This window comes from Manihot esculenta, chromosome 1, assembly GCF_001659605.2.
Source record: "Manihot esculenta cultivar AM560-2 chromosome 1, M.esculenta_v8, whole genome shotgun sequence".
Lineage (NCBI taxonomy): Eukaryota > Viridiplantae > Streptophyta > Magnoliopsida > Malpighiales > Euphorbiaceae > Manihot > Manihot esculenta.
Window position 1 is genome coordinate 39,324,435 of NC_035161.2, and position 56,441 is coordinate 39,380,875.

The window sequence follows — 56,441 nt, forward strand, 5'->3', positions numbered from 1 at the left end:
GGATCCATCCTTTTTTCTGACAAAGAGCACTGGAGCACCCCAAGGTGAGGTACTAGGGCGGATGAAACCCTTATCTACCAAGTCCTGCAACTGTTCTTTCAACTCTGTTAACTCAGCTGGCGCCATCCTGTAGGGAGGAATAGAGATAGGTCTGGTACCTGGCAGTAATTCAATTTCAAACCCTATCTCCCTATCAGGTGGTAGTCCTGGCAAATCGTCTGGGAATACATCGAGAAACTCTCGGACTACTGGTACTGTGGCTGGTTCCCTCACCTGACTGTCTAGCTCTCTCACATGAGCTAGAAACCCCTGACAACCCCTCCTAAGCAAACGACGAGCCTGAAGGGCTGAAATCAAACCTCTGGGTGTACCTCTCCTGTCTTCTCTGAAGACACACTCTGACCCATCCTGGTCTCTGAGACTCACTAACTTCTCTCGACAGTCCAACGTAGCACTATATGTAGATAACCAATCCATCCCTAGAATGACATCAAAATCCGTCAAATCTAGAACCACAAGGTCAGCTGGAAGGTATCTACCCTCAATAAACACTGGACTGAAACGACAGACTGACACTGCCACTGATGGGTCACACTTAGGTCCACTGACCCAGAGAGGATACTCTAACTCAGAACTGATCAAACCCAATCGCTCTATGGCTCTCGAAGCAAGAAAGGAATGAGAAGCACCGGGGTCCATCAAAGCATACACATCTGAACACCCAATGATGAGATTACCTAACACCACTGTGTTCGACGTGTTAGCCTCCTCCTGTGTCACTGTGAAAATCCGTGCTGGGGCTACCGGATTTCCACCTCGGGAACCTGCTGCTGAAGTAGCGGCTACCCCTCTCCCTCTACCTCTGCCACTAGTCTGAGGCATGACTGGAGCTGCTGGCCGTACACCTGGCTGTACCACACTGCCTGAACTCATCTGCTGGGATGGTGCAAAAGTCATCTGCGGACAATCCCGAGCAATATGCCCTTCCTGTCCACATCGAAAACAAGCTGTAGATCCCAACCGACAAACTCCTCCATGTGGTTTTCCGCATCGTCTGCAGACTGAAACTGTGCCAGAGCTTGAGCCACTACCTATTCCCAGACCTGACTTGACTTTACTCCAGAACTTACTCTTTGTTCCTTTTGCTCTATCCCATCTTTTACTGCTTGGTGTGGGGGCTTTAGAACCCGAAGCCTGTGCCTTTGACTGTTTCTGAATATTGGCACTAGCTTCCATTTTCCTGGCTGCGTCCACTATGGTATGGAAACTCTCCTTTTCTGCTGGAAGAATCAAGGAAGCATACCTGGGATGCAGTCTCATAGTATATCTTCTTGCTTTCTTCTGATCGGTATCATAGGCTTGACCCACGTACTGAAGCAGATCCAGGAACTTATCTGTAAATTCATCAACACTCATCTCATCTGTCTGTCTCAGCTGTTCAAATTCAATTACTTTCATCTCCCTCGAACTGTCAGGAAAAGCCCACCCTGCAAACTCATTGGCGAACTCTCCCCATGACATGCTGTCCATTCTAGGCTCCACATAATGCTTAAACCATTCTCTGGCTTTCTTGCATTTTAATGTGAAACCTGCCATCTCAATGGCTCTCCTATCATCTGCTCCCAATTCACTGGTTATCATCCTAACTGCTCTGAGGTAATCAAATGGATCGTCTCCCGTGTTGTATTTAGGAGCATCCAATTTCAAGTACTCCGTCATTTGGACTTTACCTCCAGATGAGCTAGGTTCATGTCTGTCAACAACAGGGGCTACTGGTTCTGGTGGTAGTACTGGTTCATTTGATTCTAGGTGTGCTGCACTTGGATGGATAGGGGAAGAGGGATACATAGGATATGGTGGATAGTACGGATAAGGCATATAAGGCATATAAGGAGGATATGGCACAAAACTCGAGTACTCCGACATACCTCCCATCGGATACTCTGGATAACCAAAACCTGAGGTCTGAGCACCTCCCTGCGACTCTCCCATACCTTCCTCAAAACTGCCTATACCCATGCTGTCATCTCTAGACTGATCAATCTCCATAGCTTCCCTCCTTTCCTCTGATCCTCCCCTAGCTGTTCCTCTTCTGCTCTCGTCGACAGACCTTCTAGGGTCTATTGACGTACCTTCCCTGCTAGATCTCTGAGACCTTGCCCTTGGCAATGCAGGAGGACGAGCAGCTGGTCTCTCATTCTCTGGTGGGACTCCAGTCAATCGAGCTGATCGACGAGTTCCTCGCATCTTTACTCTCTGGAAACACAACATATAACATACCACTTTAGCACATAAACATCACATAGCACTCATACACATGCAACACTCATGGCATATCATAACAGATAGGACTCAAGACCCTATCCTAGTGGACATGATTTCCTATTGTGCTTGACCACTTCTAACCTGTCTGAGCCCAACACTGTCTCTATAGGTCCGATCATGTGAACCTAGGGCTCTGATACCAATCTGTAACGACCCCAAAATGGACCGTCACCGGCGCTAGGATTCAGGTCGGCTTAAGGCCGCCAGAACCCGTAGCAAGCCTGCTATACTCTCTGTGTACCTGTAAATCTCATACATGATCATACATTTTCTGTGAAAATAAAAACTCTTTTCTGAACCAAGGCTTAACCTGTGCATGCACTATCTCTGTACTCTGTACTCATGTACTCTGTACTCTGTATCCCTGACTAGAGCTTGCTCTAGATGGGTTAACTCATACCTGTTAAGCCTGGTTGTTACATATAGGAAAACATATATACATATACAGATCATGTACAAAACATACATCACTAGATCAAGCAACAACTATTACATCTCTTTAATATTACATGTTCACTCTAAGCTATTACAGATCTCTTTACTTTTCCTGTACTCTGCTGAACTGTCCCTGTACACTGTACACTGAACCTGCAAAACTGGGGTTAAGGGAGTGGGATGAGCTCTATAGCCCAGTGAGTAGAACAGTAAAATATCTCAGTAAAATATGATCTCATGGAATGCACCATATCACAGACAAGCCACATCAAGAGTAAACCTGTCACCACATAGTCCCAGTAACTCTGTGCCAGGGCGTAGAATCGAGCACCTGGTCTTCCTGTCATATATGTATATGTGTATATAACACCTCTGTACTTACCATTGCCAGGGCGTAGTCAAAGGCTCCTGGACTTTGCTATACCTGCCAGGGCGTAGTCAAAGGCTCCTGGACTTCACTATACCTGCCAGGGCGTAGTCAAAGGCTCCTGGACTTCCTGTCTGAGACTATTGGATCATTCAGCATTCACTCACATCACCAAATAACGATGCAATGCAACATATTCGTGAATACTAATGCAAGCAACCTATGGCATAAACATGATGCATGAGATATGCTAAAAGCAGTTTGTGGTTCAATTAAAAGTCATAAGTTTAGTTCCACTCACCTCTGGCTATCTGGACTGACTGACTCTGCAGGCTCTGAACCTCTGGAGCAGTACTCACTGCTGCTCTCTCTGGTTCCTCTGGTCTGTATAAACACATAAATAAAATCACTCTAGTGACCTACCCAAGAATCCCCTTAAGCTCACTTTAAAACTCATGCAAAGCATGCAAAAGAAAGCTGGACAGAACACTTTCGGCGGCAGGTTCGGCGGCCGAATGTCCTCTCCAGAGACGAAACTCAAGCACCTTCGGCGGCACCTTCGGCGGCCGAATCCCCCAAACAGAGCCGAACATACAAAAACACTCGGGGGCAAGCTGTGGCAACCAAGCCACCATGCAGGAGGTTCGGCGGCCGAATGAACCTTCGGCTGCCGAACCTGAATTCATCCAGAACTCAGCTTCAACGGCAAACCATCTTCTCCTTCCCTTCAACCACTCAAACCATATATACGCCAACTCCTCACCACACATATACTCACGTATATGCTCAAAGGGGTCTACTAACCCCAAACAACAAATCAAACATACCACAGCAACAAGTATACATGCATAACTCATCAAAACCACCCTTTATCACCTAAACATGCATCTCTCTCCACAACTGCCATAAAACTTCAGAAAACATATAAACAGGTTCAAGAGCATTACTAACCTCCTGGAACAAGAAGCTGAACACTCTGAACTACGGAAAACGGATTAACTCTCCTCACACGCTCAAACTCTCACAAACGAAGCTTTTTGCTTCAAAACATTCAAACCCTTGTGAAAGATCAAAACACTCTGCATGAGCTGCTCAAACTCAGCAAATAAACCAAGGGAGACGTGGCCAACTTCTGGACATGATCCGGTGATAACACCTGGCCACAATGCTGACTAAGGGATACAAACCTGCTGACCAAGCAACTCAGCGTCGGCTGCCAAAGCGCATGCAAATCCATGCAACATTCGGGGGCCGAACTTACCTTCGGAAGCCGAACACTTTCGGCGGCCAAACTTACCTTCGGCGGCCGAACTTGGCTCAACTGCCTTAGGTCCTTTCAACTCAACTCAAAACTCACTTGTATTACTCTAACACATCAACACAAAACACACTACTTTAGTAAACCATAAATCCTACCTGGTTTATAGAATTCCGACACCCCGGATTCCACCAACTAACAGGAATTCCGGTGCCGGACTTTAGCCGGGTATTACAGACAACAACATATTTTTATTTATCGATAGTCAATTGACGCAGATCATTTTTCATGAAAAATGTGAAATAAGAAGTTAAGTTTAAGAAATAGAAAAAAGCGAAAATATCGAGATAAAAAAAACCACAGAAAGAAACTTGCGTGAAAGAAAAAAATTTCTTAAAAAAATAGGTTTAAACATTTACTTTGAAATTATATCATTACACAAAAGAAATTTTGTATTTATTATGCTGCAAACAAGTATATCAAAAATTACAAAAAAAAAAATGATACGTAATTGTATCATTGCTTTATTATGAATGATATTTAGGGAAAATTAATTACTTATAAATTAAATTATTTTTTTATTTATATAATTAATTAAAATTTCACTATAAATGTAAACTACATTTGATATAATTAACTAAAATTTTAAATAAATTTAAATTATAGAAATAACATTAAGCTGTATTAATTAAAGTAAAATAATAAATTAAAGTAAAATAATAAATAATTCGTGTAATGCATAAATTCAACAACTGATGTAATAAAAAAGTCTATTGGATCAGTTTCTAAAGACCCTTTTGTTTTTATCAAGTATTTTTGTATGAGAAAGAATTAGTATATTTTTTAATATATTTTTAAGTGAGAGTATTTTTTAATTAAAATAATATTATAATATTTATACATTATTAATTCTGATTAAAATTGAATTTAAATTTTTAAAATTTGTGGTTAATTTCAATGTTAATAAATTAAAATGATTGATTTTAAGAATGTTATTTTAAATATTATAATAAATATATCAACTATCCTTAAATTTTTATTGCAATTAATCTTAAAAGTTTTTAACGTACTTAGTTGTATTAGAGCAAGAGAATCGTTGATGATGTTGTGTCAAAACCGAAAAAAGAAAGAATTAGTGGGCGACTTGAAAGCAAAGCTGGCCTAATCCTTGCTTTGCAGCGACACCCACTAATTTCATTTTTAAAAGATTATATATTTCAAAATTTTATTTTTACAGTCCCACCCACCCACCAGTGGAAAATCCACTGCGTCCCTTCTATAAAACCCCTACTCCTCTACTGCGTTAACCTTCTTTTCTCTTCGCTTTAGATTTTCGCATATTGTTTCCCTGCGAGTCATCTCTTTCTTCATCGCCGTCAGTTAAGTTCTCCTTTTCGCCTTTTCTTTTCTCTGTATCTCCGCTCTTTTCCTTCCCGTTTCGTGGTCGATCGTCCTCCCCCAATCCCCTCTATTATTTTTGTTTTAGTGATTCCGCAGCTGATCTTGATTCAGATCTAGGGTTTTCGATCTCTGCGTTGGGTTGATAGTTCTTTTTAGATTTTAATTCGCTATCTTTCTCTTCGACTTGGAGATCGAAGATTAGGGTTTCGTAAATATGTACCAATGATTTTAGTTTTTCTATGAATTACGCTATCCTCATGCGTCGAGTTCGAATTCTCCACTCCTTTTCTGTTGTCTTTCTCTACTGGTTCTACGTGTTTTCATGAAATAATTTCTCAGTGTTGAACCTTTCTTGGAAATTTTGATCGCTAATCCTCCCCCCTCCCCTCCCGGTTCATCTAACTATTGAAAAACCCTAATTCTAACTCAATTAGATAACGTCGAACATCGAATTTATTAACAGATATTTCGTGCTAGCTACTAGTGAATTTTTTTTCCCGTGGAAATTTCGGGAGAAGAAAAAAGTTCTGCAATGCGAAGGCAGGCAGCGAACTCTGGATCTGACTTTGATCCGTTTCATGCCAATATCGACGAAAGGAAAAGAAAGAGGATGTTGTCCAATCGGGAATCAGCCAGGCGTTCCAGGATGAGGAAGCAGAAGCAGATGGAGGATCTAGTTAATGAAGCGAGTCTTTTGAAGAATGAAAATGAACGATTGAGGCAGAATATCAACCGTAATACTCAACGGTATGTGGAGATAGAATCTGCCAACAATGTTTTGAAGGCTCAGACTAAGGAACTGACCGAGAGGCTACGGTCCTTGAACACGGTGCTCCAGATAGCGGAGGAGGTTAGCGGCCTCGAAGTGGAAATCCCTGAGATACCTGACCCCCTGCTGAAACCATGGCAACCCCTTTGCCCCTTGCAGCCTATCATGGCATCTGCTGATATGTTTCAGTATTGACACTGCATCTGTTTAGTGAGTTACTGGAAGCTAGGATTTATTATCTATGGGGGTGTTCTTTGGTTATGGGTTCGTTTGGTGTGGTGTGCTGCGGTTTAGTGTGTTAGGCGAATGTGTTGGCGTTTTATCTTTGGCATGTTGTTGTCAGGTGATTGATTGGATGTCAATTTCTATTTCTATTAATGTTTATAATGGTTTATGATGTACTAGTTGTTACCAATAACTTAAGATTCCCTAATTGATTTTATGTGATTCGATGTTTTGTTGGATATCCATATTTCTTCTTGATTCTATGTTGTAGTAAGGATATGGCTAACGCGTTATCATAAGAATATGCAAAATTTATGAATTGCATGAAAGTAGATAGTACTTTAAAGTTGGATGGATATGCTCTTATGATTTGATCGATAGAGTGATGCATGATCCGCACTGCTTTTGGGAGTTAGCAGAGAATGGTGAAGTCCCTGTGATGATCGACTTGTTGGGGTGAGGATTACTCAATTTTAATGGGAAATTGATGGAATCACATTGAATTAATTCTTTCAGTTCAGTTTTTTGATAATTCCGTTTGGTTTCAGTTAATATTTAAAAAAAAAAAAAATCATAAAATCGATTAGATTTGGTTAATGGAGTAAAAAATCAAAAAGAAAAAGAATGGAACCGAATTTGATTGATTTATTGCAAATGCTGCGGTTTTCTTAGAACCTTTTTTGTTATGTTGGTTACTTTCTGCGCATAAATGGGTTAGATTTGAATTATATCATTCAGTGACCTTGTACATTCTCTTTTGTTGTCATAACTGGAATCTTTGCAAGTCGATTAACAGTTCCTTCTGCAATTTCTTTGAAAAAAAAAAAAGAAAAATGGAAAAATGAAACTCAACTTCTTTTGGTTAAATGCTTGCTCAAATACCTGAGCTGGGGAATAATTTTGTTATCCTCATGAAAGTAAATAGATATTGGTAATCTAATGGACAGATTCAAGTGTTCTTTAAGTTGTGTCTTTTGAGGAAAGGTGGATGTCAATACTTGTTTCAGGGTGGATAACTTTGCGTCCTAGAAAGTTGACTTACTGAAAAGAGAAAATTCCACTGTGGGTAAGGTATGTCATGTGTAGTTGGTGTACGTCCTCTTCCTACCAAACAATTAATTGATATCGTCTTTGTCTTTGGTACCTGTGGTAGAATATGAGAGATCTGGAAGTTCCAGGAAGTTGATTTGTGTGATGGCGACTGAAACACAAATCCTGGGCAAACTTTTGAATTGGGAAAGTTGATATATGTAATATTATGGTAATGCTTCTTGACTAGGAGCCGGGATAAAGATGAAGATTTTGCGTAGAGAACTTTGATTCTAAATATGCATCATCTAGAAAGTTTTGGCTACCCATCTTATCTGCAAAGGGTAAAAATTGTAAGCAGCAAGACCATAAGCTTTGGGATGGTGAAAAAATATGAAACTTGTTGCATTTTCTTTGACGCTATTCTTGTGCTTTTCTCGGGTTTGGAAGAGGTTATTGGCTAATATTTGGTAGAAGCTAATTTTTATTTAAAAAATTATAATGATGCTGGTGCAGCCATAGCATAGGCATAGACAACTAATAAATTTAATGCTATATTTGAAACGAATGACCAGTTCTTTTTTCCTAACAGCATTTATTGGTTCAAATTAAATTCTACAAAATATTTGGTAGTATCATATTCCAAAGCTTAGAATAATAATAACAATAATTTATTCTAGGCCTCAAAATTTGTTCATTCAACCCCCAGAACAGAGGGAGATCCCCGGTTCAGGCAGCAAAGCTGGAGAATCTATTTTTCCTTGACACTCCTGATCGCCTAAGGACTTGCTACTCATTTGGAATCAGTCAATCAGATAAGTTAATTAAGGCATTAAGGCAGCATTGCATTTCATGGATGAAACGGAAAATTACAGGTTAGAAGAAGTTGGAAAAGGTGCATATCTCCTGTGCTTATCATACTCATGGAATTGGTCTTTTCCATTTGCATGTCTTGTTCTAGTGGGGCACATATGGCACAGGCATTAATAAAACTGATAGATATTAGCATCCCATTCAAGAACTTGCAAGGAAGAGAAACCTCTAAAAGGTGAAAGCCATAAAAATTCTCACATTTATGCAAAACAAATATGTACTCCGCAATTGAAAATTTTATTCTTCAAATGCTCAACTTTGAAGCCAACTATGGGAGACCAAAAAAAAGGGTAAGGATACTGTTGAAGCAGTGGACAAAATCATGGTTAAATGATGAAACGGAATTTATTCCTCTGCAACCACGCTGATCTCACCCTTTTCTAGCAAATCATAAAATGCTCTCACCTTCCTCTGTTCATTCCAGTGATGCATCTTCCAGAGACCTCCAGCAGCCATTCCAAGAACAATTCCCATACATATCTCCTTAACAACACTTGGTCCTTTCAAGGTGGCGTGAGCAATCTTACCACCAGCCATTTTTACTTCTATAGTTAAAGCTAATAAATCTGCAATCAACATTTTCTTTGTTCTTAATGCATAAAGGAATAAGGAATGTATACACATAATCATAAGATTCATAACAAATGGATCAATTAAATCGGTTTTAAACACATGCCATAAATAGAAAATATGGAATCAGACCTTCCTTTTAGACCTAGAAGCAATATTTTCCAATTAAAGAAAGGGAACAAAACTAGCAAAATATCATTAACTAATACAACACCTTAAATAAATTACAAATGTGACAATTTAAGCAAATAAGGAAACCCAACCTTAATATTTGGATGCCACTTTAACAGATAAATTTGCATCACTCGCTCATTACTGAAAAACAAATTAGCATCAAGGTGTTTATTTTTCAGAATCTAGCTTAGAAGGAAACTTGATGTCTATAATTCAGATGTTCAAAAAAATCCATTTTTAATGTATACTTCAATCCTGCCAAAAAGTGAAAAATGCAACTTCCCAACCACCCTAGATGATGAAATGGAAATTCATGATGGAACATATATCTATGTATATATCTTTTCTAAATCCGACTGTAAAAGAAAGACATTTGTCCATTGCATTCCTTCTTTTCCAATAATTTCGCAGAGATTGTCAGTAACAAGGCAGAACAACAGACGAAAATGCATTTGCAAGATGAAGAGGTAAGTTGAGAATGAACACGCAATAGCAGCAAAACTCAACATATGAGCAATTCATCTTCAAAATCGCCAACGGTTCGAGAACGCTATTTCCATTTATAATAATGAACATATAAAAAACCTAGAAGAGATACGCCAACAAGAATCAAGGAGGAGATTGAGAGAGTAAATCGAAGATTGATATTAGGGTTTACCTGAGCGAGGCTGAGAAGAATGATCCGACGAGGCCGCGACGGATGCAAGGTAATGGATTGAAATTCTCCTTTCTTTGCTTTTACTTGTGTGTGCGCAACGCAAGTGGCTGATTTGGGCTTATGAGGAAGCGGAGTCCACTGCCTCTGAGGGCATCATATCCCATGACACGGTTGACGCGCGTTCGTTTGCCAACAAAGCTAATGGACTAAAGTCCTTTTGGCTTATTATTATTATTAGGTTTAAATGTTTAAAAAAATTTAAAACTTTCCCTTTTTTATTAATTTTAGCTAATTTTTTTCCTTACCAGTTTTAGTTTAATTTAAATTTTATTGTTAATTTAAAAATTTATTGTTAATTTTACCTTCGGTCAAATTGAGATTAAAAATTATTGATGTGATGGCGAATAAAATCGTGAATATTAATATTTTATTTAATATTATTTATGCATTTAAAAATTTCATAATAAAAAATCTAATAATTTTTATATTTATCAATTAATTAATTTTCACCTAAATTATCTAAAATTAATATTTTCTTCCTTAATATAATAAAAAATTTATATATATATATATATTTTTATTTATTTATTTATTTATTTATTTATTTATTTTACTTAATATAATTTATGAATTTTTTCCCTTTCGATTTAATTTTATATTTTAATATATTTATTAATATTATTTTGAAATACATATAATATTTTACAATTAAAAATATTATATTATTTAAACAGTATGTGAAATAACTTTTTATTGTCTTTCAAATTAATTATTTTTTCTTAAAATTTAAGTGAACATATATAATTAATATTTTTTAAATATAAAATATTTTTTAAATTTTAGTATAGACAGTAATTCTGTTAAAAAAATTTAATTTTTATGGTAATATAAAATTGTCTTAATATTTTTATTTTTTATTTTTTTTAAAAAAAGATAGCAATAATGTATTTTTATTATTGCTAATTATTTGATATTATTTATTATATTTTTTATATATATTTTCAAAAAAAGATTGCTTATGATAATTTTAATAATAATAAGGTGATATAATTAGGTAGGAGTTATCATCTATTTGAAATACTTAAATTTAAATACTTTTTAGAAAAATAAAGAGAAATTGTAACAATTTATTAATATATATTTTATTTAAAAATAAAATATAATTAATTAAAAATATTATGTTAGGACTGAGTTGTATCAACATAAATAATACATTCTATGATAATAAATTATATTTACTTATATATAATATATACAAAATAAATAAATAAATAAATATATTAAAATTTTATTGTATTAAATAATAGAAATTTTAATTTTAATTAATTTAAGTTAAAATTAATTAGTTGATTATACTTAATTTTAAAATTAAACTATAATTAATAAAAATTTTAAATTTTAAATTTGTTTATTATAAAACTTTTATTAATAATAATTAAAATATTAATATTTTGATCCTAGATTAAAATTAATATTAAAATTTTGAATTAAACTAAAATTAATAAAAACGGCTAAAATTTCAAATTTTTTAAACATTTAAACTTTATTATTATTATTATTATTATTGTTTTATCATAAACACATAATTAGAAACAGAATTGACTGTTGTCAGTCAAAATCATGACAAAGTTTTAATCAAGTTACACGCACACCTACAGCTGAACTGATATGAAATTCAAAGGACAAATACTTTTTTTAAAAAAAAAATTTGTAACACAATGCATTAAACATCAAAAGCAATACAATTGACAAGGGAGCTTGGGTTGATTGATTGATATGTTTTTTTGGAAAATCTTTTTCAATTAATTGATATTTTTTTAAATAAATAGAAAACAAATATAAATAAATTTTCAAGGGAAGTTGAGCAAACAAATGCTTAATTGCTTTTTGAATCAGAAAATAAATTTAAAATCTGGCCTAATTTGGTTCAGTGGATAAACAACTCCTAAATTCAAGTTTAAATCCCATTAAAAAATAAAATTAAAATAGATTAATTTGTTTGTTATATAAAACTCCACCATCCATCTCATTAGCATTGGTGTCTTCTTACAAGCGCTCCTGTTTCATACCAACACTTCCCTCTTCAACAACTCCTTCCAACAAATCCTACACCTCTCTGCAATGGCTTTTTCCCTCTGCTCCACCAAATCCCTTTTCTTTCTCTTCTTCATCTCGGCCATTCCCCTGGCCTTTATCATCTCCCTTGAGCTGGCCAAGCCCACCACCCATGTCTTCCACTATCACAGTTCCGGTTTCTTCCGCGAATGCGCCAAGTGGGACGATCTTAACCGTCGATTTATCGTCTCATTCTTAGATGGTGGAGTCGGTGAAATCCGAGTGCCTGATGATTACTCCTCCGATACTGTTCTGCAGGAGGTTACAGTGGTGAAAGACGTTGATGTTGCAGGGAACTCTTCGCTTGGTATCGTCGTTGATCAACCAAGAAATCGGGTGCTCGTTGTGACCGCAAACGTCCTAGGGAACAAGTATAGCGGGCTGGCGTCTTATAATCTGTCTACTTGGGACCGTCTTTTCCTTACTACACTCAGTGGCCCAAGTAAGTTTTCTTTTCGTTTGTTTTCGCATGAAGAGCTGAATCTTTAATTGTGCTTATTTGCTTATCTCTTTTATTTATTTTCCATTACTTTTGATCATCTTTCTCCATTGATCATCTTTAAGGTTTTTTATTTAAAGTTAAATGAATACGATTAGTGAATTAATAAATTGATAGATGCCGGGTCAACAAGTAATCTTGACGTTAGTGCTATTGGTAATAATTCAATGTGAAGTGTTAGGTAAAATCGAGCAACTGTAAGCAACTGCTTATTTTATTTTGCTGTCTTTAGGAAGCAATTAAAATTTTAAAAGGTCTTAGGTCGATTTTTCTTGTTATCAGTCATTGAAGAAATTTGTCTGTAACGCTTCCCCTTTTTTAATTTTTCTATTTTTTTTTACCTTGCAGACGATGAGGCATCATTTGCAGATGATGTAGCAGTTGATGCAGAAGGAAATGCATACGTTACTGATGCAAAATCCAGTAAAATTTGGAAGGTTGGGAAGGATGGAGAATTGCTATCTATTATCAAAAACCCACTCTTCATCTCGAAAGAGTGGTACAAAAACGTGGTTGCACTTAATGGAATTGTTTACCACCCAGATGGATTCTTGATAGCCATCCATACATTCTCAGGCAATTTATATAAGATTGACGTAGCCAAGGACAATGAAGTCAAGTTAATCAAAGTAAGTGGAGGCTCACTGTCTTTTGGAGATGGGCTGGAGTTAGTGTCCCCAACTACGCTGGTGGTTGCAGGAAATCCTTCAGGGAGATTAGTGGAGAGCTCTGATGGGTGGGAGACTGCTTCTGTTGTAGCCAAGTTTAAAGGGCCAGCGCATCGGTTGGCCACTGCAGCAACTGTAAAGGAGGGAAAGGTTTATCTTAGCCACATGATTGGTATGGGGTATCCTAAGAAGAAGCATGCCATTGTTGAGGCAATCTTTTCTACTTGAACACGGCAAATTAACTTGTTGTTTTGGAGTTAATGTATCGGAAGTTTTAGTTGTTTATTTTTATCCATTTACAGATCCACCAATGAGCTTGACCATTTTAATTGACGATGGAGGAATTATATTGAACTGAAGCATATAATTATTGTTGTTGCATAATTTGCAGAAAATATTTATTTATTTTTTATGTGCGTCAACGCAACACATAAAATATAATATACTTATCTGAAAAAAAAGTAAATTACTAATTATTTAATTTTTATTTTCAAATCACTGTAGTTTATAAAATAAAACTTTTGAACATGTAATTTAATCATTATAAATTTTACTGGATTGGACTGGTTTTAGAAAGAAATCGTCCTGCTGATGACGCATACTCTACCTGGTTAGTAGCCACCACCCATCACAGCCCATTACAAGTTGGTTTAAGTCTTGGAGGCCCAAGGCTAGCCTATCCGATCCGGTACAGACCAGACCCAAATTCTCTTTCGAAGTTCAGCGCTTTAACCTCCAAGTATCAATTTGCTGACTAATTTATGATCTATACAAGGGTGAGCAATGGAATTCAGTCGGGCATTGCGCACAAGCTACAGTACCCTTAAATGAAACTCTTAGCATACACATTCCTGAGAAGAATAGAATCACAGAAGACATCATCAAGCATATGCTACTGTTGCTTTCCGGGTCATTAGTAGTTTATCAGAGTTTCGTGTAGATGGTATCCATCTAAATATGGGGAAATTTTTTTTCTGAAACGGGGTGCTTCGAGGGGTCAAGATTGCAGCCACTCTCGTGTTCCCGGCATTCTAGATACATAGAATGAATTGCTGTATTTTTTCACTTGCTATATAAACAGGAAGACAGTCTCAGTCACTCAATCTTGTAGGGGAACATGTAAACAAAATTGATATTTATGGTTTCTTTAAATATCAAGTGAAATATTTCTTCTTAAAAGCTGCAAGATTATCAGGTAATTGCAAAGTAGTTTGTGAACGCCTGCTTTTCTGACTGCCAAGAAAAAGGGACAACCAAAGAATACCAAGCATAAAGAAGAATGCTTTAAATGTAGAAGATTTCCATTTTTACCATCAAGATGATACATGCATCAACAATATTCTTAATCTCTGTCCCTGTTGCCTTGCACAGGATCTTGCTATACCAATATCAATCTTATTACCTATTTCATTATATGTATGATCTTATTGCTCACTTTTATCTGAATTTTACATTCAAAATGCCGAGCAAGTACACTTATATATCTATATACAACCAATTGCTGGTATATCTCAAGTATAATTCTAAGGATATTTTCTCCTAGTAGATAACATGGATAAAAATTAATCCAGAATAAGAAAGAATTCTCCAAAATTGCATCAAAGGCAGTCGAAAAACTCTTCAATGAGATTGATGTTTCTTTGCTCTACCTTGGGAGACTGTTGAATCATCTCTTTTGGAACCCTCAGGCTTCCGAGCCCATGCAGGAGCCTGGTCTGGTCCATAACGATAATCATAGAATAGCTCCTCAGTAGCATCGATATGTTCCTTGGCAAAGATGCCAACTCGGTGATCTCCTGCCACCAGCATCACCTGGGCAACCCAATAAATTAGCTCACTCATGAAAAATACTATATTACCTGTACAAAAATATACCTTTGCGTAACAATTAGGATTGGACGAGTGGTTTGCAAACTTCAGCTTATCTCCTTTGCGGTAAGCATCAAGAACATACTGCAGAAGAAGAGGCATCCCACATCAAACTATGAAAATGATGGCAGTAAAACATAAATTTGCCAGTTGACAATGCATTCTGATTTCTGAATCTGTTTGAAACTGATAAAGAGCTTAATATGAAGACAAAACCTAAATATCCAAATTGTTAAAAATTGGCATTTTCAACACAAGGTCAACCTGACATCAATAAATGGCACTATTAGATGCTGTTCGGCTGTTCCCACAAACAGTAAGGTCAATCTTGAAGGCAGAAACTATTTTTTGCATGTCCCCAATGGATGCTTAATACATAGTGCTTGAGACTTCACTGAAAGGTCCCAAGTTGAATTTATCATAGGATGGAGGAGGCCTCCCAATGGCCAAGACGAAGAAGTTAAATAAAGGCGAGGAAGAAATAAGCAACTGTCACTTGCCTGATCATTCAAGTCAAAGAGGAATGATGAATTGGCACGATCATATATTTTCCCACGCTTATCTGCCTCCCGGTGGGAAATCAGCTCACCAGTATATTCTCCAAGATAATCATTTTTGTTGACAGGGTTCTGCAATCACATCATCCAATTTATTCTGAAAAACTCGTACATTAACATTGAAGAAAACAACCGAATATGCAATTCTACCTTTAAAAAGGCACCCCATCCAGCAACATCAGATTTTGCCAAAAGGATCTGAGGAAAAGGGGAGAAAAAAAAAAAGAAGAAATCATAGCACAACAGATTCCTTATTTCCTTTCAAAATCACTATCATAACATTAGTACGATAACATAAGTTCAGAAAGCGCACTCTCTGCTGTTGCCTTAGAAGAAGCCTCATGTTTCCACATTGGCCATCTCCTCTTTTAGGTGGTTCACCTAATGAACCATCACCACAACTGCAATTCCAACAACAATGAAATCCAATAGAAAGAACAGTGATAGCACTAGATACCTGTCTTATTATTGAGAATAAGCATAAAAAATATTACCTAACCCAGCAATTGCGACAAACATCTGGATCACATTCACGTCCAGCAGCAAAGCATGGACATTGCCGGCTTCTGCATTGGCTCTTTGCACAGTGGCATCCCCTGAAACGATTTTTGCAACTCTTTGAGCACCTGAAAATTTTGTAGCTAAATGTTAACAGCTCCGCTAGATTCATCTGCTTATTGTTTGAAAGCTCCTTGTTCCACATCCACACCTTGATTCAACTACTTTTAATAGGAATACTGTAAGATCACTGCATGATCTATATGTTTATTGTTAGAATCGTATAATTCGAGTCGACTCCCCTCCCTAGCAATTCGAATTTATAGACCAATCACAAATACACATGTATCTGTGTTGAACAGAACGAATTGGTGGCAAGCAATACAAATTGACCAATTCATCTGATTCTTTCCCAACTGCATTTTTAAGGGATAAGTGTAGAAGTCAAAGTTTACCTTCATTCTTAGTAAGAAAGCAAAACTAACCACTGCCAAATGATCAGCGCTAACATTCTAAAAATAATTTTTAAAAAATCGCATACAGTAAATGAAACCATATAACTCTTTATTCATAATGCATCCACTTCTATTCATATTGGGGGTATTTCCACACCACTCCACTTCCCCAAGCAAAAAGTGACTTGCCATTATCAATGATAACTTGCGTACTCTAGATTTTATAATTTACATTGTATTATCATATAAAAGAGTTAAATTATTTTTTTTCTGGGTCAATTTATAATTGTATCATGCGTTTATTTTATTTTTTGATGATGCATCTTAATAGCATATAATTATAATTTAGTTTAAATTAGATTAACCAGTGGTGTCAACTTATGATATTGTAAATTATAAAGCACTTTACTTCAGGAAAAAGATCTATAAGTTGATATATTTGGGACAATATATCATATTTTGATGTGTTTTGTTTGTCTCACTCAGCTATTTATTGTTTTTAATCAGTTTTTAAAATTCATAAAGAATCTTACGGTTGGTTGATTCCTGATTCACACATGGAGGGACTTAATTCTCAATTTGACAAATATGAAAGAAATTTCCAACCTACCCGCAATATTTTTCACAACAAGTTTCATTATGTAGACAGGGGCACTGTTTTCCACACATTGATTGGCAGCCACATGGGGTATACTGCTTACACGATTGGTTTTTGCCATCAGCAATCCTTTTCCAAATCGAGGGATGGCCAGCAGACTTCCAAGAATATTTAAGCTTTCGTGTCCTTCCCCTCCTACGAAGTAGCCGAGATCTTGTTGGCATCTCTTGCTCCTATAAGAAAAACAGATAATCAGAAAGAAGGCTTCAAAATGCAGAAAACATTATAGGACAAATAGAAAGTGTCACAAGGAACAATAGCACTTTGAGGGAAGGAGAGGCCATGAGTCTACCTAGAAAGCCTAAAATTGATGATAGTAAATTCACACACAAGTAAACAATTTTTATGATCAACAGCCAATTTCTGAAATTATATCGGCATTATTCTCTTCCACCTTTCTTTTGTGGTTCTGAATGTTTATCCACATCTACAGGCCAGACTATGAAGTGCTATTACCCAAAAAGACAGCATTTTGAGATGGTTTGAGCATACGGTGTTCTAGTTTCAATACAATCTTAACAATGTAGTCCAATTTATGCTGGAATTCTACAGCACACACCATGTAATCTGTATCAGGCTTTCCATTATCTTCCAGAATCGAACTTGGTGCAACAGATCTATGACTCGTTGTTGCTCCACCGTCACACATGTAATTTGACACTTCTATACAAGTCTTCAACCCAGAAAGCAAATTCCTAGCAATAAGGCAACTGCACAGCAGAAATTTGTACATTAAGTGAAAACATACCGAAAAAAGATAAACCTTATCAGGGTAGTCTAATGCTATTTTAGAACCTTGCATAGCATGCATATCCAAATTTAACTTTTAGCATATGAAAGTTAAAAATTCTAAATAGGTTTGATGTAATGGGAATGCAAAGAAATGAAACTGGATCGATAGTTTCCTTGAAGTGTAACAGTATCTAAATGCAGTTCAATAATATGTTCTCTACTCATCTCACTACTACTCCCCAACTTTCCTCTAATTCATCTCCGTCATTTAAGAAATGCAAAAAGTACTTCTTAAAGTAGAAACATGAGGAAAGTCGTGGGAAACAGCTAGGGCAATCTGTTGATTAATATCTGCTATTTTTTAAAAGAAAAAAAAGGCATCTGATTTTCTTCCTGTCCCAATGTCATGACTGTCTAATGCTATTTGTTAATATTTTACATGCCCTAAATCACTTGTTAACAAACAGATTAAAAGAATTTGCATTTGTCCAGCAGAGAATTATAACAAATGCACAAAAAAACTACTTGAATTCTGTTTTACATCTAGACACCCCAGGAAAACTAGATTTTGCATCTTGGTGCTCTTGGCTATGGGAACCAACCTCATTCAGCACCTACCAATGTGGAAGGCACAAATTTAAAGGTCTATGTTCTCATTATTTGCATGCACTTCACAAAGGCAACCTATGTTGTAAATTCCCATACCTGTTTTTTCCAAATATCTCCACTCCTTTCAAATATAATTCTTTCTCAATAGGTTTCCACTCACAACCACTTAAAACACCTTCTAATTGTCTTTCAGTTGAGGACGACTGATTCAATTCAGGCACTCCTGTGATATTATTGGCTTCATCCCTAATTTTCTCCTTGGTGCCTAAACAAATAAGGTCTTTTGATGCGTGTTTGCTGGGATCATTTGTTGTGCTGTTGGTGGGCAACTGAACTTCACTTTTAGCACTTGTGCTTTCAGTACCAGCCACATCATCAAGACTTGGGTTATCTTCAACATCATTAGTTACTACATCTAAAGCTCCTGGTTTCTTCTGCTTCTTATTTGCAAAATCATGGACATCAGGAACCTGTGTGGATTCATCATTTTCATCATTTATATCCTCTGACACTTTACGCTTTTTCGTATGTTCTGGATTTTCCATCACCACGGCAGGTGTATCTGAATTTGAAGCTCCAGAAGCAAGTTCTGGGTGACAAATAGGTCCTGAAGTAACAGATATCTCTTTCTCAGAAGAATGACTATCATCTCGTGCTAACTCTCTGTCCCCATTTGCACCTCTTGGTGCTTCAGCATTTACATCACCTGCAGTCTCTTTTTTCCCTTCTAAGTTCACAGGTTTCATCTGATGCAAAGGATTATTAACTGAACCTTCTGGCAAGTCTTTGACTACTCTAAGCTGCAAGGCATTGGCATAACTATTAAATTATTGATTTGGATGGAACAACGGCAGATTCTAGGATTGGAAATACAGGACCAAACAAAGAAGAAGTGGCACACTATAAGTTGATCATGTCAAATCATTCACCAAGCGCTAAGAGGTGTAACAAATACATCCTATGGCATCAGTAAAATGTAACTGTATGCATACACACAGTGCAAGAGAATTAACCAATCAAAAGCAGAAGTGGGCGGAACTCTTGCAAATTACCTGTACATGCTGTTCTAGAAAGCCTAACTAGCTTCACAAGCAAGGAATGATACCATAGTGTATTCAGGAAAGAAAAATATGGAGAAAATGGGAGCATATAAAAATTCACAATTCCTATTGCCTTGATCTGCAATATGCAATAACTTTAACCATATTTATATCACCCCATCTACTAGACTGCTGCTGGTCTTCAGATTGAAGTTCCCTATCTACTTATAAATATCTAATCAGAAAATTGGAAGTTTGCTTATGCAGATAGTTTAATAATAAAATAAAAACAAAAAGGAATTTCAGCTGCAGCAGTAGATTTATAAAAAAAATTACCCGAAGGCAACATTGATCGCTGCAAGGTTTTCTGTCATCTTCGTATTCAGACCAATATGGCTGCTTTTCACTCTGTCAACCAAAGCTCACTATTAGATAAACAGAAACAGACTTAATAAGTTGAAAAGATATAATGAATGTTGCTACTTACAGAATGAATCAAAGTTTGAGAACAGCCATGTAAGCGGCAGTCAAATAGCTGTAGGGTAGATAAAAGCAGAATAAACATCAACAAAGAAGAAATTCAAGGAGTATATCAAACTCTGTCATATACATTTTCTTGTTAACAATCAATGCAAGTCCAGAAATGGTAAGACCAAGTACCAAACAACGACGGCAAAACAGGTTGTCAAAAGAATCTAAAGCAGCACTTAGGCTTTTTTCCAGAGATATGCCCCTCACAGATGCTGAATCCCCAGAATCTTTATCAATTTGTTCCTCATCAAATTTTTCCTTGAGCATGCTACACCTCTCCTGCGAACCTCAAACACAATACATCACTCAGCATGAGGAAATTTTCAATGAACATAAAGTGCAATCAGGACATTCATTGGAAATACTTGGATTTCTGAAGTAGAGACTCCAATAAACTGGCTAACAATGTTTAGTACTTCTTCATCCAATCCATGTTCCTGAAAGACCATCCTGCGAAATCCAGGCATCGTGAAATACTTGACCTGATCCTATATTTTACAAATCAGAGCATCATAAAGACCAAACAAAAGAAGTACGTTTTTGCAGGGCTCATTTGATCTAAAACTAAGTGCAGCAAGTTACTTGAACTTCTTGTTTAAAAGAATTTCTCAAAAAAACAGCAAGTTCATGTATGTTCTGAGTGCTATCTGATGAGTAAATATTGGAACAACCTAGATGATAATGAAAGATGATAGGAATTAAATCCAACAGCATTATTAGCTCCTCAGAGTCCTTCTACCTCATTTCTCAATTTGATCTTCCTTCTAATTGACCATTCTGTTGAGATGAAGGCCACTATACTTCGTACAACATCACATATTATGCTTCTTAAGCCTACTTTTTTCTTTTTTCTTTTTGAATGATCTTCTTGAGCTTACTTAAGGATGAAAATAGAGAAAAAAAAAAGTGTAACACGAACCCGAAAATTTAAAAGTAAACAGATTCCAGGTTATGGCCTCAAATCTTGTGATTGGCAGATACTGTGTTACATATGTTTAGGTAATTAAATAAATCAATATTTCCGAGTCTAGATATCTCATTTAAACTTACCAAAGCATCCGATCTTCACCCTCAGAAAAATCATGTTTTTCTTCCTCGGGTTCTACAATGTCTTCTTCACTGTCACTACAGATAAGTGCTTCGCTGCCATGTTGATCATAGTATATTCGTCTCCTCCCCACCACTGACTGGTCTTCAGCCATTCTCTGATTCCTGCACTGTGTAACCAAAGTAAGATAGAGCAGCAAAACTAGATCTTATGAAACAAGCTGAGAGAAGAAACACAAAACACTGCATGCTTTCGTTCTTTCCCCAGCATGTAGTAAGTTAAATTTATTCAAGATCAAAGCGGCTTGTTGTTATCAATGGAAGACCACTTGACATGCATGTACAGCAGCTTATTCAGTTAAAGTTGAGATATTGCCTCTTATTCAGTTAAAGTTGAGATATTGCCTCTTATTCATTTACTGCTAGGCAAGAAGTCTATATGATTAGGAGGAAACAAATTATAATTGTCAATCTGTCATACTTGTCCAAAAATATCCAGGCAGTATATGGAGGTATCTTCTCAAGGAAAGGAAACTTTGTGCTTATTGGGGGTATAACTTCATGACTATTAATATAATCTTTATCCCCTGATCCATGAGGAAATCCACTGTACTTGCAGAGAGGACTTCCAATCCTTGAAAAATTTATTTTAGCAACTCCATTCTGCCCCATAAATAATTCATTCCCCCTTGATGCAGCAGCCAATATAAGTTGAGAAACATCACTTTCTAATTTCCTCCTGTTCTTCTCAACTTTTTCCTGTACCAAAATTTAAGCATCAGTTTGTAATAATATGAACTAGAGAAGGACACAAACGCGTAACAGTTATAATGCACGCTTTCACTCATTTATTAAATCACCACCACACTGAAATTCTTAGAACTTCAACCCAATTTAGCTTCGAGCACCACATTCATGTATCTAATATAAGCAAAGGCAGAAAATTTGCGTTTCATACAAATAGTTTTATCTACCAAAAGCATTATTTGAAGTGAACAGAACAGATGAATTTTATTTTAACTGAATTGGAATGAAATAACGCATCCTACTTGAACAAAGACATAATCTGAGTAACAAGCATGTCACAAAAAGAGTAGAACAGGGATAAGAGAAAAATATCATATGTTAGGACGAGCAAACATAAAAATTGGCTTACTTTTATTGAAACAATTCTCTCTGCTTGAATTTGCTTTTTAAGCTGATTCAACTTATATGGGAGGTTTCCAATGCCCTCATTTGACTGTTTTCCATGAGATTTCTGCCAATGTATAAAAGAACAGAGACCAATGTATTCAGGCCAGAAAATAACACGATATGATAAAACAATTCTGCAAGGTTTTTAATTTTATAAAATCATTATTAGGAAAGAAGACCTAACTCCAAATTAATTGTATTATTTTTTTTTTCCCCTGTGATGCACCAACAATCAAACAGGGCTTAAGTGCAACAAATTCTCACTGCAAAGAGATTGTTTTTCTACATCAATTTTAAGTCCAAGATAAAAAAAAAAAATTGCACATCCTAGTCCCTCAAAAACACAAATGGGATCAGGAATTAGATTAATCCCCATTATTCGTAGGGTAAAAACGTCGAATTACGATTAATTCTTATCGTTAGTTTTGCACCCAACTGAACCAAAACAAAAGCGAACTATCATTAAAGGATAAGGAGAAACTTCGAGATACAAAGAAAACTATATGAAGAGCTAAGAGAGGAACTAACTTTGAGCTTAGAGGCAGAGTCGCTTGATTTCGACCCCATTGCTACTGTGCTCTGCTTTGCAATGAGACTCGATCGACAAAGAGGAAGGCAAGGTAAGAATAAATGATACGGTACGGATACTGGATGGGCACGTGTCATGTAGATGACGTGGCCCATTGAATTAAGTTAAGGCCCAGTATGACTCAGTGGCCTTGGCCTGGAAGGCTGAAATTTGATAGGCGAGCTTCGACACATTCTCCAAGGCGCAGCCCAACTGAAACGTAATTGCCCAACTGGATATTTTTGAACTATAACGTCTTCTTTTTTTTGGTCATTTGTGACCAAAAAAGATGCCATCCGGCCGGCCGATGCGAGGGATCCGCCGCCGATAGAGTCAACAACACAATAAAACCAAAAAGTCCAAAAACAAACCTTTCTCTGCCTGAATTGTACACCTCTCGGCTTCTCGGAGAAAGAAGACCTCTTTCCAAATTTAACAATAATCTTTTCTTAATAGAATATAAAAACCAGAGTATAAAACCTTTGGGGTAAATTACAGTCAAGTCCTTGACGTTTACCACCCACAGATTAATCCTTCTTCTATATTTATATAACGGTTAAGTCCTCAAGTGTTTATTTCGGGTAACACATTGGTACTTCCGTTAAAAAAGCATCCATCTACCGTTAGTCTTTATTGACAAAGCGTTTTTTTTTTTAATTACCAAAAGACCATTGTTTGTGCGCTGTGAACTACTACTTTGTTTCTGGTAAAAAAAGAATAATATTTTTTTCACAATTGATCAAGAAAATTAAATTTTTTTTTAAAAAAAAATTTAGGCAATTGGTTCCTGGAGAGAAACTCGTGAGAGTGAGAAACCATTGAGAGTGATTGAATAAGGGGCACGACTTTGACGAAAGAAAAAAAAAAGTCCTAACACTGGAATTATTTAATAATAATATAATAAATGTGTTTTAGGTGGTTCAGTAAATTTGAGAAATTCAGTTGGTAATGACCTTAGACGATCAGGTACATGGAGTTGTGGACCAAGCATCAACGGGAGCTGGGGGTGCATATTCTGTTAAAATAGAAAAAAGCGATTAAATTAAATTAATTTAAAATTTTAAGTTTAATTTTTTATTTATTTTGATTTGATTTGATTTTTAATTTTAAAAATTTTAATTATTTTAATTTGATTTGATTTTAATAAAAAAATAAAAAATAATAATATATTATTTTTAATAATATTAAAATATTAAATTATATTAAAATTAAAATATTTTAATTAAATTTTAAAATATTAAAAATAAAAAATTATTAAAAATTTTACCGATTAAATCGAATCAAATCGAATCAAACTAATTCAATTTGATTTAATTTCTGATAAAATCAATTCGATTTTATTTTTATAAATAAAAATTTTAATTTTTAATTTATTCGGTTCGATTCTATTTTAAACCGAACTAACTAAATGCTCACTCTAAAAGCAGCTCTTGTTATGATAAAAATTATAAATATAATTGAATCGAATGAATACTCATTTTTAATGACCCTTTTGTGAGGATAATAATTGTAAATTAAGGATTACGGAATCTTGAATAATACCATTACAAAAACTATGAAGACTTTTTATATTGAAGTAGAACTAGAATTGTAATTAACAAATTCGAAAGAGTCAACAGGCAGTTTCAGAATCTTATAAATTGCAAACAACCTCCTTGGTCTCTCTCAGACAACTTTCAAGCCCAAAGGAAACTTCCAAACATAAGGCAAGGATTGTTCCAGAGACAGTGACATTTCAAAATAGCCGTCACGGCCTGCTTGGATTAAGCTGACTTTCTAGACTTTAATTAAGTTGTCATTACTATTATTGTTCAAAGAAACCAAAAAAAAAAAAAAAATTGAAGAGAGAGAAGTATCCAAATGGACGCTTATAACAAAAACTGCAACTGTTCTTTTAGGTAGATTTAGTACACATCCATGTCTCCTGGCAAGTGCAAGCGGGTAAAATTAGAATAGAAAAAAAAAAAAAAAAAACTATTTAAATATAATTTATTCAATGAATTTGAAATATAAATACGTGAGTTGTTATTAATTTTTATATAAATTTCATTGGGCTCAAAATTTATTATATTGGGTCATCTCATCTAATACAGCCTAGACTTCTCTTTTGTTTTTTTCAAGCGTTGAGATCACGTGATGAGTACACTCTTCTCAAATAAATAATTTCATTTCATTATCATAGATAATTTTTTTTAATAAAATTAATATGATTGATAAACTAAGCGTATTTTATTATCAATTAAATTTGATTTGCTCAGAAATATGAAGAAATTTATAGTTAAATTTATTTAAAAGGTAATTTAATTTTTGTGTGCTGCAATCAATTAAAAATATTTATAATTCTCAAGAAAATAATTTAAAAAAAAATAAGATTGATGAAAGAAAAGACATCGGTTGAAAATTTGTTTTTATAATGAATTTAAAATATAAATACATAAATTTTTTTACCTATTTTTATATAAGTCGCTATTAATATTTTGAGTCCTAACAGACTTTGATCCAAGGACTTGTTTAGAAATTATACTGAATTTTAAAACAATACAGATTTTTTTAAAGTGAAAATGTTTTAAATTTTTCAAAAAAATTAAAATAAAAAAAAACAAATCAATCAATTAATTTTTTTTACAGATCTTTTAATGAAAATATTTTCTGCCGGAAATTGATGGTTCTGGCTTTGTGTAGTTTATTCGAATTTTACTTTATTAATGATGTTAAAATTTAAATTTCATAATTTATAAAAATATTTAAAATTTAAATTTAAATGTCATCATAAAATAAGTTTTTACAAATAATCATTTATTTATACAAACAATTTAAATAATTAATATTTATATGTAAATTTATCAAAATAAAGGGAAAATTTTGACCAATTAGGAATTACCATCCCACAATGCCATTTGTCTTTTTCTCGAAACTATCTTGAATTTGGCATTGGACCGTTTCTTGCTTCTGTTTAAAGGAAAGTCAAGTATACGCGCATTTATTTATTTTATTTAAAAAAAACTTATTAATTTAAATTATTAATTAATTTCATTATTAGATAAATCTAAATTAAGAGCTTTTGCTTAGACTTTCCCATATTAGTTTAATTATGTTTAGTTGAAAACGATATAAATATTTCTAAATAGAAAAATATAAATAAATACTCTACTAATTTTTTAAAAATATTTTTTTTCATTTTTTTATGAAATTGTTCACTTTTTAAATTATGTTCTTACTTCTTTTTTTTTTAGCCAGTTGAATAAGGCTAAGGAAGCAAGATCAATGAGGTTTACGCTTAGGTAGGTCCATGTTGATATCTTTTTCCATTTATCGTGGAGTTTGATATGATATAATTCCTTTTTTTTTATTTTAAAAGAAAAAACAGAATGAACCTTCATTTATTTTTTTTTAAAAGTATTTATAGAAAATATTTTTTAAAAAATAAATTAATAATAATTTATTTTTATTATTTGATTAAAATATTAAAAAATAAAGAATATTGCTAAAATTTATATATTTTTTTTTGAAATGGGAACTAAACTTTATATATAAAAGTATTAATAAAATTTTAAAATTATATTATTTCTTTATTTTGTATAGATAACTTATTTATTCTGAATGTACGGATTTCAATTTGATATTTGAAGTTCCAGTGACATTATTAATAATTTTATAAGAAAAAACACATTAATCAGTATAATTAGAAGGAACAGACATTATAAATAATGGGAATATAAGAAAAATACCCATCAAATGTAAGAAATGTAGTGGGTGTGTTCTGGAGTAATCGTAATTGTTTGAGTAGGACGGCTATAGGCGTAACAGGAAGGAGATCTTTTTTTTTTTTAAAATAAGGGGTGGGGGAGTCGAACCTTTGACCTCATAAGACTACAAGGATGCACTTTCCACCAGGCTAAGTCTCGGAGTGCACAGGAAGGAGATCTTTAACTTTGGAAAATACTAAATTCATGGAGGAATAAGTTGCTATCTAAGGTGGGAAAGAAGATTTTAATTAATACAGTTTTCCAAGCAATTCTAAATTATGTCATGTCTTTATTTTTATTATCAAAACGTATATGTGAGGATTTGGAGAAGTTTTTTTACTAACTTTTGATGGGGAAGAAATCAAAAGGGTTTGAATAATATGCACTAGATGGCTTGGTCAAAATTGTGTCGGCATAAAATGGAAAAGGGACTTCAGTTTAAGCGTATTCGTGAATTCAACTAGGCCATACTGGGTCGAATAGAATGGCGGCTGTTGAAGCATGCTAATTCACTTATGGCTTAAGTTCTAAAGGCTAAATATTTTGCTCATACCAATTTTTTAGAAGTCAATATTGGGTTTAACCCGAGTTTTGTATATTTGGAAAGGGAAACGGGTGTTGCAAAAAGGGGTGTGCTGGAAGGTGGTTCAGGAAATTATATTTCTATTTGATTTGATATTGGATTCAAGATCCTGGGAATCAATTTATTTCTACGGTTTTCTCTTCGGATATGCATGTCTTTATAGTAAGGGATTTGATCAAGCAAGAAAGTTAGGATAAGGAACTTATTGTATCTGTTTTCAAAGAAAGGGATGCCCAACAGATTTTGTCTATCCCATTGAGCAACCAAACAAATAATTATCTTTTTTGGCTCTTTGAAAAAAGAGGTTCTTTTTCAGTTAAATCCGCTTATCGAACTCATCTAACAAGAGTTTCACTTTTACAGAGACGGATCCTAGTGCCGTAGATTTGTTCGATATGTAATCTATTTGAGGAATCAACTATGCATTTGTTAGTTGACTGTAATTATGCGCAACATGTATAAAATGCTTCGGCTTTTGGATGGTACCGAGCTGCTGTTGGATCATTTTTTGATTGGCTTAAGGCAATGATTTTGCTGTTTAATGACCTTAATGCTAGGTTAGTTCTAAGTGTTTGTTGGGCTATATGGAATGCAAGGAATGTTGTGGTCTGGTTGGGTAATTATAGAAAACCGATTGGCACATGGCTCGTTGCGCAATACACACAAATTGATTGGTAGAATGTCCACGTGAAAACTCTACGCGTTCAACTGCAGGGTATGAATAGATGGTGGCGAAAACCATCAACATATTGGGTGAAAATAAAAATTGATATTGCGACGAATCTTGATGGTTCAGATACATGTGTTATATACATTTGTAGTTCGAGATAATCAGGGAAACTTTTTTATGGTAAGGAATAGTCGGATCACTGGAGTATTTTCACCGAGAGTAGCTGAAGCTTTGGTTATGAAGGAAGCATTGGGCTGAGTATGTGGTAGGAATTGGTTGAATGGTATATAAGGGAAATAGTTTGGAAGTTATTCAGACTCTTGAAGGCTACGGGGGCTGGACTTAATATCTTTTGATGCTGACATTGAAGAAATTAAGCTGTTACAGAAACAATTAGATGGTACCTGTAAATTTGCTGCGGTTTCTCGGCAAGCAAATTTGGTTGCCCACAAGCTAAGCTCCGGCTACTAGAGATTTTAATTCTATTGGTGAATGGATACATATACCACCCATTTTTTAATTTTATAAGTATTTTATTTATTAAATAGTATTGAATTGGTTAATTGATTTTGAAATTAATTGAATAAAAAATCATTGTCAAATTCATAGATTTATTTCGCAATCAGAATTACGTATACAAGATTGTATGTTAATTTAAGATACTACAAAAATTATAAAGAATTTTAAAAATAAGATAATACTCTTTCATTTCATAATTTTTATTTATTTTTTTAATATATCAAAATTATTATTTATTTTTATTTTTTACAGTATAAATTAACTATTATAATTTTATTTAACTTTATCTTATTTTTACAATAATCGCTTGTTAATTATTTTTTAAAATGAGTATTTAAAATATTTTTAATATTTAATACAATTTAATATATTAAAATGATATAATTAAAAAATTAATAAAAATTATAAAACAAAATGAGTATTAATTATAACATTTACGCAACATAAAATTTGAAAGATTATCTTGTAGTTAAATTATTAAATAGAAAATGCAATGTTTTTATGAGATATAAGTATGATATTTGAGTTGCGTTTGAGGCACAAGCATGGCTATTACTTTTATTGATAACAAGGAAAGCAACATTTTTATTCTTTTCCTCAGTTTTGGTGAAATACACACTTTTTTTGTAAAATAATTTATTTCATGATTATAATGTAATAATTATTTTATAAAAAGCACATTTACATATATCATTTAATTTCATTTACTAAAATAAATAAATTTTAAATAAAAAAATATTTTCAATATTTTAATTTAAAGCTTTCTTCTTTTTATAGTTTCTGATAAGTAGGAGATTATAATATGTCATGAGATTGAACTTGGTACCTAATATTAAATAACAGTAATTACGTTATCATATATAATTTAATATATAAAAACATAATATTTTTACAATTTTCATTCGGTAGTTGGAGACATTAAAAATTGAAATAAATTTATTTTAAACTAATTAAATTAAATTTGAATAGTCACTTCTCAGAAAATAATAGAAAATAATCCATAATCTCATCAGCCACCTTTAAAATTCAGTGGACATCTCATCTAAATAAAAATAATGGTTTATAATCTGTCAGAATAAAACTTTGTAAGGTTGACTGATAATTAAGAATTAATTATACATTTTTTTTTTATAAAAAAAAGCTGAAAAAAACGGCTGAATACAGTATTCTTGCTGCAGAGTTTAGTACAGTTTGGGAAATTATTACTTATCAGCTCAAAATAAGAAATGCCCAATTAAATAAAAATTTGTTGTTACTATACTTTCTCTTCATTTCCACAAGGGTCTTGATGAGAATTCCTTTTAATCCTCCTACAAAGCAAAACCATTGTTACCCACATTACGCCTTTCACTATTCTTACCACACCAATTGTTACCGTCAGATAATACAGCCACCAACCGAGAAAGTCAGCGACGCCGATGTCCACCGACATTTCTCTCCTTGACTCTGCTACAATAACCAGAGATTCAACCTCGTCCCTCAACCTCCACCACCATAAAGTGCCAAAGCTCACCGCCATAGCCACCATTTGAACCCACCTTTCTTCTCTAACCACCCCAAATATTGTGTCGTCCACCACTGGTTTAACGACGGTTCTGCACCAATAAAGCATAGTTTCATGCAAACCCAGGAAAAATATGACCCTACTGAACAAACTTCTCTCGTTCTTGAAACTGTAGCCATCAATTTCAGCTGCTATGCTACCTTCAATGCCCAAGCCGACGCATGCTTGTAAAGCACATAGTAAAATCCAGGCAGTGAACAAACGGGATCGGTAAAGTTCCCCCGGCGACTCGCTAAGAACGGTAAGTCTACCAGTCAAGCCATGGAGAAGAGTCGATATACTAACAAATGAAACAAGAAAATAAAGAATTATTGGGGCACTGTAAAGAAACAAAGAGAATATAAAAGAAGAAGGTGGGTGTGCAGGATCAGCGGCGATGCTCAAGAGATAGCTGTAACAAGAGAGCCTAGCAAGGAGGAGAAAGGAAAGAGGAAGCAAGATACTGAGGATGGTGATGGTGAGAACTTGAAAGGGTTCTGCGAAAATGGCAGAGAGCTCCTTAGCTTTCTGTTGCCGATTGATCTGAAGCCAATCCATATTGTTGTCCTGAGATCCCAACTTTATTACATGATGAAAAACATGAAATGAAGTGTATTTATGTGAGCAAATAGCCATGGCTCTGGCAAATGGAATATGATTAACATAAGGTGGTTGCCACGTCCATAGTTGAAGTTGTTGAAACAAGACATGGTCTTTATATTATCAGTCTATGTCCGGTATGTGGCCTCAAGCATTCTTATTTTGCTGGGGATATACATTACCATCCATCTCTTTCTTCGTGGAAAACGCGTTGTTGATTATATTTTATTAAGAAAAATTTATTAATTAATTTATCAATTTTAAAAAATATATTCAAATATTTTTAAAATTTTAAAAAGCTTATCTATTATTTTTATTAATTTTAATCATTAAATATTTTATTATTTAATTTTTATAATTTAAAAAATTTATTAATTGATCTTTCACTTTTATAAAAATTTTATTAATTAATTTTTTTATATTAAGAATATTTTAAATTTTATTTTATAATATTTAATAATTAAAATTAATAAAAAAATTAATTAATAAACTAATTAATAAATTTCTAAAAACAGTCTGTTAGGCTTTTTAAATCTCAATAAATTTTGCGTCCTTGAAAAAGTTTGATACTTTTCCTCAAATAAATCAATAATTTAATTTCTCCATCCAATAAATATATATTGATTTATTTTTTATTAATCTCAATTTACATGCTATTTTTAATTAATAATTTATTTATTAATGGTTAAGTAAATCCCTATTATGTTTATTGAAAAATAAAATTTATTAATTTATGATAAGACAATATGAGATGCGAGTACATCACAAAGAAATAATATAAAATTTGTATTAATTATTTTTTTAAACACATATAAAAATAACTAGAATAATTCTCATATTTTTTAAAATTAAATATTTATTATATATATTAAAATTGTTCAATTAAAATAATATTATATTTTATAATATTTAAACTCTTTAATGCTTATATCAAATAAAATGTTAATCAATTTATTTTATATTGATCATATAGATTGAATAATATGAATATTTAAAATTAAATAGTGTAAATAATATATATATATATATTTAAATTTTTGAAAATAAAATAATATAAATTTTAAAGATTTAAATAAGTTAATTAACATTTTCTTAACAAAGCAATAAAAATTTAATTTTATAAAATATATTAATATTTTATTTAAGTGATTTTAATTTAAATATGAACTAAATAATTAATTTTAATAAACATGTAAAGACTTAATAATAATTTATAAATTAACATTGAATGAGCCCAACGTGTATACGGAAATCTATTTTAGCAAAATTTTTCTTAATAACATATTAATCTGAACATTTTGACTAAGGCAACAGAAGAATTGCGGGTTTATTCTAAATTGAAAATTTTAAAGCTTCTGACATCCTCGCCGGACTTCATACAATTATTTGCAATTTAAAAATTAAAAAAAAAAAATCATTTCCCACATATTCCTTATTATAATCCATTCTAAGGTCAACGGGTTAATTGTTTCCCCTGATTATTAGTAATTTAATTTTCATTTTCTGTCATTTATAGGCTAATTTCATACACAGTTTATTTAATTAATTTCTTCAAATTATATCCATACTATTTTTATATTAAAGTTTATATTCACAATTTATTACAGTTATGCTTTAAATAAGAGGGAGATCGTTGCTTTTTTTTAAATAAAAATAAAAAATCGTTGATAATTTTATTAAAATAGTGAAATGTGATGAATTTTGACAGTTTTTGAAATATTGATGCAAGTATTGCAGGGCAGAGGACGGAATTAAGAGGACATGGCTGCCATGGGCCCACAGAATGCATATATTTTTATTTTTAAAAAATAAATATATATTGGTGTAAAATGCTTGGGGATAATTTTGAGATGTTGACCAGTTCGGCTGATGTACACGTCCCTGTTGGCTGTTGCGTCTGCCGAAGAACCTACCAATCACTTACATAGTTAGGCGGGTCAAATTTATATGGGACCCACATTACGCCCATTTAGCATTATAAAATTTCTCCCTTCCACCGTCAATCCTAAAATTAACCGGCTATGATCATCAGACACCAAGTCAATGCCGGGAGGCACGTAAATTTTTTTTTATATATATAAAAAATGAAAAACTATTAAGTATATTGAATTAATTTTTTTATTATAAAAATAAATATTTAAAAAATGAATGAAAATACTCGATTTACTTTCAAATAATATATAAGTATGATTTATAAAATTACATAATTTTTCAATTAAATTCACATTTGTGCAAAATAAACATTTAAAATATGCCGAGAAATAGCATGATAATTATGAATCAAATAAATGCTTAATTATGTATATTTTAATAAAAGATATAATATTAATTTTTCTTAATTTGTTCAGTAAAAATATAATATTAATTTTAACTAAATATATTTACTTTTTATCATATTAACCGAAGTTAAAAAATTAAAAATTATTTTAATCATGAATTATATAATTTTAATATAAAAAATAAATAAATAAATTATATATTATTTTCTCAAATACATAAATATATATATATATATATATATATATATATATATATATATATCTGAATTTATCTCTCAACAATCTACATTCTCTCTCTTTCCTCTCTCTGGTCACGCTTCATGCAATTTAAAAAAGGGGAAGGGTATGATCAGATGAATTTTTATTGTATTATATTTGTTTGATATAATTAAAAAGGGTGAAAATAAAGAATAATAAGCATTAAAAAAATTAATTAAAAAATGAAAATAAAGAAGGAAAAAAATAAATGAATTATGAAAATTTGTATTATATTTGTTTGATATAATCGAAGAGGAAGTTGAAGGAAGTTAGCACTTTGCTGTTTGTGCAGGTTTCAAGCAACAGACAATTAGATATTTGTGTTAATGTTGTTGTCTTAAGTTGGTGGATGTTAGGAATGATGCATCAGGAATGGAGTTTCTTTTATGATGGCACAAATTATATATAAATAAATAAAATAAACTATATGCAACGGTACTCCATCCAGCGCCACTTCTGCTATTCTCGACATTAGTCGTGTGTTGTTTTGTTTGAGACAACAAAAGTTAATAAAATACAAAATTATTAAATTAATTCGTGTTGCTCTGAATTTTGATGGCTACGTGGTAGATGAGTCTGTGATATGTGGAATTTTTTGAGCTTGAAGAAGAAGTGGCTGCTGGACAATGAAGGTCTATGGAGAGAGAATAGGGGAAAAAATGAAGAATGTATAGAGAAATTAATTTAAAAATATTTATTATTTTTTGACATACGCTTAATTTAACACTGAAAAATATAATTTTTAATCTAACAAGTTTATATTCAGTAAAATTATTTACAAAATCGTCTAAAAAAGTCACAATGAAATGTTAATATTTTGAATCACGAAATTAGAACACTAGTATTTAATAATTAAAAAAATAAATTAAAAAAAACTATTTTTAACATCTTATTAATTAATATTTAAATAATTATTTATCACTGAATTAATTAACCGTTATTGTAACAATTAACCACTAATATAATACTTAATCACTAATATAATAATTAGTATTGTCGAATTTAATCACAGTAAGTTTGAGACTTGTATTCATATTTCTATTACTTCCACACACAAAAAGCAAAAGAAAAAAAAAAAAAACAAAAGGTTAAATGGCATGATTGAGGCCTAGACTGAACCAAAGAAAGACAATGTTTATCAGGCAGCAGTCAGCGTGATATGGAAAAAGCTCAAACAGGCCTCCCACCAGACCAGACCAGACCAGATCATCCACAACCCAACAATAGAGACTCTATGGACCATGCAATCTGGACCTTCCTTGTACTGCTTTTTAATAAGGTCATTCACATGTTTTATATTATAACTTGTTTTAGTTTATAATTTGTACTGAAATCACACAATATTTATATTTATAATTTTTGAGTTTTTCAAAATTATTACATATCTTTTATTAATATATCATTTTTATAAGAAAGTCGAAATTCTTAATACAAAAGTCAAAAATTTCCTTTCATAATTTTCTAAAAGAGCGCTCCTCTATCTTTTTATTTTCCTTTATTTTTTTATATATTTTTTTCTCATCTAGGAGTTGGGACCTCTCTCCAAACAGGTGATGAAATGTTATTGTTTCAGAAGATATTTACCATTTAATTTCATAATATTATTATTATTATTAAATTAATTACTGTATTTTAAAAAATTCATTAAAATATTTTTATTTTTTATTTTCATTAATAAAATAATTATTTCATTTAATTTCATTTATTTCTACTATTAAAAATATATTAAAAAAATTAAATTACTCCATTTTTCTCTTTTTTCTTATTTGATTTTTTTCTTTGTAAAAAAATTGAATTTGAAGAAGAAGAAAAAAATTTGAGTTTTAAAAATTGAGTTAAGAAAAAGAGAAAACTTAGATTTTAAAAATTGAATTATTAGTGAAGAAAAAAGTAAAAAAAAAAAGTTTTAAAAAGTAGATAATTGAGAAAAAAAAAGTAAAAAAAAAAAGTAGATTTTAAAAATTGGTTACTGAGAAAAGAAAGAAGTAAAAAAATTAAATTATTAAAGAAGGAGGAGAAGAAATTGAATTATTAAAAAAAAAGGAGAAGAATGACCATTACTGAGGTAGAATTTGAATTTTAAAAATTTTCACTTTTATTTTTTTATTTATGTTTAACAAAAAAAATTAATTTATTAATAATAATAATATTTAAAAATTAAATAATAAATATTTAAAATTTAGACTAACGAGTTGTTATGCATTTTGCATATTCATATTTATATTAATCGTCAATTTTCACCCCCATAAACTTTTTATAAATTTAACTATTTAATTTTTATAACAATAATTACTTAAACTTTAATTGGATCATAGTTTAAGTCCGTCCGTCCTTGTTTATAATTGTTACATCAGCATAAACATATAATGAAACGGTGGATGAATACATGAAAACTTAATCAATATTTTGCAGCCTAAATTCATTCATAATTATTATTAATTTTAAAACACTAATTAAATCTCACCTGGACATGGACGGAAATAAGATAAACTCTCCCTGATGTTTATTTTAAGAATTGCAGTTGCAGCCATGGGAGAGTGATGACGTGGTCTCCCCCACCAAATCCAGTAAAAACCAAAACCCAATTTTAACTTTTGCATTTGGAAGTTCCCATATCACCCGATCCATATATGGGTCTATATTAAATAAAAAAAAAAGACCTTCCATACTTGTCTGGCATATCCACCATCATACTATACTATCCACATGGCAACTCTAAAAATAGGTAAGTCTCACTCGCACTCACGCGTTTGTATATACAACGATTAATAATTAACCCAACAACAATTGAGGTATAATGGATGGATTATATAACGAGAGTGGTTAACTCCTGTCCTGTTAAACCTTGGTGCTTTAAATTTGATTTGATGTTAGCCAATGAGTTGAGGAGGGGGGCATGGGCCCACCATGTTTGTTGTTCTAAATATCTAATTATCTATACATTTAATTGCAACTGTAGAAGAAGGTGGGTTTCTTTATTTTATTTGCAAGGTGGGGAGTAGTGCACTGCTGATCTATGTACATTGCTGTGGCTGTTCTTCCTCTTCATTTGCTTTATATTTAATGACCCAAAAACAAAAGCAACTTGATGAGAGTGTTTTGTTTTCTATTGCAGCCTAACTGCTCTTTTCCCCTTTACTACTCTCTCTGTGTGATCTTCATCCTCTTGTTTTCCTTTTTTGTTTCACTTCTCTCTGTGTGATTTTATCTTCTCCTTTACAGCAAAAAGTAGCCATGGATGGTTCTTCTTGTCCTCCAACTCTACACTCTAAAGTTTCAGAACTCAAATCACAATCTCAGCCATCCAAAAGAAGGTGGGTTAGTACTTTTTCTCTGGGACAAATTCTTTTCAGAAATTAGCATTATTTTCCAAAAAAGTTTATTTGATAAATAGATTTTTTTTTTCTTCTGCAGTTGTAGGAAGGGAGATGAGAAGACTGTTGTTACAGTGAGGATTGGAGCAAATGCTGGCAAAATAAAGAATGAAGGGCCACCTTCTGATTTTTGGTCTTGGAGAAAATATGGGCAAAAACCAATCAAGGGATCTCCTTATCCCAGGTTAATTAATTTCTCATTTAAGCTAAATTAAACATTTTTTAATTTATCTATCAGTGTTTTCCATGATTATTCTCCAATATACATCAAGGGTTGTCACTGGTTTCATGCTGCTTCTATATATGTAGGGGATATTACAGGTGCAGCACATCTAAGGGCTGTTCAGCCAAAAAACAAGTGGAGAGATGCAGATCAGATGCTTCAATGATGATCATCACATACACCTCTAACCACAACCACCCAGGTCCTGATCTTCATAGCACCAATCTCAACCCACAAACAAAAGACTCCCAATTCCCAACACAATCCACTGAAGATCTTCGTCCTGCAACTCCAAAACGAGAACAACAGGAAGAGGAGAATCAGAGTCAGAATCAAGCGACTGTGGTGATCAGTCATGAAGATGACAAAGAAGGTCACAATTTCCACTACTTGCAATCCCCAACAAATTGTTCTCAATATATGATGATTAGCCAAGAAGAGCCTTTCAGTGCAGAGAAAACTGATGACACGCTGAGTATTCTCCTGGATGAAGAGCCCATATCATGCCCTGCATTGATGACACCCAAATCAGAAGAAAATGACTTCTTTGATGAGCTAGAGGAGCTACCCATATACTCAGCTTTCACTAGCTTCATGCGGACCAATTTTTACGATGAAGGGATACCTGCTGTCCCTTCTTGATCACAGTGTTCTTGGGACTCGCAGCCTACATAAAATGTAATTATTACAATGTTCATATAAGATAATATATATTTCTTTTTTTGTTTATTTTCACCGAATGACTTGGAAAAAAAAAAAGGGGGTTTTCCCTACTCATGCACCAAGAGCGATAGTGGAGAGCTATCATGTGATCTCTTTGTGGGTTGTTGAGTTGAGATTGAGACTAAAAATGACTAAATGAGGAGAGGGAGAGGCCTCTTTTAGTTGTTGCTTCCCTTTGTGCATCTTATTTAAAGAAGGAAAAATTATTATTTAGTATGGAAAGAAAATTTATCAGTTTTTTTTTTTAATTTTAAAAAATATATTTAATTTAAAAAATATATTAAAATATTTTTTATGATTTAAAAAATGTATTAATTAGTAATTCATTTATTAGTTGATGGTGTAAATTTATAAAAAAAAATTAATTAGTTTTTATTAGATTTTTTTTTTACAATTAATGGTACTTTTTAAAATTAAAAGATTAAGAGAAAAATAATTTATATTTAGAAAATATTTTATCGACATATAATTTATTTTTTATTATTTAATTTTAATTTAAAAAGTAAATTTTAATAAAAAATTTAAAAAATGATTTTTTTAATTAAAAAAATATTTTTTATTGATTAAATTTTTTAAGTACCTTAAATGCTAACAAATATAATATGTTTTATATAAAAAAAAAAAGCTTAAAAAATGAGTTTGTATAAAAGATAGGGACTAAATAATAAACTTTCCATTAAAGAAAGCACGAGGTTCACGAGAGTGAGTGCTTGAAGATGTTTGAGGAGATAAGGCTTTTTCTTTTGTTTTTGTTGAGTGGTTGAGTTAGTGGAAGAGAGATGGTTGGCCTTTTTGGTTGTTTTTGTTTTTTTGTATTGATTGAGGAATTTAAGGGGAGGATGAGATGAAGCAGAAGCAGAAGCATCAGTACCACTCCAAAAGGTTTTTGCTACTTTGGTATTTGGGTGTGCAAAGAGTGAACAATTTACAAATTATTTTGTAGTAAATGCCAAACCAATGATAAGTTGAAGTTGCCTTGGTGAAGGGAAGGATTGGCCTACCTACTCCTTCCCAACTAACATCCTCTTTTTGGCATATTTTTATTATCACCATTTATGGATTAATATTTCTCTAATTCATTAATTTTAATGGGTTAAACAAGTGAGATTTTATTTTCTTGATTATTATATTTTTGAAAAAATAAATGCATCATTTTAATTCTAACTCTTACCTTTAAAAGCTTTCTTCCACACATAAAATTTAAAAAAAAAAAAAAAAACTCTCAAAAGAGTTATACATTTGTATTTAATTAACTTATAAATATATATATATTTTTATTTTGGTATTTGAAGAATGATTTATTTTTTTATTAAATAGCAAAATTAGAAGTATATTCATTTATCAATTCCGTCAATTATTAGAATTTTGATATTATTCTTTAATTCTTATATATGGGAAATTAAAATTTTATTTGATTGTCAAGAAACGTTTTATATAATTGCATAATAATTGAATCAAGATAACTCCCTGTTTAATGAAATATTTTTTTATTTGAAGTCTTATATCCTAATTTGAACATCAAATACCTAGTATTTTCTTATTGCACTTTTATGTCACTTGGTCACATCAAAATGTTTAGCTTTAACTTTTTATAAAGTTTAAAGCAAAAAAAGAAACAATATTCACTAGTGTGTACACTACTTCCTCTTAAGCACTTTTTTTTTTTTTTTGCCCTAAAGACAATGCAAGTATTAGATTAACTTAATCAAGTCACTTCAAAAAAATTGTAAAAAAAAAGTTTATACAAACTGGTTGTCAAAGTCGTATAAAAAGTAAAAACTGTGGTTGTATAAGGAAAATTAGGGTTTATGATAATAGTCTAAATCCCAACAAGATATCTTTTAAGCCCAAAACTACAAAATTGAGAAGCTAAAGTGAAAAATTGCACGTTAAGGTACATTTACTCTTTGTTTCAAGATTATTTGGGAAAGTGAGATTTTTTAAATAACGTTAAGATACATTTACTCTTTGTTTCAATCCACCAAATTAGTGGCTTGACTAAGATTTTCTGTTGAAAATCTTACAAAATTTTTAAAAATTTTCTCTTACTTTCAAATAATATAAAATTATTAAAATTTAAAAATTTAAAAACCATGAAAATCCATGCTATACTTTACTTCATCTCTTTCCAAAGAGGGCTAGCAGTAAAACTTAAAAATATAACATTTCCTATAGCCTTCTCAGATACAACCAGTGTTTTTTACTTTTTGTTTTATATACTAATAAAAAATATCTAAAATAATTGAATAGTAGGTCATGAAATACTAATTTTTCTTTTTTAAAAAAAATAAAAATTAGAGATTAAAAGAGTAAATTGAAACTTCTCAAATTTACTTTAAAATGGTATTAAAAAAAACTACTAAACAATGAATGTTGCCAAATATACCCTTAATAACATAACCTTAACTGAACGCTAAAGATTTGGCAAGGAAAAACGTGGACACGCTCTAAACAAATCTAAGCTTTTATATTGCGAGTTTAAATCCAAACCCTGTAAAGTTCATAAAGCGTAAGTTCAAGTCCCAACCTTATGATTTGAGAGTTTAAATCTCAACATTACAAAGTGAAGTTTAAATTCCAATCATGTGAAACGCTTGACATGGGGCTTTCCGCCGTCCACTACCTGATTTTCTTTTATTTCAGGTCTTATTTCACTATTTTCACCCTTATTTTGGTTTCTGCTCTAAGCTGGGGAACCCTTACATACATGATTCATGGTCCTGAAGTTGCCTGGGCCGAAAAAAGAAAGAGAAAAAACAGCAGCAGCGTCGTCACCATATTTACGCGAGACGATAAATATACACAGGCATGAAGCAAACATTATCTAGAATTGGAGAAACCATAATTCCAGAAAAGTCAAAAGATTAGAGAAAAAGGAGCTGGATAAGATTCTGTTAGGAGTAACGGCAAAGAAATGCTCGTTTATTTGCCAGCATAACATCATCTAGCAAAACTAAGAACACCAAATGTGATCTTTCTCATTTAACTCTACAATAAATAGTACTCAAGCTCAAGCACCAGGAATTTTACACAAATTAAAGTGTGGTCATTGTTGATCTGCTGCAGCTGCAGCTGCTAGCGGTTGGAATGCCTTGAGAGGATTTGTGATCACGCCATCAATAAGCCCATAGTCTCTGGCTTCTTTTGCGCTCATGAAGTAGTCGCGGTCCGTATCCTGGTTGATCTTCTCAAGAGTTTGACCAGTGTGGTAGGCCAGATACCCATTTAGGTTTGCCTTGTGATGCAGCATTTCATTTGCCTGAGAATTATGTCCAAGTTACGACCGTTACAAAAGGAAAAAAGCAGTTTCAATTACATTAGAAAAAGTATATTGACAAGTGACAACCCATCAACCCTGTGTGCTTACAACTTACATCAGTGTTCTATATTTGAGAATTCTTAATACGCATTATTAGCAATTCATTAGGAATAGGAACAGTATGTATAAAATTTATTCCCTGTCTAGAGACGTGACTTTAGATCAGAAGTATAATTCATTATCAAAGATATATCATACTTAACAGAAAATAGAGAGAAAAGGGATATTATACCTGGATATCTATATCAGATTGCCCACCTTGAGCTCCACCAAGAGGTTGATGGATCATTATCCTTGAGTTTGGCAAGCTGTATCTTTTCCCTTTGATCACATTGGAGGAGAGAGAAATATGTTAAATAAACTTAGAAGCAACAACCGTAGGTTGAAACTTTTAACCAAATCAAAGGAGCCTTTTTTACCTTTCGTCCCAGCACTAAGCAGGAAAGCTCCCATACTGTTAATAAGAAAAGAACAGAAGGAATAACAGTTAATTAAGTGTCAATGTGATGCTCAACATGCAACAAATTAGCAGTATTCTCAGGAACTTCTTCCCTTTCCCTAGTTATTCACTTTTGAAATTAACTTTAAAAGTAAATTACATTATTCCATTAGAAAGTGTCAGCTCTTCTCTCAGATAGAAAATAATGATTAACAAAAGTTATACAAGGTGATAATGGTGCTACAAATGCTCCACCTTTCAACTGTTCATTCAGAAAATGCTCAAGTTCAGAGACCAGTACACTATCCTCAGCAAAGTATAGGGGACTGTGACAGTAATTTAGTAATTAACAGGGAAACCCAACTTAAAAACTAGAGACTAACCTATAAATTCCTGAAATTATTCAGGGGCCACAATCTACCTAAACAGGTTTTAATATCCGGTTGAGAGTGCACATTCATCACAGAATTCTTGATTAAAAGGAATGAAAGGCTATATGAAATTATAACCATGCACAATAGGAACAAGGGCAGCCTATATGAAATGTATAACAACGTGAAACTCCACCAAAAGGAATATGCACATGACAAGTAATTATCAGACTAAAAAACCTTTGAAATTATAGCTTTGCTTATCACTCTTTCAGCCAAAAGGTGGGTGTGAGATCTGAGGAAACTACCGTTCTCTATAATGTGATGCCTACTGAAGAAATTCAACTCAACCATTCAAGACTTACATCTAAACCCAAGTTTGAAACAATAACAAAGAATCTTGAGATTGCGTCATCTAAACCAAAGTTTGAAACGATAACGATATGAAAAAGGGGAAAAAATCCCACATATTAACACAAGGGACCAATCAATGAAAACATGACGGATATCTTCCCCAAACATATTGTTTCTCTCCTTTCACTCATACAAACCCTACATATAAACCAATTGAAGCTGCAAATAACAGCAAAATCTAGCATCTAATAGAAGAGCTAGCTCCATCTAAATGACATGTGATGCTTCAGGAGAGGTTTTAGAAGCCATCACATAAACAGCAGAAAGTAAACATGATAGGAGAATGAAAGAAAATAAGTGGGATAAAAAAAAATTATGATGTTGTGAAAGCATACGCAAGACAAAATAGTATATTATTCATCGGAAAAATATTTGGTTTTTATAGATCTCTAATGTTTAAAAGCTAGTTAACAATTATTCCTTTTATTTATTTTACCCCTTTTATCTCAGCATACTATCTTATACTATCTCTGTGGAATATGATGCACCCAATTTTCACATGTTCTGACAAACTCTTTCCTCATCCCAAAGGAGGGCCTTCTGTTCCATTATTATAACAATTTATTGTTAATAATTCCCAAAAGTTTTATCATTGGTAACATCAGACTGCTCATGCTTATCTCTCTCTAAGAAGAAACAAGGTGGTTAATATATCATTATAATATCCCAGCAAGGTCCCAACATACAAGAGAGAAGGGAAGAGAAAGGGCGGGGGGGGGGGGGGATGAAATAGTTAAACCAGAAAATTGTATACCTAGCAGCCAATCCAACACAGACTGTGGATACATCAGGTCGGATATGCCTCATTGTGTCAAATATCGCCATGCCTAGGAAAATAGTAATTAATTAACTAATTAATTAAAGAGAACTTAAGAAGTGGCATATAAAAGATAAACCCAGTTAAACAACATTACCAGCTGTAACTGATCCTCCTGGAGAATTTACATACATTACAATATCCTGTGTCCATGAAGAAGAATGTGCCATACAGCAAATCTCTTAGAAAATTTCTTTAAAATTTACAAATTTTGTTAAGAGTAAGATCAATTCACATAATTTATTGTGTGTGTGAAAGAGATAAATGAAATTTAAAGGGCTATAATAGCAGTTTTAATTCTCTAAGAAACATTTTCATTGTGTAAAACAGAAATAAGATATTAACGTCTGTATAAGGACATAAAACAAACCTTATTAGGATCAACTGCATCAAGGTAGAGAAGTTGAGCAACAATGATGTTTGCCATGTCATCATCAACAGCTCCACCACACCTAATAATTCTCTAACAACCAAAATATATAAAATCAGAGCTCGTACAGAAGAAAATATGCAATATTTGATACATAGCAAATTCACAGAGGAAAGAAACACAAGCACTTACATGTTGAAAAAGTTGACTAATAACACTCTGGAATCTCTCATGCACCATTGGAGGTGGCCCCTGTGCTTGACCTTGCCCATTGGCATATGCAGGAAAATAAGGTGACGACGGAATTTCCAAATCATCCCTACAAAACAAAGTAGTATTTTGCTCCTTTCTATGAATACATAAATAAATAGACGATAACAAAGAATATAAGCATGAATTTGCTAATTAAGGGTAGCTACCTTATTGACCAAATCCCTTGTCGGGAACTTCTCTCAGGTGCCCAAAACTCACCAGAGTAAACGGCCTTTGCTGGAGATAGCTGAAAGTTCTTTCTAGTACTACTAAACTTTCTCAAATTCCTGCAATAGAAAAGAGTTTATTGAACGTAAGAAGCCAGCTCTAAAACATCCGTCTGCACGCACCCGAAATTCCTATTAAGCGATCAAAGAAAGAATTAAACTGCTTCATGAAGTGCCCATTAACTCTTTCCTCTAGAAAACTAAACCAAAAAGCAGTGACCTTGATTCCTTTATTTTGAACATTTGAGCACGCAATAATATAACTAATGCTAACAAATATAGAAAATACATAAAACCTGGAACGAAGGGGCTCGAAGGGGAGAAAATGCTTCTGAGAATCGAGATTGCTGCTAGGGTTTGGAGAGAACGCTAGGGAACTGAATCTGATAGAGGAGGCCGATGAGGAGACCAACGAGTGTGCCATTTCACGCCGACAATTGCTACACTCAGCTCGTACAAGTGCTAAATTAAATTGGTTATGCGAATTTTAAAGTTAAAATTAGCCTTATCCTAAAAATTTTAGGGCTCGACGGCTCTCAATTTCGGAGCAATTGGATGAGAGAGAGAGAGGCGGAAGCTACTAGTAGTGTGTTCGAACAAGGAACAGGTTTAACAGCGACTTACTGAAATATCTCTTTATTTGGATCCCGTCCAACCCGTTAAATAACGGGTCGGGTTAATATGATATTTTATTAGAAATCAAAACCTATAGGGGACTCTTTATACGTTGAAGTCTCAAGGCCCATCTCATGAGACCCAGTCTGAAACGCATTCCTTGCACGTTCCAACGAGCCTCTAGGGGTGAGAAAATTAAAAAAATCAAGGTCATATTCTGTGCTATTCTGTAAACCTTCAAACTGAGAGGGGAACCTCCTCTCTCTTGATTCTTTTTAATTTATGAGCTTTAGAACGGGTTGAATATAAATAATTTTTTTGTTTAGTTTTTATTTTATTGTGGAAGAATTTAGGTGAGAGTTTTTTGGTTAATTGTTGTTGTTTGGTTTTCTATATTTATTTATTGTGGCTTTGCATGTTGGAGGCGTCTCCTTATATGCTTTCGGAGGCTGAATCTTGGCGAAAGGAGCATTGGCTCACGAAGCTAAGTCTTGAAGATTGCAGAGGGGTCACCGAAGAATCCACTTCTTCTCTGTCGCTGGTATCGTTCAATTTTCCGTAGGACATGAACTCTACAATTTTATACTACAGACAGCAAATTAGAAGGTTACAAAAAGCAAATAAAAATTGCATACGATCGATATTTGCCAACATGTGTTACTATTAACACAATACTATATAAGTGCACTGGTACAATGGATTTTTAATCTGCAGCAGCTAATTTTAAAAGGTAATTTTCTATAAATCATAAAAGAAATTTGAACTTTTTGTGATTAAATTTTAGTGGAAAAAAAAAAGAATTATAATTATGATTAATATAATCAATTTAATTATCGGATCATCGAAGAAGCAATGGCTAAATTGTTGCTAGCTAGTTTTGACAGCTCAGCATCATACTCCTTCATTGGGGAGTCTCCTTCGAGGCCTTCCTCTTCGAAGGCTTCTTCACAAGTATCAATATCTGATACAGTTGCACTAAGGACTGTTTTAAGCTTGTCAACGTCGTGAGAGGCGATTGCTTCAGCGGCATCATCGAGGTCGTAAAGCCCACTGTCATATATCTCAAGACATGTATCCAAACAGCCTTTAACTTCTTCTGATACGGAAGGATCATTGTTCAGTTTTGTAGCTTGGGCGATGGCTTTTTTGAAACCTTGACGGAGGGCATCCATCTCCGTTTTCAGAACTGCAACAGGGTCAGAATCTCCTTCTTTAAGAAGACTAACGGAAGAGACACATTCCTCTGGGTGATCGGTTGAGCTGCATACCTTCTTCAGCACAGGACTACCATCGGAAGATGGTTTATCAGTCGGAAACAATAAGGGCAATCCGTCATCTTCAGATTGAGATGGTGCTGATGATGGGGATGCAGTAGGAGAGGGGGAATCCTCATCAGAGGACATTGAGTCCAAAATCGAGTATGATGATGGAGAAGGAGAATCATCTTTGCCGCCGATCACAAAAGATGAGATAAAAGAAAAGGAAATGAGAAGGAGAAGGACAAACTTATTGAGTCCCATCATCATTCTTCTCTTTTATTTATTTTTTATTCAGTAAATTGAAATAATTTAAAAATATATAATAAAAAGATTTAAAAGTAAGACAACGAGAGGGGGTTTTCATTGCAGAAATTAGAAGAATATAAAATGGAATGTGGAAGGATTTGATGGTTATGAGAAAAAATAGGGTTTGCATGGCATGCAACCTCTCTCTGGCTCTACGTTTAAATGCCTATTTTTAACTACCAAGTTATTTTCTCACCACAAATACCAAGTCAATTTATAATTTTAATGAATTGTTATACATATTAACCTTCATTTAATATTTAAACATTTTAGAAAAAACTTGATTAAACATCACATATGCAAAATGAAATTATAATATAGTTTAACATATGCAAAATAAAATTATAATATAGTTTATGACCGTTCGCCTTATGCGCGGACAACGTGAGAGCTTAATGAGAAAAGCAAGTCCGAGATCCAATTAAATTGGACCGACCTCACATGCGGTTCTTTTTGAAGGAGGTTCAACCTGGTGATGTGACAAAAGGAAGGAGAACAGATTCAGTCACTTTGTAGTCTTACCCGCATGTATGTGGGAGAATTAAATGGCCGCTTGACGTGTAGAGAAACTTTGACACATGGACATGAGTGACAGAGACAAGTGACACTATAGCATAGAGACGATTAGACGTCACTAGCGGACAAAAGAAAAAGAAAGAGAAATAAAAGAGGATAAACGTCTTGCTCTCCATCTAAACTTACACACTACTGTAAAAACTTAATTTTTTATCTCCCAACACTAAAATTTACATAAAATCATTCAATTTTATATATTTTTTATATATATTTAAATCGATAATATTTTTTATATATATTTAAATCGATATAACGTGTTTAAATATAATGAAAAATTTTATGAAAATAAATTAGGTTTGGAGATTTATTTGTGCATTATGAGATTGTTTCATTAATTTTTGTTAATAACATATTTAAAATTTTTAATAATACGTCAAACAAGTTAATTAATGTAGTGCCATTATAAGTTTGGGCAAGATTGTTCTGTTTCCGGACACTTATTAATATAAGTAAATCAAAATATTTATTTATTGACTCAATGATTTTGCTAATCTTTTTATTTCATTTATTTATATTTTATATTTACTAATTAATGGATGAATTTTCTATAGAATTTATTAATGTGGTGAATTTTTATATATTTATTCGAATAATTTTAAAATTACATCCGCTTATTTTAATTATTTTTATTAAATTTATTAGATTTTTATATTTAATTTTAATAATTTTAATTTATTATTTCAGTTTTTATGAATAAAACAGGTCATGGAATGGAGGAAACACTCTAAGAAGAAATCCGAGATAATTTGAATGAATTCTGAAAAATCAAACAAATATATATGACAGTCCCGTATTTTTATTTATGCCCGGTATTTTTATTTTATGTTTCGTGTTTTTCTTTAGATAAAAAATTTTAAAACTTAATTATTCAATATAAAATATAAAACAGACCTGTATTTTTATGATTTATCTCATATTTCTCTTATTTTTATGTCTGTCTTATTTTTTCTTTGAGAAGTTCAAATTCTCTATATTTTTTTATTAAGGACATTGACTTATAAGTTTTTAAAGAGTATAAATACATTATAACCGAGAAACAGAAGAACATTTTATCCACTTTTAAATATATATGAATGACTTGATTCAAAAAAATATATATATGAATGACAAAAATTATGAAAAATTCAAAAAAAAAATTTTAAAAATCTAAAAAGAGGTTCATTAAAGTTATTATTTCTCCTCTTATCATTTTGATTTATTGTTCACACTTAGTTTAGGATGATTTTGAATAAATTTTCAATAAGGTTTATTGTTGAATTGTTGAATCGTTAAACATGAACAATTAAATTCTTTTATTATGAAATATGATATAACTTGAATTATTGATTCTCTTTAATTTATTTGAGTTAATTTTCTTTGTCAATTTATTATTTAATCGTTGAGATTAATATCTTTAAATACCTAAATAATTTTATTATGAGATTAATACGAGAAATAAACATTTTAACTGAATTGGAATTTGAATATTACAACAATATTAATTGAATTGAGAATGAAAATCTGACTCATAAAACTTTAGATAAAATAATTACGGTATTTGTGAAATTAATTAAAAAATTATCAAATTATTAAAAAATATTATCAAATTATTAAGAAATATATAATAATTTTTAGTTAATTAATTTAATTTTATTCGAGAGATAATGAATTACTTAAAATTATTTACTCAAAATTTGATAATTAAAATTGAATGTTAACTAAATGAATTAATTGAATCAGATCAAAGTGAAATTAAAATGCTTTCATACTTAATATTAATTATTTTAGGAACATTATTAAGTATTTAATTTAATTTTATTATATTTATTTTAATTTTCTTATTTTATTTAAATTTTACAATTATATTTCACAATTAATAATCTAAATAATAATTAGATTTATAAATATTTTAATACTTAATTTTTAATATTTTTAAATATAATATTCTATTATCTCTATTGTTTAAGACGATTCCATATCGTTTGTCATTCATTTAAAATATAAGCCGTATTTTATAATTTATTTAAAGATTAAGCTGTATTTTGTAAGAAAATAATTATTATAAGATAATTATTTTAAAATAATTATTTTTTATAATAAAATAATTAATTTGGTGCTCTTTGAATAAGATATTGAAGATTTTTTATCTTTTTATCCCTTTTTTCCTCAGAAGGACTCCTAACCAAATTCACAAATAATATATCAGGTTATTATGCACTTAAATTATTATATGCCATATATATTTTAGAGTATATGAAATTTATCCCTTCATTTAGAATTAAAAAAATTTATAAAAATTTAATTTAATTAATTTTTTTAATAAATTTTTAATTTAAAATGAAGAAAGTTTAATTTTTTTAATTTAAATATTTTTTATTTTATAATAAGTAAAATATCTTTTTTTTTTTTTGCAAAATAAATATTTGTAATTGCTTTATTTTTCTATAAAGTCGCTTTCGCGGTTTGTTAGACAAGTTATTGGTTATTCTATTTTTGAAGTTTTTTTTCTACTCAAATGATTTTTCTAAGTGCCTTAAACCACAACCAATGCACCGTTAAAAGCAGTTTCCAAAACATATATATTGCATTTTTTCAATATTTGAGACATTATTGTATTGTGAAAAACAATTGTGGCACTATTTTTTAGGGAGACTGATTTTAATTTCAAAATAAAAATTTATTTTTAAATTTTTGACAATTTTCTTTTTATAAATAAAAATTGTGATAGTAATTATTTCAACATTGCATCATACTAGTGCATAATGTTCTATGAAAATATTTCCTTAGGACATAATTTATATGGAAAACATTTTATTTTGTTATTTTTAAACATATAAGTAGTAGTATTCGATTCAAATCGAAAAAATAGATCGAATCGAATTAATTTAAATTTATAGTTTGATTTTTTATTCATTTCAGATTTAATTTTTAATTTAAAAAAATTCAGTTATTTTAATTTAGTTTGACTTTGATTAAAAAAAATCAAAAAAATCAAATCGAATTGATTAGTGATAATAATATATTATTTTTGATAACACAGAGAGATTAGATTAAAGTTAAAATATTTTAATTAAATTTTAAAATATTAAAAATAGAGTGTAAAAAAATTAAAAAAATTTATTAAAAAATTAAATCAATCAAATCAAATCAAATCAGACTAGTTTAATTTTATTTAATATTTATTTAAAATTAATTCAATTTAATTTTTATAAATATTAAAATTTTAATTTTAATTTATTTTGTTTGATTTTAAATCAAACCAATATGATTACTCACAGTAAGCAGAACTTAATACTGCAGTGTGTACTTTATTAATTGTTAAATTTATAAATTAAAAGTCACTGCCTTAATTACTTTTTTAGGTGAATATGAGAGTGAGATTATGTATTTAGTAATTGCTCAGTTAATTAATAAAAATAGAAAAAGGAAAGAAACTGCATATAATCTCCTCAATTTATTTGTTTGATTAAAATAAAGTCACCCAATAGTAAACGATGAAACACATAATTCAATTACTGAAAAAGGAAAATGAAAGCAACGCAAAGTCATCGGCGGTCATTCTTTTGATAAATAGTTGTTGATAAGCAATTATAATTAGTAACTCCTTCCAAGTACCAGTCTCTTGTTCACAAGAATTGCAGAGAACACGTACGGAATGGAATCATCAGTTGCAGTTCAAGTTTAGCTGACGAGCCGATTTGGTGAAGATAGAAGCAGTCTCCTAGCATGGAGTTGCCATGATTGGAGTGATTCCATTTGCACAAAAAGGTGCGGAGAAGGACCGGGGGCTGGCAAAGGTGCAGAAGCAATCGTATCAGACTCAGCACGAGTGGCCTCCATCGAAAATGAGAGGATACAGAAGAAGATTGAGATGAGAAAGAGGATAGACTTGCGCTCCATCTTTATTTTCGTTGAATCTCTCCCTCTCAATCTTTCTCTCTCTATTAAGTATTTGATTGAAGAGGATCTTTAATTTCTGTGTTTACAGAGGATCCACGATTTTGGATTTTAAAAGGGGGGATGGAGGACGAGGAGGTGCTTCTTGGTTCATTACCAGGCAGTCAAATCTCTATTTTTAGGGTAATTTTGTCCATTTTCTGTTCGGCGCATTAATTTAGGGCGAATTTTTCTCACTATTTTCAGACTCATTGATACAGGTAAGGAGGTAATAGCCAGAGAAAATGGGAGGTGTTTTGCTTTCAATCGGTAAAAAAAATAGAAAATAGTTGCTAATTTCTAACATGATCCTGTGGCTTAAACTGAGGAACGTTCGATGAATAGAAAATTCTCGCCCTCAAACTAAACACATGTATTGGTTTTTTTTTTTTTTTTCGGAAGGATTGGATAGTGACGAGGCCAGTTAGTTTTCAAGGAAAGAACGTAGCATTTTATTTATATTTATGTTATATATTAAACGTCAAACAGAAAAATAAACTTTGCACGCAATTATATTGAACAAAAGATAAAATATGAAATTTGAACATTTAATTTTTTTTTTTTTGAAAAAAAATCATGTAGATTATAATGACATTCTTTTTCCATGAAAAATAATATTTTAAACTAAAATTGAATTCTAATATTTTATAAATCACCTATGCATTATAACCTCAAATAATTTATAACCTCTCATATTAAAATACTATTTGATGATCGCTGGATTTATTCACCCCGGTATAAAGGCCAGACCCATGAAAATAGTCCATGATCCGAAGGCTTCAATATTCCCCTCGAGAGCCAGGTCCAGCCCGCTCAGTCACAGGGCTGAACTCCGCCTAGACTCCTCAATCAAACCGGCCCAAACCTCTCGGCCCAGTAATCAGGCCCTCACCAGGCTCAACTTCAGCCCTACCATTCAACCCAGCCCGGAAAGGGGAAAATGACCAAGATGCCCCGCTGGTAGGTCCTTCCGCATGCGTATCAGAGGAGAATCATACGTATCAGAGGAGAATTAATGGCCGTTACGCATGGAGCAGGCGCCTGACACATCCGTACATACGGAGCTAAGCGACAGAAGACAGCTAGCATTGTGGCAGAGAGACAGATATATATATCACGGTAGAGGCCACGCAAAAGGGGCTCTCTTCTTCTTCTTTCTCCTTCCTGGACACCATTTTTATTCTTTCTGTAACCTTTGCCTAAATATACTACTCTGAGCCATAAAATCTGACTGGAGCGTCGGAGGGCCTCTGCCGGGGCACCCCCGGTAGACCCCTGACCATTCTTTCTTATTTTACAGATCCTTTCACCAGGTAGAACATGGAGAGACCCATCAGGGAGCCCAACAAGAAAGGACCCAGAAGAAAACCAGATCTATCATGGACCAGGAAGAGGAAAATATTTATCAAATGGCGCCGTCTGTGGGAAACGAAGGAGATCTTTTCATCACCGGAGTTTTCACTTTCAAAACCCACTGAGATCCACAATGGCAAACCACCAAGAAAATAACCTTAACGTCATTCCAAATAATCTGAGCTCTGCCCAAGAGGGGCAACGGTTCTTATTTTCCAGTCCTACAACTCCAAACAACCAACCACCCATTCCTTTTAACCCCTCGCCGAGCTTGGCCGGGAATGTGCCCTTCACGAAAGAGATTTTACTATCTCAAAAGTTTTCAGATCCACCCATTGAGATCCACATAAGGTACGAAAGTTTGAGCAGATAACCCAGCTGAAAAGAAAGGTTCATTGTGCTAAAGAATATTTTGATGGTCTTTCAGATAATTTATTTTAATATTTATTAGATTTTATTACGGCTGATTTTTTCTTTGAAGTCTGGTGAATATTTTCTGTAAAAGAAAAAAAAAAAGGGTGAGGAATATATGTATTGTTGAAATTCTGAGGTCCGCTGTATATATATAAAAAAAAAATAAAATATAAAAAAAAAGAGAAGAAGAAGGTGAGAGAAAGAGAAGAGGAGTCCGTGAGAAAAAAGGAGGTCGGAGTCGTGTTTAGCAAGACAGAAAGGAACTCAGCAAATCCGACGACCACAGCGATAGATTGCTCGTTGAGGTCGGATCCATGTTCGAAACTAGATTCGTGGTCGAGGTTGGAGTCGCATTTCAGGACAGATGGAAAGCATCGGGGCGACAGGGAGACAATACAAAAAAGAAAGCTTACACGAAAAAGAAAGCTGGAGATTTACAGTAACCCAGCTGAAAAGAAAGACCCAGCTGGTGTAAGAATATCTTGACAGTCTCTTAATCTTCATTTTCCTACCCTCGTTGTTTATTTTAACATTTATTGAATTTTATTATTACTAACTTTTTCTTTGAGATCTGACAAGGTGAAATTTCATATTGAAATATTTGTTTATCAGTATAAATTTTAATCTTTTCTGTAAAAAAAAAAAAAAAAAAAAAAAAAGGGGCGGGCAGGTTGGCTATAAAATCTCAGGTTAGCAAGTTAGAGAGAGAATTAATAAATGAAAAATAGACGAGGTCGGACTAACATTTCAGGTCGGATAGGACATGAGGTCAGATGATACACTATTCGCAGCCATCCAACTCTGTTGCAGAGCAACGCCCCTCAAGTATCAGAGCAACCTGGAGATAATAGGAAATAATCAAATATCCAGGCAAGGTGGATAAGCTCGGACGTGGTATGCCGTCCAGCTCAAAGACAAGGTGAGATGAGATACCCAGGTCGGCATGGTCGGCATTAGTCCGTTTGATTGTCGAGAGAACGACTGATCAAGCACCGCTAGTAAGACCGTCAATGGTTTCGCTGGTCGGAGTAGCAGAACAGAAAGGAGCTCAGCAAATCCAACGACCACCGCACAAAATTACTCGCTGAGGTCGGATCCGTGCTCGAGCTTGGATCTGTGATCGAGGTCGGAGCCACGGAGGAGATCGGGCTCACATTTCAGGGCAGATAAAAATGATCTGTCGCGTCCAGTTGCCGCTCTCTGCTGGGGATCGTGTAATGTCGGAGGTCGGAGCCGTGTTTAGCAAAGCAGAAAAGAACTTGGCAAATCCGACCGCCACAGCGATAGACCGCTCGTTAAGGTCAGACCCGTGCTCGAGCTGAGATGTGATCGAGGTCGGAGCCGTGTTTGTGATCGGGATTCGGGCCCACATTTCAGGTTAGATAAAAATAATCGTCTAGTACCGGGAGCTCGGCTCCACTATCGCTACGGGAAGGAGGCCACCACTTGAAAGTCAATGCAAAAACAGAGTAAACTTGAAGCCACCAATCTATCAGCTGAGGGAATACCCTTCCTCGCGATCTCAAATTGATCCAAAAATTGAACACCCAAATGGCTCAAATCCAAAGACCCAAAAGCATTATTGATTTTTTAGGAGAAGAAATAATCAGAATCATAACACCAGTATCAATCTGCATGTTCATTGTGGTGATTCTGGTCTCAATTCTCAACACGGACTCCTCGTCGGCATCAACAACAATAAACACCATAGCTACCATGGCTTACACTGAGACAACCTCGGACTCCTTCTGGGATAAGCTCGGAGGTACCCTTTTGAACTCTCTTGTGTTTGTGGCTGTTGTCACTGTTGTTACTTTCCTTCTGGTGCTTCTTTTTTACCTTAGATGCACTCAGCTCTTGAAAATATACATGGGTTTCTTACAATGGGCTAGGGCCTATAACAGCAAGACAAGTGTCCTCTGTTTGCCTTTTTGTTTGCCAATAATACATATACATATTAAAAAAAAAAAAAAAAAAGGAGAGGAGGAAGTGCTGGTCTGGTCGAGCTCCAGCAAGTGAGGTCGGCGCAACGAGTCCTCCCAGATCTGCTCTTTGTCTCCATCGAAAGCTTCCACAGAGAAGGAAGGAAACAAAGCTCAGTTATATACGGAGGAAGGAAGTAGGCAAGATGTCGCTTTGCTTCATGAAGGAGAAGCTAATTGACAGGCTCAAATCGGCGGTGGCGCGGCTAGAGGCGCTGTCTACGTCGGCGTTCAGGGACCATGGAGTTTCGGACTTTAGTGGAGCTGATGTGACCATCGATCCATCAATTGTGGCATTTGACGATCTATTGGGACAGTTCTTTGGTAAGGTTTTGGCTGCGGATGAGAAGATTGGGGGACAGGTGTTGGAGGTTACAAAGATTGCGCAAGAAGCTTTTAGTGTTCAGAAGGAGCTTCTCATTAAGGCTAAGCAAACTCAGAAACTTGATTTTGCGGGATTGGCTGAATTTCTCAAGCCATTTGAAATCTGCTGCGGACGGTCTAACAACTTTAGCATGGATTGCTTATATAGGGAAAGATTTGGTATGGGCATGCCTAGCGCACATATTGAAGAGAGTTGACAAATGGCTGGATTTTACAACAATAAGGGTACTCTTGAATTCCAATAACGCACACTTTCCAAGGATGAAGAAATCAAGCACATCACTTTCTTCAGCATTTTCTTTGCTCTATCCGCAAATTGCTGTGAATTCCAATAAGAATCATGATTTAACATTTCGTCCGTATGTAAATATGGAGGTCAATCGGCCAGTCGGAGTAGCAAGACCGAAAGGAGCTCGGACTGCAGCAGGTCGGCCAAATATCGAAATTATTAATTTTTTAAGATTGAGTTTGAGGGAATTGCAGTAAAGTGACATGTCAACGCAATCCATACAAAAGTGGTCGACGTGACTCTTAATTACTAGGAGGTAAGTACCCAAATTCTTTACAAATATTACAACAATGCCATCATAAATGATTTATTAGCTTACGCACGATCCACAACTACTGCAAGCAATTAATTATTTATCATCATCACCACCAGACAAACCTCAAAATCAAGAGTCTTTTATGCTAGCTTCGCTTTATAGTTTTGCAGTTATTATTGATTTCAGAATTATACAGTGTAAATAATACTTACACTTTTCACAATATTTTCAAGCATAGTATTTTATAAATTGATCATCTGAAGATGAAACCGAGTGACATGTGTGACATATTATTTATTGACGGATATTATTGAATTAACAACAAGTATTCTTGTTATATGTGCTCTGTGCAAGCTCTTATTTTGCAGAAAAATTCAGAAAAATAAACAAGACCTCAGTTAGGCACAAAACCAGCTGAGATGATGAAGCGACAGTAAGGCCATAGAGCCCGAATTACAAAGAAGACTCCGGGATCCCCTAAGAACTCCCGGGTAACCAAACAAGACCGGGATCCCCTAAGAACTCCCGGGTAACCAAAGAAGACTCCGGGATCCCCTAAGAACTCCCGAGTAAACAAACAAGACCGGGATCCCCTAAGAACTCCCGGGTAACCAAACAAGACCGGGATCCCCTAAGAACTCCCGGGTAAACAAACAAGACCGGGATCCCCTAAGAACTCCCGGGTAACCAAACAAGACCGGGATCCCCTAGAACTCCCGGGAAAACAAAGAAGACCGGGATCCCCTAGAACTCCCGGAAAAACAAAATAAAAACAGCCGGTGAGGATCTTAAAGATGCCTCCCGGAGCATGAAGACCGGGATCCCCTAGAACTCCCGGAAAAACAAAGAAGACCGGGATCCCCTAGAACTCCCGGGAAAACAAAATAAAAACGGCCGGTGAGGATCTTAAAAGACCTCCCGGAGCATGAAGACCAGGGTCCCCAAGATCTCCTGGCAAAAGAAGACCTCAATAAGGTCTTGACAAAAGAAGACCTCACTGAGGTCCTGACAAGAGAAGACCTCAATAAGGTCTTGACAAAGAAGGTCTTGACAAAAGAAGACCTCACTGAGGTCCTAGCAAGAGAAGACCTCAATAAGGTCTTGACAAAAGAAGACCTCACTGAGGTCCTAGCAAAGGAAGACCTCAATAAGGTCTTGACAAGAGAAGACCTCAATAAGGTCTTGACAAAAGAAGACCTCATTGAGGTCCTAGCAAAGGAAGACCTCAATAAGGTCTTGAC

General features: G+C 33.2%; 8 protein-coding genes across 13 annotated transcripts; 3 read left to right on the plus strand and 5 right to left on the minus strand.

The window, feature by feature from the left end:
• Positions 1 to 5,653: 5,653 nt before the first annotated feature.
• LOC110613291 (bZIP transcription factor 53) lies at positions 5,654 to 7,019 on the plus strand. The gene has a single exon (XM_021754346.2). The coding sequence runs from the start codon at positions 6,319 to 6,321 to the stop codon at positions 6,748 to 6,750; it is 432 nt and encodes a 143-aa protein (XP_021610038.1). The 5' UTR covers positions 5,654 to 6,318; the 3' UTR covers positions 6,751 to 7,019.
• Positions 7,020 to 8,792: 1,773 nt separating this feature from the next.
• On the minus strand, positions 8,793 to 10,385 carry LOC110613300 (cytochrome c oxidase subunit 5C). 2 transcript variants are annotated; one of them, XM_043962057.1, is made up of 3 exons: positions 10,085 to 10,278; positions 9,516 to 9,567; positions 8,793 to 9,248 (listed from the first exon to the last, which is right to left on the minus strand). In XM_043962057.1, exon 3 carries the CDS (start codon positions 9,217 to 9,219, stop codon positions 9,028 to 9,030), a length of 192 nt encoding a protein of 63 aa, XP_043817992.1. In that variant the 5' UTR covers positions 9,220 to 9,248; positions 9,516 to 9,567; positions 10,085 to 10,278; the 3' UTR covers positions 8,793 to 9,027. The 2 variants fall into 2 exon arrangements, 1 of the variants encoding a protein (XP_043817992.1); XR_006352614.1 differs by lacking the exon at positions 9,516 to 9,567 and having other exon boundaries at positions 10,085 to 10,385.
• A 1,722-nt stretch (positions 10,386 to 12,107) lies between these two features.
• LOC110613282 lies at positions 12,108 to 13,736 on the plus strand. Its single transcript, XM_021754335.2, has 2 exons — positions 12,108 to 12,641; positions 13,047 to 13,736. Exons 1-2 carry the CDS (start codon positions 12,206 to 12,208, stop codon positions 13,592 to 13,594), a joined length of 984 nt encoding a protein of 327 aa, XP_021610027.1. The 5' UTR covers positions 12,108 to 12,205; the 3' UTR covers positions 13,595 to 13,736.
• An 891-nt stretch (positions 13,737 to 14,627) lies between these two features.
• Positions 14,628 to 23,239, minus strand: LOC110613259 (histone-lysine N-methyltransferase EZA1). 3 transcript variants are annotated; one of them, XM_021754313.2, is made up of 17 exons: positions 23,085 to 23,239; positions 22,519 to 22,620; positions 21,844 to 22,121; positions 21,366 to 21,527; positions 20,681 to 20,765; positions 20,445 to 20,594; positions 20,272 to 20,319; positions 20,121 to 20,192; positions 18,841 to 19,544; positions 17,963 to 18,113; positions 17,356 to 17,576; positions 16,287 to 16,418; positions 16,106 to 16,193; positions 15,943 to 15,990; positions 15,736 to 15,864; positions 15,242 to 15,319; positions 14,628 to 15,178 (listed from the first exon to the last, which is right to left on the minus strand). In XM_021754313.2, exons 1-17 carry the CDS (start codon positions 23,220 to 23,222, stop codon positions 14,987 to 14,989), a joined length of 2,778 nt encoding a protein of 925 aa, XP_021610005.2. In that variant the 5' UTR covers positions 23,223 to 23,239; the 3' UTR covers positions 14,628 to 14,986. The 3 variants fall into 3 exon arrangements, with proteins under 3 accessions (XP_021610005.2, XP_021609996.2, XP_021610012.1); XM_021754304.2 differs by having other exon boundaries at positions 14,628 to 15,319; XM_021754320.2 differs by lacking the exons at positions 22,519 to 22,620; positions 23,085 to 23,239 and having other exon boundaries at positions 14,628 to 15,319; positions 21,366 to 21,532; positions 21,844 to 21,986.
• Positions 23,240 to 29,672: 6,433 nt separating this feature from the next.
• On the minus strand, positions 29,673 to 30,917 carry LOC110627188. Its single transcript, XM_021773462.2, has one exon. It carries the CDS (start codon positions 30,819 to 30,821, stop codon positions 29,898 to 29,900), a length of 924 nt encoding a protein of 307 aa, XP_021629154.1. The 5' UTR covers positions 30,822 to 30,917; the 3' UTR covers positions 29,673 to 29,897.
• Positions 30,918 to 36,304: 5,387 nt separating this feature from the next.
• Positions 36,305 to 37,654, plus strand: LOC110620237 (probable WRKY transcription factor 14). 3 transcript variants are annotated; one of them, XM_043962065.1, is made up of 3 exons: positions 36,305 to 36,640; positions 36,717 to 36,880; positions 37,006 to 37,654. In XM_043962065.1, exons 1-3 carry the CDS (start codon positions 36,557 to 36,559, stop codon positions 37,559 to 37,561), a joined length of 804 nt encoding a protein of 267 aa, XP_043818000.1. In that variant the 5' UTR covers positions 36,305 to 36,556; the 3' UTR covers positions 37,562 to 37,654. The 3 variants fall into 3 exon arrangements, with proteins under 3 accessions (XP_043818000.1, XP_021619587.1, XP_021619579.1); XM_021763895.2 differs by having other exon boundaries at positions 36,306 to 36,640; positions 36,737 to 36,880; XM_021763887.2 differs by having other exon boundaries at positions 36,310 to 36,636; positions 36,737 to 36,880.
• A 2,797-nt stretch (positions 37,655 to 40,451) lies between these two features.
• On the minus strand, positions 40,452 to 44,463 carry LOC110613316 (ATP-dependent Clp protease proteolytic subunit 5, chloroplastic). The gene is made up of 9 exons (XM_021754378.2): positions 44,148 to 44,463; positions 43,792 to 43,911; positions 43,565 to 43,691; positions 43,373 to 43,465; positions 43,100 to 43,145; positions 42,940 to 43,012; positions 41,381 to 41,415; positions 41,194 to 41,282; positions 40,452 to 40,901 (listed from the first exon to the last, which is right to left on the minus strand). Exons 1-9 carry the CDS (start codon positions 44,273 to 44,275, stop codon positions 40,689 to 40,691), a joined length of 924 nt encoding a protein of 307 aa, XP_021610070.1. The 5' UTR covers positions 44,276 to 44,463; the 3' UTR covers positions 40,452 to 40,688.
• Positions 44,464 to 45,296: 833 nt separating this feature from the next.
• Positions 45,297 to 45,986, minus strand: LOC110610834 (putative pectinesterase/pectinesterase inhibitor 26). The gene has a single exon (XM_021750912.1). The coding sequence runs from the start codon at positions 45,984 to 45,986 to the stop codon at positions 45,297 to 45,299; it is 690 nt and encodes a 229-aa protein (XP_021606604.1).
• Positions 45,987 to 56,441: the final 10,455 nt, after the last annotated feature.

What these genes read in the sequence shown, in the direction of transcription:
- LOC110613291 (XM_021754346.2), top strand. Translation starts at nt 6,319, where the DNA reads ATGCGAAGGCAGGCAGCGAACTCTGGATCTGACTTTGATCCGTTTCAT.
- LOC110613300 (XM_043962057.1), bottom strand. Translation starts at nt 9,219, where the DNA reads ATGGCTGGTGGTAAGATTGCTCACGCCACCTTGAAAGGACCAAGTGTT.
- LOC110613282 (XM_021754335.2), top strand. Translation starts at nt 12,206, where the DNA reads ATGGCTTTTTCCCTCTGCTCCACCAAATCCCTTTTCTTTCTCTTCTTC. An exon ending in TACTACACTCAGTGGCCCAA is followed by an intron (nt 12,642 to 13,046) that starts GTAAGTTTTCTT and finishes TTTACCTTGCAG; the next exon opens with ACGATGAGGCATCATTTGCA.
- LOC110613259 (XM_021754304.2), bottom strand. Translation starts at nt 23,222, where the DNA reads ATGACACGTGCCCATCCAGTATCCGTACCGTATCATTTATTCTTACCT. An exon ending in TGTTTTGCCGTCGTTGTTTG is followed by an intron (nt 20,320 to 20,444) that starts GTACTTGGTCTT and finishes TCTACCCTACAG; the next exon opens with CTATTTGACTGCCGCTTACA. An exon ending in AGCCTGATACAGATTACATG is followed by an intron (nt 17,577 to 17,962) that starts GTGTGTGCTGTA and finishes TTTTTCTTATAG; the next exon opens with GAGCAAGAGATGCCAACAAG.
- LOC110627188 (XM_021773462.2), bottom strand. Translation starts at nt 30,821, where the DNA reads ATGGCTATTTGCTCACATAAATACACTTCATTTCATGTTTTTCATCAT.
- LOC110620237 (XM_043962065.1), top strand. Translation starts at nt 36,557, where the DNA reads ATGGATGGTTCTTCTTGTCCTCCAACTCTACACTCTAAAGTTTCAGAA. An exon ending in AGCCATCCAAAAGAAGGTGG is followed by an intron (nt 36,641 to 36,716) that starts GTTAGTACTTTT and finishes TTTGATAAATAG; the next exon opens with ATTTTTTTTTTCTTCTGCAG. An exon ending in AAGGGATCTCCTTATCCCAG is followed by an intron (nt 36,881 to 37,005) that starts GTTAATTAATTT and finishes CTATATATGTAG; the next exon opens with GGGATATTACAGGTGCAGCA.
- LOC110613316 (XM_021754378.2), bottom strand. Translation starts at nt 44,275, where the DNA reads ATGGCACACTCGTTGGTCTCCTCATCGGCCTCCTCTATCAGATTCAGT. An exon ending in TTCGAGCCCCTTCGTTCCAG is followed by an intron (nt 43,912 to 44,147) that starts GTTTTATGTATT and finishes TTTCTATTGCAG; the next exon opens with GAATTTGAGAAAGTTTAGTA. An exon ending in AGGAGGATCAGTTACAGCTG is followed by an intron (nt 43,013 to 43,099) that starts GTAATGTTGTTT and finishes CTATTTTCCTAG; the next exon opens with GCATGGCGATATTTGACACA.
- LOC110610834 (XM_021750912.1), bottom strand. Translation starts at nt 45,986, where the DNA reads ATGGGACTCAATAAGTTTGTCCTTCTCCTTCTCATTTCCTTTTCTTTT.